The sequence below is a fragment of the Dipteris shenzhenensis genome, chromosome 10 (genome assembly GCF_047967505.1).
Source record: "Dipteris shenzhenensis isolate YYH24624 ecotype China chromosome 10, Dip_SZ_1.0, whole genome shotgun sequence".
Lineage (NCBI taxonomy): Eukaryota > Viridiplantae > Streptophyta > Polypodiopsida > Gleicheniales > Dipteridaceae > Dipteris > Dipteris shenzhenensis.
The window spans coordinates 30,747,326-30,819,414 of record NC_141605.1 but is presented as its reverse complement, the minus strand read 5'-3'; the positions used below and the strand labels follow the sequence as shown (position 1 = coordinate 30,819,414).

At 41.1% G+C, this 72,089-nt stretch overlaps 2 protein-coding genes across 2 annotated transcripts; both read left to right on the top strand.

Moving 5' to 3' along the window:
• Positions 1-54,952: 54,952 nt before the first annotated feature.
• LOC147897686 ((R,S)-reticuline 7-O-methyltransferase-like) lies at positions 54,953-55,483 on the top strand. Its single transcript, XM_087380093.1, has one exon. It carries the CDS (start codon positions 54,953-54,955, stop codon positions 55,481-55,483), a length of 531 nt encoding a protein of 176 aa, XP_087236219.1.
• A 21-nt stretch (positions 55,484-55,504) lies between these two features.
• On the top strand, positions 55,505-62,468 carry LOC147897685 (caffeic acid 3-O-methyltransferase-like). The gene is made up of 3 exons (XM_087380092.1): positions 55,505-55,672; positions 56,009-56,176; positions 62,349-62,468. The coding sequence occupies exons 1-3, from the start codon at positions 55,505-55,507 to the stop codon at positions 62,466-62,468; spliced, it is 456 nt and encodes a 151-aa protein (XP_087236218.1).
• The last annotated feature ends 9,621 nt before the right edge of the window (positions 62,469-72,089 follow it).

The following is a 72,089-nucleotide window of genomic DNA, read 5'->3' as shown; positions in this document are numbered from 1 at the left end:
GAAAATGAGAAGATACTTCAAATCAAATACTTTGACTTCTGCTTAACTTTGTTTTTGTAGGTTGTGTATTGTCTCACTCCAATCCTTTGATATGTGGTAGCTACAAATTGAGGATGACACATTCCTCGAGAGATCAAGTGGAAGCAGGCAGGTTGGGTTTCACAAAATGTCAGGCCTAGCTCATTATATTCATGATCTAGGCAGTGCCAAGATCTTGATTTACCATAGGCAGTTGAGCAACAATGGAGAAGCCATTGTTTACTTCTTAGCCATTGTTTACTTCTTAAAATGTTTGTCCAGGGCTTTAGGTGGACATGTTCTTTCATGGCAAAAGGAAAAGATCATTTTGATAGAGAGGTTTTCTGCCATAGATATATTTGGAGATTATGTGAATAAGCAGGCTTCTAGGGCCGCTTACTTTTTGTCTTACACTTCTTATGCATTAGCATGTGGTGTTAAGGAGCCCAAATATCTGGAGGGCTATGGAAAACACTAGCTCGTAAGGTTTCGAGAGCCACCCATGATTGCATCAGGCCACACAGTCCAAGAAGAGGAACAGGTGGAGAGAGCTGAAGAAAAGGATAAACAGACAGTCGACATCAAGCCAATAAAGAAGAAAAAGACTCCAATCAAGACCAAAAAGAGAGTTCCGATCGGCAGGCCCTGGGAGAAATAGGATTTAGTCATCAAATATAGCACAAACATTATATTAAATTTGAACTGATTTGTACAAAGTCTTTGATATCTGGTATGATCTTGTATAAATGATTAATAAGTTGATGATGAAATGATTTGTACATTTACATAGAGTGGTGTCGTTAAATATTAAACGAACAATATATTGAAATTGTGAACAAATTGTATTAAGTTTAGATCATATGTTTCACAAAAGAAATACTTTTCATGCATAACACTAAGAGTCACTTGTTCCACTAAAAGAATTTCTATTGAATGAGTTTGAAAACATGTGGACATAACACCAATAAGTTACAAATGAGTCCTATTCATGTTTACTTGTCCATTTATGGTTTCTAAATATCTTCGATTCCCTCCATTTTCTATGTCTCTCTGCTGCAATTGAATTGTCTAGAGCTTGTCTTCGTCTTTGCTTTTGGGCTAGAAGAAAAGCAAGCTTGATTTTGGAGCTAGCAACTTTTCTTTTAGCATGCAGCCTCTGTAGTATACCTCGGTAAAACCATTGGAAGACTTCCTTCAGACTATTTGCCTTCTGACTCCCTCCATAGTGTTGTGTGTGTCTAAAAAATGCATTACGTGCCATGTAGTGAGACTTCTCCATGCCTTGGTAGACCAAATAGCTGGGCATCCATACTTTTTGACAAAATAGGGAAGGTGGTTGCATATGATATGCTGTAAGACATAAGAATGCATACTAAGTAATAAAAAAAAGAGGATCACACTTAAGTAAAAGAAAAAGACAAAACCTTACCATGTAGTGAGTTATATTGCAGGCTGTCCATGCGTCTTTCATTGACTTCCCAAAATGTTTAATTGCCTCCTCAAAGTTCTTGTAATCACTCTTTGTCCATGTTACTTTGTCACAGAACATGAAGAGTTGATCAAGAGACCTCCACACCTCTGCCTTCCTATTTCGTGCTTCCCCATCTGCCTCATGATCTTTCACAGCATTATGGACTTGCTTCCACAATCGATAATTAATCTTTGAAATTGTTCTACCTTGCCTTACTTGCTTACTGTGTTTGGGCCAAGACAAGAATCTTCTTGCCTTAACACCACCAATAGAGGGCTTGATTGGTAACTCCTTGCCATTGGTAGACTTTTTAAAATCCTTTGTGATTTGAACATCTCCTCCATGCAGACCTATATCGGATAACACTTTTTCCAATGCTTGAAGAGCATCCTTTCTATTTTTTTCAGGACGGAGTTTCCAAGCAAATCCAATATATAAAAATACCAATTTCTCAATAATTCGACATAGACCATGCAATGTGCAGATGTGAACATTACATAGTGGAATGTCCAGAATGGCCTTGAAGTCAGGGTCAACTTTATCTCTATTAGGTGCTCTCTTCCACCATTTTGAATCCATTACTTGAGCTAATTCTTTGCAGTAAAGACAAGGAGACTTTGAGTTGCCTCCTTTACTAATGTTATACATGCACTTAAGTGTTTTAAGATCCCCGGCCATGTGCCACTCTACTTGAAAATCACCTTTTCCTACAACATGGAGATTCTCGCCTTGCACTTGTCTTTTGATTATTCTTGGTATTTCTGTGTGGTGAAACAGCCAATCTAGTGTTTCATAGTCTTCGGTCTTCACCTGCCAGATTATAGAAAACAAAAGTATTACTATAACAGATTTGAAAACAATGACCAAAATCAAGTATAAAACAAAAAATGATCATACCTGGAACGAGCCTAACCACCATATGTGTTTCTCTAACTGCACACTAAAATACTTCAAACTCGCTTCAGTCAATGATGTATCGATTGCTCCATTCATCAATGTAATAGTAACTCTTTCCATTTTCTTTTCCTTTACAACCTCACACTCATCCAGTTTGCTAACAAATTTCAAAATGCCTTTGCACTCCTCAAATGTTATTCCATAAAACTCGACCATTCTTTTTTGAAGTTGTTGCAGATCTAAAAATATATTGTTCCAAGGATCATACACAGTGGTTCCTTTAACACCATGAAATATTTCTTCAATATGGATATATTGCCCAATAAATTCATCTATACTTTCATTCAAATGACCTCTTATCCTCCACACGGTTGCTGGATTTGGCAGTAAAACTCGTTTAATCCTTTGATCTTTCAAAGTTGAGGATATCGCATGGAAAATCGAACTATATCCCTTCCTGCTAACTCCACTAACATCAAGAGCCTCTTGGATTGTAGTGCCATCAACTTGATTATTGGATACAAAGTCCTCTACAACATTGCGTTTGATTGTTTTGTATTTTTTTCCTCAGTCAAACCTTTTGCTACACCGCAAGAAAGCAATCCTTTCATTTGTTTAGGAGGAAGAAGGTTTGGGTCCATATTTTCTTTTGCAGGCTCCAATAATTTCCTGTAGTAACAACACAATATGACTATATCATTCAGCACCTCCATTCTTATTTTGCGACAATCGACGAAATAGATATAGTCTGGAAGAGAGCCTTTTTGAGTATACAAAATGATAAATTTCAATCTAACCTTGCTTCCTGAATTCGTCGCTTGCATCCACCAGTCCCAGCCTTCAAATTTGCAATGTTTTTAATCTTCCTGCTATGTAGTCTGTCTCCAAGCATGGTTCTCTTCTTTCTTGCTCTTGTCAACTCTTTTTTACTCTTTGAATGCTCCTCAATTTCATTCTGCAACTGCTGCTCCAATTTTGCACGAATGGCTATCTTCTGCATCTTGGCCCCCTTTTCTTGTAGGTACATCATTTTATACGTTTCCGCAAATGTAGACTGCGCTAAAATATAACCAAGAAGTCCATTTTGTCCATCGCCGGCAAACCTCAGTAATGTGGTGGGATTGACAAATGGAGGTGTAGAGTTTTTTACTTGACATTTTGGATATATGCTTCCATCGCACCATAAGTCAATATGTTGAAGCCCTTCTCTTCTCATATTTTCCCGCTGTTGAGCATTCAGCACCGTATCCTTTCGTCTTTTTTGTGCTGGAGCATATTGTTCTTCTAAGTCGATGTGAAGATGGTGTAATCGCTTCTTCTGAGATAGTGACTCACTAGTATCGGCCATTTTTTGTGCTTTTGAGGTTGCGAAGTTTGTTTTTCAATCTCATAGTCGTTTTGTAACATGAATCGTGGAAGTGTGGCGGTATCCATGTGAATATTTTGAAAACTTGCAATCACCAAGTTCAGTGATGGACTCTTTATGAAAGGCCTGCACACGTCGGCCAAAGAGATGCGGAATCTTTGGTAAACAAAAAAAAATCTAAGGAGATATTTAATGCAAAATCGTGTTAGTCAGACAAAAGATTATCTTATTCCTTTTTGAATTGACAGTTCTATAGTCCTTACTGACAGTTCTGAGCCACGTTTCCGTATTTTACTATGTTTGAGGTCTTTTAGGAGAGAAATAAATCAAAAAATAGTGAATTTCTTACAGGGCCCCAAAATGAGTTCCCTTTTTTCCTAATGTGGCATTCCTCCCATTGATCAACTGCTGGCAAGTGGAGAACTCCTGCAGACACTCCTGCATGGAATCATATTGAAGACATATGGCCAAGCTTCAAGGAAGAACCTAGGAACTTGAGACTTGGATTGGGTATGGATGGTGTGAACCCATTTGGTCTCAAAAGCATCTCTTACAGTGTATGGCCAGTGACATTAGTGAATTATAATCTTCCACCCTCTATGGCGATTAAGAAAGGACATGTTATGTTATCCCTTCTAATTCTAGGGAAACATAAAGTCAAAAATCTTGATGTTTATCTGGAGCCTTTGATTGATGAGCTAGAGGTAGTAGTTTGGAGAGGTATCAAGGTACATGATGTAAGCAAGCTTCCCTTGTCACGAGGCTTCAATTGCAAAGCAGTCTTGATGTGGACAATGCATGATTTTCCAGGCTATGGCTCAAGGGGTCACTATGTATAAACCCTATATATCATGTGCGTTCAAGGCCTATTTGTAAAATCCCTTATCACAGTAAAATTTTCATAAATAAAATGAGCCCTTTTCTATTCAATTTGTGAATACACCCTTTATATGATACCCTTCTATATGTGAAAAATGTGTAAAAATGGGATTAAAAAAGATGCTTCTATTGAACCCATGTGCTATACTTACATATTTCTGAGTGACCCCCCCGAGGGCTATGGCGAGTGTTCAGGTAAGCATTGAACTTTTAATTATGAGTAGGCAATCGATGTGGCACCCTAAACCCACCTTGATTATGCAATTGCATCTATTGTTTAGGTCTCACTACATCCGGTTACCATGCATGTCCTGTTAGTGGTCCTTCGCTAGTGCTTCATGGGAGACACGTTGATCAATAAGGTCATCTATGAGAATCACCATCAATTTCTCCCACCTGATCATCCTAGATATGTCGGGGCCCTTGGAATGAAGTCCCCCCACAGCCACTCACTGCAAGAGATTGGATGAGAATTTGGGACCGTTCCATGACTCCTCTAGCACTTGGCATGAGCCTGTAAGGGTTTCTAACTATTGTGTGCTATATGAATGGAAATAAAGGTTGCACGCTAACACCATATTTTGTTTAGATACTCCATCTTTTATTGGCTACCATATTGGTCCCACCTCAAGGGGTAGAAGCATGATAAGGTGGGACTTTATACCTATGTCTGGGACAGGTTACTACTGGATGCTCAATTTGGACACTTATTTTATCATACTAATTCCTAATTTGGTGCTTAGTAGCTCATATGAAGGTGCTTCATCATCTCTTTCTACCGATAGTCATAACATAGGTTTTTGGTGAATGCTTGATGCCCCTTTTTTATTTTTTTGTCAAGGGTATTAATGGTATCTACCATTACAAAATGTGGTACCTAGTGTACCACCTTATCATGCTTCTACCCCCAGATCAATCACCTGCTTAATCCCATGCATATCTTCAAGAATGTGGCATCTACCATTTGGGAACATTTGAATAGGACACGAAATTCCGCAGGCATAAGGGAGGATCTATGCACCATAGGGAGGATGCATGAAGCTTGGCCACAAGAGAGGCCAAATGGGCATGTCTTTTTACCCCGTGCACCATGGAAGTTATCAAAGCCAGAGATGGTGGCGATGAAGCGAGCTATCACTACAATTTATACTCCCATTGGTGGATGCATGAGGTGTTTAAAGGGGGCCTTCACAAAGAGCAAGAAAAGAGGTGTAGAGCAATTATATGGCTTGAAATCTCATGATTGGCACAAGATGCTCCAAGTAAGTATGACTTAGCATAATCTCTTTTTCCTTCCAAATTTGTGAGTGTAGAAGCAACTAATTGACCATAGCTCATGTGTTGAGTTCATACTACCTACTAGAATTTCTCGTAGTGCATCGAAGGACATGAAGGATTGTATTTACAAGATGGGCGAGCTTGTAAGGTAATTTACACTATACAAAATGTGAAGCGTATCAATGCTCCATGCAAGGTTTTGATATTGCTAATATGGTGCACTTTTTTCTTTCTGTGTGAGCTCAAAGGAAATAGATCCCACAATGCTTGAGGATGCTTGAGTTATGTCAGTGGAGGTGGTTTGTTTAGTGGAGGAGACCTTTCCATGTTCTATTCTCACAAGCCAACTACATCTCATAGTGCAGAAGACCTTGAAGGGTTTCGTGAGGCAAAATGCAAGGCCCAAAGGTAGCATGGCCGAGGGTTGGTTGGTACAAGAGTCACTTGTATATATTTCTAAGTTTCTTGTTGATGTGGATACATGACTGTGGAGAGATGATGAAGACCTAAGGATGACCTCTATTGTGCCTCAAGGGAAAGGATGGAGCTAAGTAATGGACACGGAGTTTCTTAATAATATCAACCTCTATTGCATGCTTAATAGTGATGTGATGAAAAGACGGGTGACAAGATACGAGGATGCAAAGGCAAGAAGATAAGGAGAAAGGGCCCTCTTTCGTACACACTACGGATCTCGTGTGCCACACCCTCAGCATCTAAGAGCTTTTCTAAAGGATATTCATGTGGACTGGCTACTTGACGAAATGGAGAGAGTAGAGAGAGATGAGGGGATGCATATCACAATGGAAGAATGGGAGTATGCTAGAGGATGCATGCAAAAGGTCGGTATATAGAATGTTATGCGTAAGTTAGGAGCTTTTAACAATTTAGATTGCTTATTCAATTGATTGGTGTAGTGTACTATGTTCAATGCTATATGGTGTGAGGGTAAGCATTTTTAGACACAAAGGATTGATGATAAGAGAAATACACAAGATTGCGGCGTCATTGCTAGCTTTGAGGGACCCAATGGAGCCATGGATGATTATTGTGGCATAATCCAAGATAATATTAAGCTTGACTTTCAGTGCCTCTTTGTCTATGTTTTGGATGTCAAGTGGTTTAAGGACGTGGTGGAAAGAGGCCCTAATGCAACAATCAAATGCCATGCAAGTGGCTTTGTAACTATTGACTCCACAAAGTTTTGGCAAAGCAAGGACGCACTAGTACTACCGTAACAATGTGAACAGGTATTGTACACATATATAAAAATACTCACTTTTTAATATTTGATACCTTCGATGCAAGGAAAATAACATGATTGTGTTTGTGTTTGAATTAGGTTATCTATCAACCAATGGTGGATAATAATAGGTGGTGGCATGTATGATGCCATACCTATTACACCACGTTCAAAAGTGATGTATAGTACATTTACTAATATGGAGCGTATGGAGGATGATCATGGCCATGGAGGTGATGATGATCGTGATACGAGAGAGGAGGATGATCATGAGATAGGAGATACAGATTATCAGGCCATTACCCAGGAGGACGAGTTGACATTGATGATGCTGATTTCGATGAGCATAGTAGCACAAGTAGTAGTGGGTTGAATGCATTTGTAGATCTCAACATTGGTTTGTATTTTGAAGTAGATAGTTTGGCAAGGGTTGATCTCATTGAGGATGAGATCGAACCGTAGCCCATCATTGATATTGGCCAAACTATTTTATATATTGTCTCATTCTGCTCACCTCACTTAATTTTTGTATATGTGGGTTTGCCAAAAAACATTGATATTTTTATTAAAATTATGTGCTTTGGTAATCATGGGTAATGTTTGGAAAGCAGTGATGCACATTTATCAGCCTATAGCAAAATTTTATTCTCTGTATTCTCTGTTACGCATTTATAAATGCATCTAAATATGTATCTAAATAGCAGTGTAGATGCGCTATTAGACACGTTAATAACCGTGCTATTAGACGTGCTAATAGATGCGCTCGTATATTCACTATTCTATTTGTGCTTATAAACGCACCTGCTATTTTATGCATCTGTTAGGTGCTTTGTCTTGTTGTGGGTCTTATAAGGGGAGCAGTCATTTATTTGATCTGGAAACATAGGATTTTGGTGGTGTTTAAGAGATTAAAGATCCCAAACAACTTTGCTCAGATAGTGAAGTTGGAAGCCTTTGATATTGTGACTTTCTTTGTCAAGAAAGATTGACACCTTCTATTTGCACTCTATTTGCAGTTAGAGTTCTTAGTGATGCTCTGTAAAAGGTTCGGAGCTTATCAAGTTGTAATATTTTTCATATAATCTTCTTCTTTTGTTCAAAAAAAAACACACCCTTATGTATGTATATTTTATGTAACTCCATAAACATATAAAACCCCTTCTCTTAATTGCGGATGTTCGTGAAATAATAAATTTCATAACTGACAAAATTCACATTCCCATTTGAGAGAAATTGACAACGTTAATTAGGAAATATACACTATTTTAATTTAAAATTTTGTCCATTTCACTCCACAATCAACCTCGGGGGAGGGGGGGTCACTACATATACCCTCTATGACACGTGCATTCAGGCCCACTTTAAGAAACACAACGCTCTCACAAACAGAGTAAATTTATCTCAATACATCAAACCCTAATAAGTACTGTTGAAAGATGCCTTAACTTTCATGACATAACGATGGCCATTAGCAGGCCCTATTTTTAAAATCCCTTCTATTGAACGTGAGATTCAACCCACATGGTACGCTCACATATAAATGGCCCTATTTTTAAAATTCATTCTATTGAACGTGAGATCCAACCCACATGCTACGTTCACATATAAATACTACGCTCACATATAAATACAATGCCCCATAGAGCAATCAATGAGAGAGAGAGAGAGAGACTTTTTGCTCATTTAGCACCTCTTGATCACCACAAGTTAAGGGGACGAAAACCAAAATAAGAGACAACATTTACATCATGTTAATGTCAAATTGTGGTTAGCTTGATACGTGTGGCAGTATCCAGCTAATAGAGTTGTTACTGGGCGAGTGGAACAAATCCCAATGCTTTGCAGTGTAAAACACCGCAAATCCAATGCTCAATATGAAAGAGAATGCACTGAAGAGCCACAGGAAAGCTTCAAGTCCATTGTAGCCGTCAGGGAATTTGAGGTCGAGTATGAAAGCGAGTGCCCATGAGGGGAGCACAAATGAGAAGAAGAGGGCGACTTCAGCACAGTCCGGGCACGAATGCATATAATGGACGTAGTAGTACATGGAAAGGGCTGAAAACAGCATGGACACCAATACTGCAACAGTAATGTATATGATATTCTCACATCGGTCTAAATAAAAACTCTCTGTATCATCTCTTGGGGCATCCCAGAATTGTGAAAACTGACGGTGGTTGAGGCGGAGGAGAAGGGGCCGCTGGTAATGGGAGCAAGCGTAGAGCTCCAAGAGAAGCTGCAAGATGACGATGATACTAAGGAAGGAGAGAAGTGCCTCCAGCGGGGAGACGGCGAGGTGTTGCGCCAATCGCTGCAGCACGCTCAATACATAGCCTCCGGCTTGCAATCCTGTAATCACTGCTTGAAATCTGCTTCTAGAGCGAAGGAAGCAAAGCTGGCTATACTCGGGTGCCAGCCCCGATTTCAACAGAACCCCCCTCTCTTTAAGTACGTTCAATTTCCAAAAATGTTCGGAAGGAGCCTCTAAGTATTTCTTCTGATTGTCATGAGCTGCCCAATCTTGCAGCTGCTGATCAGGATTAACAGCTACTGTAGTTGTAACTGGATCACCAACGGCTTCCCTGGGTGCGAGCTCCAACGGGCACAAATTCATCGGGTCTCCCACGACCCTGTAGCCTCTGGTCCGCAGGAGATGATCGTCCGTTGAGACAGCAGAAAATGGGACCTGAATATACAAAGGGCAAATGGAGAGAATCGCGATGGATCGCCTATCTACCTGTACATTACTTGTTGACACAGCTCTTTTGTGGATGCTTCGCTTCATACTCCGCACAAGTAAGGCATTCTGCAACCCTAGAAGAAGTGGAAACAAGGGCATGGCGAATGCCAACGCTGTGTGCGCGAGAAATCGTTGAACGAAGCTATTAAGCCGTAAGAAAGGAGCAATGCCCCAGTCCGCGGCGCCAAAGAGTGCGAGAGTGGAGGCAGCAGAAGCTAGAGCGGGCCAAAGTGATCTGGAAGGTGCGCAAACCGGCTGCAGTACTCCAGTTGCACTCATCTGCAGCGCCATCCCGGTGTAGTTCTGATCTCGCTCTCTCTCTCTCTCTCTCTCTCTCTCTGTCTGCTAGATCTCGTCTTCGACAAAACCGCATGAACGTGTCTTGACTTCTAAACCACCCAATCGTTCTCTCCTACGCACCTTTTGGGTCCAAAGTCAATAGCGCGTTCAAAGTTTGAATGTCAAAAGTCTCATTCTTCGATGGGTACACCTTGATATTCGTTTCTGCCTCAAAGAGAAAATCGGTATTCTTTGAAATTCAAATTAATTATTTCAATTCGAAGAAATTAACTATTCCCTATTGGGTACTAATGGGTCTACTAATCTTATAAATTCATGATCTTCTCATTGGCGCATCGGATTTCTTGGAGCATCGGATTTCGATGGGATTCTTTCCAACAAGTTTGTAATTTTGAGTTTCAATTGTGTGTGCATTTAGACATTACATTGCATCTACAAAACTTCAGTCTTTTTGCAAAATTCACTTTAAAAAATAATAGCTAATCTAGTTAACACTTTAGCCTAAGTTTAATCCCCTAATGTAATTAATGTAATCTAATCTAACATGATCTAATTAACCTAACTAACGCTCCCTCCCCCTCCACCTCACCCTTCACCCTCCACCTCTTCGCTCAGCCTCGCCTCCGTAGCCTCCCTCCACAACCTACGCCTCCCTACGCCCCACAGCCTCGCCTCCCTTGCCTCCCTCCATAGCCTCGCTTCTTTACGCCCTATAGCCTTACCTCCCTCGCCTCCCTAGATAGCCTGTCTACACATCCCTCCATGGCCTTGCCTCTGCTGCATCTCCCCAATCTCGCCTCCTTGCTCTCCCCCTCCACTGCATCTTCCCACCTCCATAGCCTCACCCCGCCACCTTGCTCTTCCCCCTGTGCGACTTCACCTCTGCCCTCCACTCTCCCCCCTATGCGTCTACCCACCTCCACATCCCAATCAGCATCAACCTCATGCACCATTCTAACTCCCTCCTCAACCCGACTACAAAGTGCACGGTGGCAAGAAGGGTGGAGGCCTAAAGGGGAAGCAGGGTGAGACTGAAGTGGTGTCGTTAGTAATCTTCCTTCAACATATCAAAAAGGGAAGCATTACAGTTGGGAAAAATATCCCTCAATCTCGTGGGGAGTCTCTCGGTGGCGAGGGCAGGGCTGTGGGAGATGGATGGGCAAGCACAACTCATTGAGGCCGGTGTGTTTTTATCATTGCCGTGGAACTCTCTAGACAGGCATGCACACGTGTCCATGGAGACATGTGGATGGCCCCCTTCCCCCCACTCCTACCCCCCCTTCCTCCCATCTACTAATTGAATTTTCTCTCTCACGGCCGACCTATAGGCTGTGGTACTGGCAGAAGTGCATGGTGGTATGTGCATGCACCTACTACACACGGGCCTTATTTCGAGGTTAAGTGTCGATATTTTGCATGTGCGGTGGGCTAATTGTCGATACGCAAGGTGGGTTTAAAAAGGTGGTTATATACCGACCTTTACCAGACATATAAATGGTGGGTATATAGCGACCTTTACTAGACTTGTAAAAGGCACGGGTATAGTGACCTTTACCAGACTTGTAAATGGTGGGTATATAGTGACCACTACAAGGCATAGGCCCTTTTCTGACAGAAATACTGACCTTTTTTCCACTAAAAAGTTTTCTTTTGACGGGCACAAAGGTCAGTATTTACTTTGCTATAAGTGTCGAAAAAGAATGGTCGCTATATGAGCGTCGCTATATAGCGACACTAATAAACGTCACTATATAGTGACACTGGTAAACGTCGTTATATAGCGATGATTAATAGAAGCTTAAAAAAAACATTAGTGCAGCTAAACAGGGCCACAGCAATCCCTATTTTGCCCCACTAATGTTTTTTATTTAGTAATTACAAAAGAATGTTTTTTATTTACAAAAATTTCCTTGTGGAAAGGGTAATACAAAATCACTCAAATGAATCGAGCGACAGAAGCATATACATGTCGAAGATATACAACATTGTTTGTTACAAAATTACCCTTTCAAAAAGGGTGATACAAAATCGCTCAAACGAGCCGATATACAAAAGCATATACATGGCGAAGTACATGGAAACTACTACTAATACTACTACTGCTCATCCAAATCGTCGTCCTTGTCCTCGTCATGTTGGCCTGATCCTTGGCCCTCGTGAGCTATGCCTGATCCCTGGCCCTCGTGAGATGTGCCTGATCCTTGGCCCTTGTCGAAGCCGTGTAAGCCTAATCCCTCATCATCACCGCTCACCTCCACTGATGGGACGTTTAAGCTTTGATTCTAAGAGTGAAACCATATTAATTGGAAATTAGGTTGGAACTTCAAGAATAAAACAATTTAAAAAGTGAGATTACAAGTAGAAGTAGACTTATACCATGCGAGCAGCCACCTCAGCCCAATCAACTGTCGCTCCCAGTGCCTCCTGCTTAATGAACCACGGCTTTGTTCCTATGTGAAACATGCGTCTCATCTCTCTGTTTGCAGGAAGGCGACCCATCGTAGCTTGCTATGGGCCCAATTTACGAGAGTTAGATAAAGTGCATGCAATATGTAGTAAAACAAATAGAACAATACATTAAATGAGAAGAAGTAGACTTACCACGGTTGCCTCGAACACCAACCATCTGCCTGCACTAAAGGGCGAAGTACCTACGGAGTCCAACCATCTCCTCGTAGCCTTCCTCTGACCCTTGAACAGTTTGGGATGGTCCCTGTAGTGCTTCTTGAAAAACTTCCAATCGCTTTGTCTGCCCAACTGGGTTTAGCCTTCCCCTTTGCAATGGAAGTACAGAAGGTTGACCTGTAATGCTTCAAGAGGACCCCAATGCACTCTTTCATGTAATCCGAATTGAACTCCTAATTTGGAGGGTTAGGATATTGTCTTTTCAATTCATTGATGACTGCCTACTTCTTTCCCTCATCTTGGTATCGCCAGTCAGTAGCTATGCCACTCTTGAAGTGGTGGCTCATCAACCGCCTCATGGTGGCCATCATTGCTGAGCTCTTTTTATTTTCTATTATCTCTCGAGCAACTATGATTTCATAGGATAGGTCCTCGACCGGGTAAGGAGGACTCATGGTAGTGGCAGAGTCAAAGCGAGTGGTGTTACTACGAGCGCTTATGGAGCGAGGAGTAGCAGTGGGAGTAGGAGAGGGCAAGGGACCTGACTGGTACTAGGTTTCGAGACCAAGTGGAGACCTGTAGGGATGTGAGTATGCTGACTCGTCTACATCTCTCGAGTCAGCACAACATAAGTGACCCCTCCTACTCTTTCTTCCCTTATGATGGACACGTCCAGGTGATGACCCCTCAGTCAAAGGGGCTAGAGGGGATGGCTGGTCAGTAGGTCCAGTCATCGTAGTAGTGGGATTTGCTGAGGTCCTCTGGGATAATAGAGAAGAATCTCGCTGCCTCCGCATCGGTCATCTATGTGACAAACTCATTGGGACTCTCGACAAAGACATGGGCTACTAGCAAAGGAGTTCCTCGAGGGGTAGTCATAGTGCTACATCTGAGAGGAGTCGGGCTAGGGGTAGTCACAGGGGTAGGCCCTTGAGGTGTTGCCTGAGTGGAATCAAAGTCGTATGGAGAATAGAGATCATGATGTCTTCTCCTACGAGGGTTTCCATACTCATCGAACGTGCGATGTGATCCCATGTCTAATTTGGGGGGATTGGACAAATGTAGACACAAACATGAAAACAAAAAACAAAAAACAAGAGCGGGTAAGAAGCGGAAAGCATATGAGGGAAAGCATATGCATAAGAGAAGGAGAAGCATAAGAGAAGCAAAAGAGGAGAAGCATAAGAGAAGCATAAGAGAAGGAGAGGGGAAAAGAGATTGAAAGAGGGGAAAAAGAAGAGGAGAAAAGAGCATAACCATAAGAGAAGGAAGAGGGGAAAAGAGATTGAAAGAGGGGAAAAAAGAAGAGGGGAAAAGAGCATAAGCATAAGAGAAGGAAGAGGGAAAAAGAGATTGAAAGAGGGGAAAAAGAAGAGGGAAAAAGAAGAGAAGGAAGAGGGGAAAAGAGATTGAAAGAGGGGAAAAAGAAGAGAGGAAAAGAGCAGAAGAATAAGAGAAGGAAGAGGGAAAAAGAGCATAAGCATAAGAGAAAAAGAAAGAAAGCATATGCTTATGCTTATGCATAAGCATATAAGCATAAGAGAAAAAGAGAGAAAGCATAAGCTTGTGCTTATGCATGAGCATATGAGCATATGCTCATGCATAAGCATAAGCATAGGCAAATACATATGCTTATGAAAAGAGGAGAAAAAGAGAGGAAAAAAGAGAGTGGAAAATAAGAGAAGGAAGAGAGGAAAAGAGATTGAAAGAAGGGAAAAAGAAGAGGGGAACAGAGCATAAGCATAAGAGAAAAGAGAGAGAGATTATGCTTATGCTTATGCATGAGCATATGAGGGAAAAAGGAGGGGAAAGAGGGAGAAAAAGAGGAAAAGAGGGGAAGAAGAGGGAATAAGAGAAGAGAGGGTTCCTACGCCCATCACTGCAGCTAGCACTTAAGGTGTTAGATACAAGCCAATGCAAATAACGGAAATAACAAAAGGGAAAAAGAGAAAGCACTTTCTTACCTAGAAAAGTCCCGAACCGTGTTTCATGGACTGGCCCTACAAAAAAGAGAAAACATACCATTTTTTTAGATAACTAGTTAGAGGAAGGAGGAGTTTGGAGAAGCAACTTTTTCAAAGGGATTGGATGAGTTTGGAGAAGCCTACATACAAGGAGAAAGCATAAGCCTACAAATAAGGAGAAAGAGAAGGAAGAGAAATACCAAAAAGAGAAGAGGTGAGTCTTCTTTCTTTCACCAAATCTCGTTTTTTGTCCTTAACCTCTAAAAATCAAGCATGAAAATTAGCACATAGCCTTAGCAATATAAGGAGAAACATGCTTCAACACTCACAAAACAAAATCTCACAAAAAATGAACCTACATTGCTTAAAGAGACCCACCTTCTTGAAAAACTTCCTTTCACACAAGCAAAGAGAGATAAGGGTGACTAACGCATCACGATTATCGATACACTAATCCTACAGCTTAGAATACTTGTAAGACCTTGTGCCAATCATGGGACTTGAGCCCACTAAGCTTATTGTTCTTTGAAAATGCTCCTTTCAAGCAATGCATGTACCCTGTTAGTGTTCGAAAAGAGGCAATGTCTACCTTGACTGCTACCTCCTCTCTCGTGGAGAGGATCCATGTTGCTTTCGGGAGGACAACTTTATGAACATGCACTTGAGGCTACAAATGAGGCATCCTATTCATAGCGCACAAGTCTTCTCACACTCCTCTCAAGTCTTTGGCACCAACCAAGTGTGCCCAAATAGTAGCCTCCACATTCTTGAAGATATGCATGGGATCCAAGAGATGATTGATTTATAACTGACCCCAATAAGGAAGCTCGTGAAAGATGGATAGCCTCTTCATACCAACAGGAGGCTTCTCTCCATTCACCCTCCAAGCCTAAATCCAGTCACTTGCCTTCAAATATGGTGGTGGTGGATCAAGCTGGCCTCCATGCGCGAGATGGTCGAGTGGAAGGTATCGAGCATGACCTTTATAGACCATTTTCCTCATATGTTTGGAGTGTCATGCAAGCGGTATCAAACCCTTCCCACAAATAGGACAAGCATGGTACCCACTTATTACAAGTGCTGCATGCGTGCATGAATGCATTAGTATAAGACATGCGCTAGAAAGAGAGAATGGGGTCTCAAACAGGCCTCATAAGGAATGGATTAGTCCTAATGAAAGGGCCAAGGTAGGTCCCAAAAAGTCCTAACCCCCCCTCACCTAGGTGGGTTAAGACCAAAAGTGACCCCACCTCCTACACAACTCTTATTCCTAGGTGGGAACCAACAAATTCAAAATTCAAAATTCGAATTTTGAATTCCCTCCCTCCTTCTATCTCCTCCCTCCCTCCCTCCCCTTGCCCCTCCCCCTCCCCCTCCCCCTTCCCCTCCCTCCTCCTCCCCCTCCCCCTCCACACTCATGCCTTCCCCTTCCTCCTCCTCCTCCCCCTCCCTCCCTCCTCACTCCTACCTCCCCCTTCCTCCTCCTCTTTCCCCTCCCTCCCTCCTCCATGCCTACTCCTCCTCCCCTCCCCCTCCATGCCTACTCCTCCTCCCTTCCCCCTCCCTCCTCCTCCATGCCTGCTCCTCCTCTTCCCTCCCTCCTACTCCTCCCTCCTCCCTCCCTCCTCCTCCACACCTACTCCTCCTCACCCTCCACACCTGCTGGTGGTCCACCCCCTTCCCTCCTCTTTGACTGATGGTCCTCCCTCCCCATCCCTCCTCCTCCTCGCCCTCCCCCTTCTTGTGTGCTACTACTTCAAGCCTACTTCTCCACACCTTCTCCTTCTCTACACTCCTTGACTCATGGCACCATTCGAGGATGTCTCCAACAAGTACCAGGTTCACTTAGAGTTGGAGGCTGAATATGCAAGGACATGTAGTTTGGGATTTAGGGGAGCTTCCAAAATCCATAGTCTTCGTTCACAAGGAAAGAAGCATCTCAACCTTTGGGTAGAAGGGTCCTTGTATCCTTTAGATCTTGCCAACCAAAAGAGCCCTCCTTTCCATACACTGCATGAGCTAGTTCGGTTTGTTGGAAATGGGCATGCGGGGTTACTTGGTTATTGCAATCGGTTAAACAATGCTCAGTCAACGGCTATGCAAGCAAGCAAGATGCGTAGAACCCAAGCAGAGATGCTAGCATATATAGGAAATAGCACCATTGTTGTAATGCATAACTCTATGCAAGATCTTCAAAGGAAGAATGCGGTTCTTCATGATAAAGCCAAAGCATTGGACTTGCAGGATCGACATAAATTAGAAGTCACTCTCTAAGCTAGCTGAAACCAAAAAATGATGGAAAGATCTATATACAATGACGTTCAACGAGCCGTAAATAAGGAATAAGAAAAGGAAGAAGAATGAGTGCAAAAGATGAAGGAAACAACTTTGAGATTGAAGGATAGGAAAAGAAGGTACTTACATAACATGGATGCATTGACACCCACTCATGGTGGTGCTAGAGTCTAGGCTACAAGGTTGGTTCTCAAATGTTCCAATGAAATTACACTCTTTTGTGCTACACTATTTGTGACTAAGTTTTTCTTGTGTTCTTCTTTAGGAACTTCATGGAAGATGTGATGGGAGAAGAATAGATGGGGATGATATTGACTATTCATATGCTCTAGCTAGTCTATTGAAGTCAAGCGATGAGCTTGTGATACTGCTGGTGTAAGTCATGAAGCTTACACATCTGTTTTCAAAATTTTCAAGTTTGCTATTTTGGGAAAGTATAAGAAGTCTACAGTGCCCCTACCCACATCTTGGTCTGTGAGATGTGCATGGCAAGAAACAAACCAACATGCAAGAGAAATGCTTGGAGGTTACCATTGCGTAAGGGGCACAATGACTTGAAAGAGTAAAAAGAAATTTGTCTTGCAAACCTTTGAAATGAATGTTTTCAACAATGTCTACTTAGATGTTGAGAAACTACAACAAGCAATGGTCAAATTCTATGGCATGAGAGAAGATGGTAAGAGCAAATCCGTTATAGCATTGCACTTTACTTCGTTCATTTCTTGTATCATGTTTATCCTAACGATTTCTCTCTTTTGTTGTACAGATTGAAATGGAAAGCTCCTATTTGTCATCAAAATGGATGAAGCTCAATTGGTGAAAGAACACAAGTTAGAGAGAGTGAACATCTACATTATGAATAAAGCCTTAGCCTTTGTTCAAGGAAATGAGGAAGTAGAGCAAGATTTCTCAATGCAATCAGAGAAAGACATATGATGGCTTGCAGCATTTGAGACTCTGAAAGAGTGCCATGAGACATTGAAGTGGGTTCTAGATAGAACAGGAATCCCATCAACAATCCAAAGACGAGGAAGGGAATACATTGACAGTTGATGGCCATGGAACATTTTGAGTTGAATGGCATCTTGTTGGTGATTTGAAAACCCTTAGATGCTTGCATGGTTATGATACAGGGGCAAACGCAATGAACACATGCCTTTATTGCATGTGTTCGCAACGTAAGCAAAAAGTTGGCTTAGAATGGGAGAATTGCATTCTATCTTGTAGCCAAATGCAAGCTCCCAATTGTGACAAGAAGGATCCAATTTGGGATCCCATCTTGCCCATACCACTAGAGAGAGTACACATATGTACTTTGCATGTAGAATTACGCATACTTGATAAGTTGTTGTATTTGCATCTTATTTATGCTTGGAATTTAATTTTGCAAGAAGTATCCACACGGCACATTGTAGAAGTTGAGAAGTTGCTATGAGATATGGGATTCCATGGAGGACATGTCAAACTTAAGGAGGATAAGAAAATTTCCATGGCATCACAGAATCTTCCTATAAAAGTGTCCATGGGTGGAGGGAAGGCAAGGAGATTCCTATCAAACCACAATCTCAACAAAGACAAAACATACATTGTCTCAAAGCAGTTTGGGTTGGGAATATTGGAAATCATTGTGTGAATGCATGACCAATAAGGATCATCCTCAAGTAGCAACTTTGAGAGCTAAAGTATGGACAAGGGTAGATGCATTGATAAAATTGCTTCGCTAGGTTCAAGTCTATGAGATGTATTATGAAAGGTTCAGGATAGTTGTGAAAGATTTTATGCAATTAATGGTGAAATCATGGGGCCTAGTTGCTCGCACATTACGCATTACATGGTAATCTTGGCACAGTTGTAATATTTGGCACTTGCTTTACAAAAAGTTTTTGTTGCTGAAATGGTGCTCATCATGTTTGCAGCATATTCTCTATGCACATAGACCATGGTTTGTACAAAATTGGGACCTTTGTCCTTTTGGAACACACAAGCATTGGAGAAGTCACAATATAGATCCAAGGCAGCCTACTTCAAGAAGTCAAGGCATGGTGGTGGTGTCACTCGGAGCAATGCATTGCATGAGATGTTCGACTGGTTTTTTAGATGTTAACTAGGCAGGACTTTGAATTCTGAAAAGGCAAAGGCATCAGAATTTGCAAAAGCAGTTCAAATTGTATAGTGTGTAGTGTTGGAAAGCATCAATAGGGAGTTGAGGAGTCACATGTTGGTTGCAAGCTAGAGTGAGAAAAGGGAGCAGATTGGTCCAACCAGCTATAGAAGCTATGGTGTAATTGTATACAGTTATGAAATGAATATCTTGCTTATTTTGACCACAATTTGTGTAATCACTTTTGAATATCTTGCTTATTTTGACCACAATTTGTGCTCTCTTGGAGTCCAAGGTTTGTGTGAGGTAACAAGGTTGGGGAAGGTGGGGACAGTGTGAAGGAGGGGGATGAGAAGGGAGGGGCATGGGGTAGGGCAAGGGGTGGGGAGTGGTAGCAAGGGTGGGGGGAGTGGGGGTGAGGGGTGCGATGGTGGGATGGGGGGTATGGGGGAGGGCGATGGGTGTGGGTGGGGAAAGTAGGGGGGAGGGCAACAGGGGGAGGGTGATGAGGGTGGAGGGGTTAGGGTGAGGATGGGGGGCACGATGAATCCCTAAACGTAACTAAAAGGGGTGTCAAAAGATGCAGGGCCTATATAAAAAGTTTTTTAAATCCCTAACTCTCATTATTCAATGGCATGCATGAAGAACACTGCTAGCTAGACCCACAGGATGCCACCTCCATCCTTCCTCCTCTAGCTCCAGCACTTCCATGGCATCTACGTACACGAACCTATTCAGGTCCGGTGGCACCTCATCAAACTCTCGTGAGCCCTTCCCAAACTCTTGTGAGCCCTCCCCCAACTCTCGTGAGCCTTCTCCCGACTCTCATGAGCCTTATCCTCTACAGTATCGTGAGCCCTTCCCCAAGTCTCGTGAGCCCATCCCCAGTCTCGTGAGCCTTCTCCTCCTCCCAAGTCCCATGAGCCCACTCCCCAGTCTTGTGAGCCCACTCCCAAGTCCCAATAGCATGAGCCTTCCCCTCAACCTTCCCCTTAGCATTCCCCTTAGCCTTCCCCCCTCAGCCTTCCCCTCCCCATGAGAGGACTCCCCCGATTAAGCGAAATGTGTTTGAGAACCTCCCAAATATTGAAAGGCTTCTAGATAGGGGTCAACAGACTACAAGAAAGAACACAATCTTCCCTCTCCCAGTGATAGAGCCATCATGGACATGGTACCTATGCTCGTAAATAGGATAAAGTAGATGTTGAGGAAGCCCCATCCCAAAAAAGTACAAAGCTCAAGACATCCATGAGAGGAGGATTTGGAGGAGGATCAGTGCAAAAAAGAGTAGCACAAGAAGTTCAAGGCAGACAAGAGGCCATGGAACCATGTTTGGGTACAACCTCCACCAAGAGTCAGCCATACAAAGAAAATCCAAGAGTGTGGGCCCTAAGGGAGATTAGACAGATGCAAAAGATCACCAACAACCTGATCCCATGTACTCCCTTCCAACATGTCGTATGGGAGATAGCACAGGGGTACACGGATGATGTATGATTCAACAGAGGAGCTATGGGGGTGCTCGAGTAGGCTACGGAGCAAGTCACCACCTCTCTATTTGAGGACGCCAACTTGTGTGCCATCCACACAGAGCATGTCACGGTCATGGACAAGGACATGGCTCTGGCAAAGCGGCTATGGATGGACCCAAGCTTGAATCCCTAGAATCTCTTGGAGCCCACCCTTAGGACTTAGATTACCCCGTGCCCTTAAAGGCACAATCTTGTATCTGAGACCCAAGGGGACGATCTTTTTTAATGAATATATCTACATTTTTACACTATCACATTGTTGCATTGTGATTTCTCCATGTTTATGACAAGCTAATGTTCATTTCAATGTATCTTTTAAATTCTGTCAAAACCTAGAGGAATTTCATTGTGGTGTAGAAGGGAAAAGTATTTGGGACATCATGAGGAGCCCAGAATGCCCTAAACTTGCCACTGCGCAAATTTGGGCATTCTGAGGATTTGACAGAAATGAACTTTGGATACCTAGAATTGGTGAAAATCATACTAAATGGGCTAGAAATGTATTAAATTAACATAAGTGAAAGGATGTACAAAATATATTATTAACGACTTTAAAAAAATACAATAGAATAAATATTATGAATTCATTATGAGCAACAATGACTTAAAACAAATAAGAAAGACATGTAGTCAAATTATGTATCCATTGAAATATATGTTTATATTTACAAGAGGCCTTACAAGCTATCTTTCTTCTTGGCTAGTTTGATTACATTGAGAATAGGGGTCTTTGAATCCCCTACTAGACTCCTAGATATAAACCTAGCCACAATATCACTAACATCCTCCTTTCCTACTACCAAATACATAGTTGTTACCATAAATGGCCTGCCGTGAATGTTCGATCCAAAAGCATTAATAACAACCAGGCGGTGCACCAAAATCACTTTGTTGTCATTCCAAGTAATGTTGGAGTATTTAATAGTGCACGAGAATGCCTTGCACTTCATTAGCTCCGCAGGCCCTGGAGGAGAAAACTTGCTGTGGAAGACCACGAGGTGCTCTACGACTTCATCGAGGTAATGGGCCAAAGAATGATCTCGCTCAAATGCGCTGCGAACATTACCCCATCGAGATGAGAATTCATCAATCTCAAATGCCTCCTACAACAATTCAACAAACATTAGAAGATCTACAAAACAAATTATACAAAAGAACATCAAAATAAAAAATATTGTTCAAACTTACCACTATCGCGTCGTTGGCTTCTATCCCTTCCTCATTTGCAATGTTGATGGAACTAGGTGCTGTGTGATGTTCCATTTGGAAGGTGGAAGCTTCCTCATGACCTGTCTTGGAGGCGGTAGAGGTGAAAGCTTCCTCCTGACCTGTCTTGGAGGTGGAAGCTTCTACATGAGAGGGCTATGCATCATATATGGACATGTTTGCGCCCCTGATTGAAACCAGCATCATCAAGAGAAACTCTTCCATTGTCTGGTCTTCGGAACCTAAAACCCCAGGATCTTTGACCCTTGTGTCAACATTGAGCCCAGATAGGATTCCAAGTGCCTCATCCTCTTGTAGTCCAAAAAGAACCTCTATGTCATGGGGGAATATGTACTCTTCTCCATCAATGATGAGGGGGAAAAAGGACCATAAGTCTGCTTCTGGGTCAGTGGTCTCTGATGCAATGTAGATTCTTGCTCTACTGGGGGCTCTTGAAGTAGGCTCAATGCTTGAGCTGCTTCCATCTCCTCTGTTTCATGGTCAAGACTCTCTTTCATGTACATGTTAGAGTCTAGTCTATGGATGAGGATATCAGTAGTTCTACTAGAGGGGGTGCTGGCTTCTTCCTCTAAATTTCATTCTTGGAGAAGAAAGATTAATGGCATCTCCCATGAAAGGAATTTAGTGCCTGTATTCCCCATGATCCCCACTTCTAGGATGTCTTTTACTTCTACCGTCCTAAACCCTTCCTTTGTAAGATTATAACAAAAGACGGCCAAGCGCTTTACAAACTTGGGTTCCTCTAGGAATAGTTACTTGATGTAATCTATGGGAACCCATCTCTTTGAAGAGTGGTCAAGTGTATAAGAAAAATTTGTGAAGTTCTCTTGCATGTAGAGGATGACATCTGTGAAGTCATCCTTGGCTCGCATATATGTGCTAGGACATCTAAAGTGCTATCAAACACAAAAAATAGCTCTTCCTTGGTGACCTACAAATGTAGTTCACAAGATGGAAATCATGGAACGTAGCTCTAGCTGAATCCATGGCAAATAATGATTGATGGAATGAGTAACTTTTGAGGGTGGGATTTTCTATGACTCTCTAAAAGTGAAAGTGAGAATGTGATGTAAAAATGGCTCTTATGCCCTTTACATATATCAAATTAACCCTAAAAAATAAAACTAATCATAAAATCCCCAATTTTTTTGAAAAACATTTACCATGAACTGAAAGGAGAAAACATCAAAAGAAATAACATTTCAATTTAATTATCCATCATCTTTTGAAACAATAACTAGGATTTGACAAAAAATTAAATGTTGCACTAGTCAAACACATTGTTAACAATCTTCAAAGTTGTAGGAGGAATGAAATTGGCACTATGCATGCACTTCTCCACATGGGGGCTGATCTTACCACGATCTAAGGTAAAGTAGAAGGACTCTGACATGCCGTCCTCCATGACCAATATGGGTTCGCGCACATCCCTTAGAGTCCATTGTGATGTGACATTCACATTCTTGACATCTCCCTCTTCAACATCAATAGACAAACTTACCCCCGTATTGTCTCCATCATTAGAGTCTAGTGGAAGCCACCAGTCATTTGTTTTCTTCCAGTGCCTATACCGAAAATCTAAATACAACATTTGGCATGACAAATGGTATCTAATAACTACATTGTCTTTACATGCATCGTTTTGTTTCTGTGTACATGCATGTCACATATCTTCTAAAGCCATTCAACTCATTCGATAGGTTCTATCCCCTGCCATCCATCTTTAGACATTTTATATAACATCTTGTTTGTTTCTCAACCATAGCTTTAAATCCCACAAATGTCTAAAATGCATCACTCTTATTCTCCAAGGAATATAGCCATGTATACCCTATTGAAATCATCAATGAATATGATATAAGACCATACATCACTCATGGATGCATTCTCACATATGGCCCCAAATGTCACTGCGCACCACTCTAAAGGATAACGACATTTTTTCTCTCTAGGGAAACAGGAGCCTTGTTTCAATGTTGATGATTGATCATTGACTCTTTGGATCTTATATTACAAATTGATCACAAGTCAGCTCAACAAGTTGGTATACTAAGCCTTAACTTGTGCCTCCTAGAGCATCTCAAAGCCCCAAATGAACTAGAATCCATTGAGTGGAGGAGGGCTATGAGGAGAGGACTGGACACCGTAGGTACTTGGCCATGTTCAAGGAATGGGTGGTAGGTTTACTTCTTCTCATTTAATTTATTGTTCTATTTGTTTTATTACATATTGCATGCACTTTATCTAACTCTCATAATTTGGGTCCACAATAAGCTGTGGATGGGTCACCTTCCCACAAATGAAGAGACAAGATGTGCATTCTGCATAGTAGCAAAGCCATGGTTTATTGAGATGGAGGCATAGGGAGTGGCAGTTGATTGGGTTGAGGTGGTTGCTCGCTCGGTACAAGTCTAATCCTACTCGTAATCTCACTTTTTAAATTGTTTTATTCTTTAAGTTCCAATCTAATTTCCAATTAATATGGTTTCACTCTTAGGGTGCAAGATCAAATGTCCAATTATAGCGAAGGCAAGTGTGATGACAAGGAGGTTTATGACTTTGATGTGGGCCAAGGATTAGGTAGAGCTCACAAGGACCAAGGATCAGGCCAGAGTGCGACCACGACAATGACTCTGAGATGAGCAGTAGTAGTAGTAGTATTAGTAGTAGTTTGTATATACTTCGGCATGTATATGATTTTGTCTCTCGGCTCCTTTGAGCGATTTTGTATCACCCTTTCACAAGGGAAATTCTGTAACAAACAAGGTTTGAGAGTTTTATCTCGCCAGTGTGCTTGTAAACATTCTTTTATAATGCAAAAAAAAAACATTAGTGGGGCAAAATAGGGCTTACTCTGGCCATGTTTTTCCCCACTAATGTTTTTTAAAGTTCTGTTAAGGGTCGCTATATGTCAACACTTTACCAGTTTTGCTATATAATAACCTTTACCCGAGTCACTATATAGGAACGCTTATATAGCGACTCATGTTTTTTGATGTTAATAGCGACCTTTGTGCCCATTAAAAAAAAACTTTTTATTGTAAAAAAGGTCGTTATTTTTGTTGAAAAACGGCTTGTGCCTTGTAGTGATGACAATGAGGTAGAGAGGAGGGACATCCTCTCCCACCTATACACACATCTTCCTTTGGCAAATTGGTACAAAAATTTCCAAGGATGCTTGCATGTAGTGTGGCAGAGTTCTGTTGTTGTGGTCTTGTGGATGGCGGTTTGTGGAGACATGGTCGTAGGTATGTGGCATTTTGTGGAGGGCAACATCTTCCATGGCGATCTACTGCAGATATTCTATGTAGCATGGTGGTGCTTCGATGGCTTGTGCTCCCTTACCTTGGACCTTCAAGGTTCTATATAAGCATCATATGATGTGGTTGTGTCTTCTAGAGATTTGCTTGCACCTTATTGTGGTAGTTCTATACCGTCCTTTCTCTTCTCTAGGAGCTATGGAATTGAGCAAGAGAACTATGGGAGCCCATGGATATTAAAACTACCTCTTTTGAGAGAGGTTCCTACTTTTCCTTGTTGGTGTCTTCAAGGAAAGGCTTTCCCTTTTTTTTTTGTTGGACTTATTAGTGTGATGATTTTCTTGTCATAGTCCTTTGTGTATACCATCATTGCTCTTGCTATTTAGGGTTGTCACCTTTGAGCACTGTAAATGAAATTAGACAGGCATCAAAGTTTCCAATTACTAAATTTGAAGGTATATTTAGTGCAAGAAATTTTCATTTTGAAAAGGGTGTGGAAAGTTAGTAATGTTTTGTGTTGCTATACTTGTTCTTTTACCTTCCTTAAATTTAATAAACTACGGCATTCTTCATTAACATTGAGTTGTTTGGGAAGAGGTAATTCATTCTCTTTAATTCTCACTATCAAGATGGTGTGTGATTGGTTTTAAATTCCATGGAGTATCATGCACGCACTGCCCATTATATGTGCTTTTGTAATTGGTTTGAAACCTTTGTTTCATCTTCTATCTATAGTGTAATGAGATGGGAATACATCGTTTTGCTTTGACTGTTGTGGAATGCATTTCTAGAAACATTAGAGAAAATTACTATTTTTGGGATCACTTCATTTTGCTTTCACTATCGTGGAATGCATTTCTAGAAACATTAGATAAAATTATTATTTTTGGAATTGAGAGTAGAAACAAACAGAGCACAATACTCCCCTTTCAGAACATGATTGCAATAGGCTAATGGATTTCAGTTGTTAAACAAATAAACTGACATAGTGTATAGGAAATTAATAGACACTATATAATTGTGGCCACATAATCCAAGTATGTTTAGTCTTGAACTAACACATAATCATCCAAACTTGCAGCCACTAAAAACTCTAGAGCAAAGAAGGAAGACTCTAAGGAAGTGAATTATATCCATGAATCTCTAGGTAGACCCACCAGTGAGCCCCCTTTGCAAGCATCAGAGTACAACTCTAGGGCACTTGTTTTGCTACTCCAGACAGCTTTCTTTGAGGCAAAAATTCACTTCCGATGGTAGGAGTTAGCTGAGGTCTTTGAGTTTGTACACTTTCGCTTTGCATTTGAGGGAAGTTGCTTGTTAATTATGGAACTTATAAAGACATGGATGTTCCTTATCCTACATGTTTAAGGGATGATTTCACTAAAAAGCATAACTGTGACACTGTCACTTTGGTTGTACCACACACAAATGTCCCCCAATATAGAGATAGGCAATCCATCGACTCTTTCTACCATATCAAGGGTGCTACAATAGTGAAGAAAGCAATTGGTGAAGGCGGAACCTCAAGTGTCTCACTACATGTTGATGCCACCACAAATATAGTGAGGGGAGAGCCATTCGATGGTACCATTACAATACTGCTTGAGACAACTATCACATGCTATGTCCCTTGAGCATCATTGCTTGTTCGAACAGCTAGAGGAATAGTATCAACACATGTCGGCACTATTGATTTCATGATTATCGAGGTAGATACATATATCTTGACAATAGCCGACGAACCTCTTCACAAAGATCGTGCAACTATAAGTGAAACTTTATTGTACAAACACTTCAATAGGCTAATCAATCACGCTATACTATTTGTTTACATACATTTTTTGAAATTGTGTTGCAACTTCATTTTGTTGCGGAGAGGAATATTATCTTGTCCCAATTAATGCAAGAGTACCACAAGGATGGAATTGTGATGTACACTTTGAGAAATGTTTCATATATCTGTGGCAAGAATGGTTTAGGGCTTTTTGACTTCACTATTTTAGTTTACATCCCGGAGGTACCGTCAAAAGAGAATGAACTCTAATAATCAGACTCAGGATAGCGTAGAAAGGTAATATATAGTAGCATGTTAAAGTGTTGTTTACTGGTTACCACATCCATACACTGACACAATTGTTTCTAAATTGTTTTAGGTGATGGGCGTCCTACACTTCACTCATGTGAATGTGCAATTGATTGACTATTACCAATGTGTAGGTTGTGGTAGTGTGCAAGTTAGTTGTGAGCAAGCCAGACTTCCTGCTTCACTTGGAACTCTATTCAGTGTATATCCAAGATTCCATGCCTTACGGGCCAAATTCTTGTTCCTGATGGGACATATGTGTCTGTTGCAATATGAGGCAGCCATGTTGATGTTGTTTTATGCTATGACTTCCCATTCTTGGATCTTCATAGCTCCAACATTGTTCATATTCTCTCACTTCTACTTGACTTGAAGCCAAGTGGTGCTTTCACGATCAACAATGCTAGCTCAATCATTACATATGAGCTGCATGCATGATGTCCAGTCCATATGCCTCCCATATGCTTCATGTACATGCGTACTTTGCAGGAGAAAGTTTCTTATTTGCTCCATATCTAAATAAGTTGTACGCATATGCTGGAATGAAATAAATGATGGTTTGTCTACATATGTGTCTTTATCTTTGATGTCATAAAGTTTTGCATAAAGTCTTAAAACCACTTGCAAAAAACCATGGAGTATGATGAAGCACTCTTTCATGAATATGATATGTTTGAACTTAACGGGTTTGATATTAAGCACCCATTAAATTCAAACGTGATTCATAGTCTCGGCATATTTTCACAGAGTTCTCATACGATCAACTTTTTGAAATACTATATGAAAGCATTCACAATTATGAAAGCCGAGGATCCCCATAGTATAAGTTATCAGTTCATTATCTTGGCCTTCAACCATTGCCTAGACAACATGTTCTTTGATTACTCGAAACATGATCAAATTCAAAGTTATTATTATTTCACACATTGAAATTCTTTTCAACATGATTTGATCTTTCATTGAAGTTACTGAGGTGGTATGATGGGAAGATGCTATCTACAATGTTTTTTGTAAGAACATCCACATGTAAAAAGTGATACCACATCATAGTAGATCAATGTTCCATACCCCATGGTAATTGCTCCATTGATAAGGCACAAGATAACATGAACATATGTTACATGGACAAATGACCATGAGAAAGAGTTATTAGTTTCAAGGTATGTGTCAGGCTTGCTGGCTATGTAAAAATAACTCGTGCGTCATTCATAGGAACGTGCTTCAACCACTTGCAAACATCCTCTATGGTTTCTTCTTTGTTGCTAAGCACTTCCAAAATACGAGGATCGAGCATATATGAAATGCTTTGTATATTTTGCAAAAAATTTGCTATAACATTACTATATTAAAAAAAAAAGTATTAACTTCTTGGGTTTAATCAAAATAAGCAAAGTATAAAGCCAAGGAAAAGGCTACATCAAACCTGAGGATGGTTGTAATGACTTTGACATTAACCTCTTTCTTAGGATTCAAGAGGATTGAAATCTCTTCTTCACCAAATTAAAAAAAATGAGGTGGTAATCATCCATGTCATCGGTGTCCTTGTGGTCTATCTCTTTTTCATAGCCTATGGTTAGATCTGCTTGAAGCTAAAAATAAGCCATGAAATGCTTATTTTCAATAATATTTGTGAAGTTTCCTTTTCTGAGGAGATCCTCAAATAAATATCCCATCCTGCACAAGGTGACCTCCCAACCTACCGATAGCGAATTCTCCATCATGGTAAGCAAGAGACTCCCACTTTTTGCAGGACTTCCATAGTTGTTTTTTTGATAATGTATGGACTTGGGAATATCTTGCTCTTCTAGGCAAAGGATATCCGATGGGCACAACACTTTTCATACACCTCAACCTAGGTGGTATTGAAATTTTCTCAAAGAGGCACACCCATCCGATAAGTACTTGGTCAGATAACACACCTAAGGGCGTGTTTTTTTACGGATGTGCATATCACTAGGGAAAAAATGGTATATAATGCGTGATCGACCATGCAAATCATATCCGATGGTGACAATACTTTGCACGCACCTCAAGGTAGTTGAAACGGACTTGCGTGCAATGTGGAGCCCCCATCCGATAAGTACTTATTTGAATAACACACCTACGGCCGTGTTTTTATATGGTTGTGCATGACACTAAGGCAAAAACAGTGTTTTATGCTTGATCGACAATGAAAACCATATCCGATGGGCACAATAATTTGCACACACCTTCAACTAGGTGGAATTGACTTACATGCATAGTGGTACGCCCATCCCATAAGTACTTGATCAGATAACATACCTAGCAGTGTGTTTTTTACGGATGTGCATGACACTAGAGCAAAAATAGTATTTAATGCTTGATCGACCATGCAAAGGATATCCGATGGGCACAACACGTTTCGTACACCTCAACCTAGGTGGTATTGAAATGTTCTCAAAGAGGCACACCCATCCGATAAGTACTTGGTTAGATGCATACCACTAGGGAAAAAATGGTGTATAATACGTGATCAACCATGCAAATCATATCTGATGGTGACAATACTTTGCACACACCTCAAGGTAGTTGAAACGGACTTGCGTGCAAAGTGGAGCCCCCATCTGATAAGTACTTGTTTGAATAACACACCTAGGACCGTGTTTTTCCATGGTTGTGCATGACACTAAGGCAAAAACGGCGCTTTATGCTTGATCGACAATGCAAAGCATATTCGATGGGCACAATACTTCGCACAAACCTTCAACTAGGTGGAATCAACTTACATGCAAAGTGGCACGCCCATCCCATAAGTGCTTGATCGGATAACATACCTAGCAGCGTGTTCTTTTACGGATGTGCATGACACTAGAGTAAAAATAGTATTTAATGCTTGATTGACCATGCAAAGGTTATCTGATGGGCACAAAAGTTTTCGTATGCCTCAACCTAGGTGGTATTGAAATTTTCTCAAAGAGGCACACCCATCCGATAAGTACTTGGTCAGATAACACACCTAATGGCATGTTTTTTTGCGGATGTCCATATCACTAAGGAAAAAATGGAGTACAATGCGTGATCGAACATGCAAAGCATATCCGATGGTGACAATGCTTTGTGCTCACCTTAAAGTAGTTGAAACGGACTTGCGTGCAAAGTGGAGCCCCCATCTGATAAGTACTTGTTTAATTAACACACTTAGGACCGTGTTTTTTCATGGTTGTGCATGAAACTAAGGCAAAAACGGTATTTTATGCTTGATCGACAATGCAAAGCATATCCGATGGGCACCATACTTTGTACACGCCTTCAACTAGGTGGAATTGACTTACAGGAAAAGTGGCATTCCCATCGCATAAGTGCTTGATCGGATAACACACCTAGTAGCGTGTTTTTTTACGGATGTGCATGACATTAAGGCAAAAATGGTATTTAATGCTCGATCGACCATGCAAAGCATATCTGATGGGCACAATACTTTTATTATACCTCAACCTAGGTGGTATTGAAATGTTCTCAAAGAGGCACACCCATCCGATAAGTACTTGGTCAGATAACATACCTAAGGGCATGTTTTTTTGCGGATGTGCATATCACTACGGGAAAAACATTGTATAATGCGTAATCGACCATGTAGAGCATATCCGATGGTGACAATACTTTGCACGCATCTCAACCTAGTTGAAATGGACTTGCGTGCAAACTAGAGCCCCCATCCGATAAGTACTTGTTTGATTAACACACTTAGGACCATGTTTTTTCATGGTTGTGCATGACACTAAGGCAAGAATGGTGTTTTATGCTTGATCGACAATGCAAAGCATATCCGATGGGCATAATACTTTGCACACACCTTCAACTAGGTGGAATTGAATTATATGCAAAGTGGCACACCCATCCCATAAGTGCTTGATCGGATAACATACCTAGCAGCGTGTTTTTTTAACGGATGTGCATGACACTAGAGCAAAAATAGTGTTTAATGCTCGATCGACCATGAAAAGGATATCCAATGGGCACAATACTTTTCCTACACCACAACCTAGGTGGTTTTGAAATGTTCTCAAAGAGGCACACCCATCCGATAAGTACTTGGTCAGATAACACACCTAAGGGTGTGTTTTTTTCGGATTTGCATACCACTAGGGAAAAAACGATGTATAATGCATGATAGACCATGCAAATCATATCCGATGGTGACAATACTTTGCACACACCTCAACATAGTTGGAACAGACTTGCGTGCAAAGTGGAGCCCCCATCCAATAAGTACTTGTTTGAATAACACACCTAGGACCGTGTTTTTTCATGACACTAAGGCAAAAACGGTGTTTTATGTTTGATCGATAATGCAAAGCATATCTGATGGGCACAATACTTTGCACACACCTTCAACTAGGTGGAATTGACTTACATGCAAAGTGGCACGCCCATCCCATAAGTGCTTGATTGGATAACATACCTAGTAGCGTGTTTTTTTACGATGTGCATGATACTAGAGCAAAAATAGTATTTAATGCTTGATCGACCATGCAAAGGATATCCGATGGGCACAAAACTTTCGTACACCTCCCGGTACACCTCAACCTAGGTGGTATTGAAATGTTCTCAAAGAGGCACACCCATCCGATAAGTACTTGGTCAGATAACACACCTAATGGCATGTTTTTTTGTGGATGTCCATATCACTAGGGAAAAAATGGTGTATAATGCGTGATCGACCATGCAAAGCATATCCGATGGTGAAAATACTTTGCACGCACCTCAACATAGTTGAAAGGGACTTTTGTGCAAAGTAGAGCCCCCATCCGATAAGTACTTATTTGAATAACACACCTATGGCCGTGTTTTTATATGGTTGTGCATGACACAAAGGTAAAAATGGTGTTTTATGCTTGATCGACAATGCAAAGCATATCTGATGGGCATAATACTTTGCACACACCTTCAACTAGGTGGAATTGACTTACATCTAGAGTGGCATTCCCATCGCATAAGTACTTGATCGGATAACACACCTAGCAGTGTGTTTTTTTATGGATGTGCATGACACTAAGGTAAAAATGGTATTTAATGCTCGATCGACCATGAAAAGCATATCCGATGGGCACAATACTTTTCCTACACCTTAACCTAGGTGGTATTGAAATTTTATCAAAGAGGCACACCCATCCGATAAGTACTTGGTCAGATAACATACCTAAGGGCATGTGTTTTTGTGGATGTGCATATCACTACAGGAAAAACATTGTATAATGCGTAATCGACCATGCAGAGCATATCCGATGGTGACAATACTTTGCACGCATCTCAACCTAGTTGAAACAAACTTGCGTGCAAATTGGAGCCCCCATCCGATAAGTACTTGTTTGATTAACACACTTAGGACCATGTTTTTATATGGTTGTGCATGACACTAAGGCAAAAACGGTATTTTATGCTTGATTGACAATGCAAAGCATATTGGATGGGCAAAATAATTTGCACACAGCTGCAACTAGGTGGAATTGCCTTACATGCAAAGTGGCACTCCCATCCCATAAGTGCTTGATCGGACAACATACCTAGCAGTGTGTTTTTTTACGGATGTGCATGACACTAGAGCAAAAATAGTATTTATTGCTCGATCGATCATGCAAAGGATATCCGATGGGCACAACACTTTTTTTATGCCTCAACCTAGGTGGTATTGAAATGTTCTCAAAGAGGCACACCCATCTGATAAGTACTTGGTCAGATAACACACCTAAGGGCGTGTTTTTTTGTGGATGTGCATATCACTAGAGAAAAAATGGTGTATAAGGCGTGATCGACCATGCAAAGCATATCCGATGGTGACAATACTTTGGACGCACCTCAACATAGTTGAAATGGACTTGCGTGCAAAGTGGAGCCCCCATCTAATAAGTACTTGTTTGATTAACACACTTAGGACCGTGTTTTTTCATGGTTGTGCATGACACTAAGGCAAAAATAGTGTTTTAGGCTTGATCGACAATGCAAAGCATATCCGATGGGCACAATACTTTGCACACACCTTCAACTAGGTGGAATTGACTTACATGCAAAGCAGCACATGCATCCCATAAGTGCTTGATTGGATAACATACCTAGCAGGCTCGTTTTTTTTTACGGATGTGCATGACACTAGAGCAAAAATAGTATTTAATGCTCGATCGACCATGCAAAGGATAACTTGGCATGCCCATTTGATGAGTACTTGATCGGATAACTTCTCCCACCAATAAATTAAGTACTAATTAAAAATTATAATAAATGAGTAGATTATTAAAAAGAGACTAATATTTATGTAATTGTTGCTACTGCAGCTTGCTTGCGAAGGACTCTCACAAAGGAGATGGCTATAGATTTTGTTCCAGGGATGAATGTGATTTTATGCAGCAAAAGAGAAGTAGTTGCATTTGCTACAATCCATGATAGTGATCCCAATTCAGTTTGCCACTTTCGAAGACTTGGCGAAGATAAGGTGGCAGTTATTGTATCAAAGATTCTTAGCGCACATGTTGAGCTAAAGTATAAATGTGGAGATATGGAAACCCTTGGAGATGTTATGCCCTACAATACATCTAACAAATCATTTATAGCATGGGACAAAGATGAGACTTATGCAACAGACATTATCAAGAATAGAAAGTGCACCACCTTGGATTTTACTATAGGGGACATTTTACAAATGAGATCATTTGCAAATAAGAGTGTAGTAGAAGGTGAAGTATTGGGATTTGAACAAGTGGAGCAATGGTCATTTGCACAGATGAGGATTCTAAAAGTCACTGATGACGGTATGGTTGATAACATAACATCCTTATGTGATCCCTACTATGAGGTAGGCAAGAATATGAGATGGAGCATGCAATTTTTAAACATGAGAAAGAGGCATGGGGTTTTCAATGATAAAGACAAGGTATACTACAATATCAAAGGACCTAAAAAGCGTGCCCATGTGCTAGGCTCTATCACTTCAAATGTGGATGATTTCAATATACTCAATTATAGAAGTGACATCTTATCTGGAGTGGATGAGTTCATTGGTTTCGAGAAACAAAATGACTTTAGAAGCGAAGCCTTATCTAGGGTCGATGAATTCTTGCACAGTGAGAAGGGCAAAGGTTTCAATAGCGATGTCTTGTCGAGTGTGGATGAGTTCATGCATATTAACAAACCTGGTGTCAATCAAGCTTGTGGATTTGTGAAAGCCATGCAAGATGTCCCAATGAGTGATGTTCTCTCAGGAGTGGAAGAGTTTCAAGGTTCTCAATACTCTCGTAGAATATTGAATTCATTGAATGGTCCTAAGAGTATGTTAAAAACGAGGATGAGATCAATAGAGGATTATTCAATATTTAACTTTGATTGCGATATGGACAAGGATGCAACGACCAATCATGGATGCTTGGTTACAAACAAATGTGAGGAGAAGAAGTGCATAAATACAGATAACAACGTGCAGAGGAACGAAAACGGTCATACATATGCATGAAGAGAAAGCAAATCCAGGCAGATCCACAAAAGCAACCAAAGAGGAAGAGAGTAATGAAGGAGGAGAACACGTTAAATGCATTGGGATATCTATGTTGCAAGCGAAGATGTATGCGCTTCATTGATCTTGCAGACATCAAGGAATGTAGAGGACACGTGTGGCAAAGAAGAGGAAGCGAAAGAAATGAATACCTTCTCACAAGTCTCTCTTGCTTTCTTCAGAATGGCAATAAAAGGCTAAGTTCAAGACAAAAGGTAAAACCTCTTGTAAATGGAAAAAGGATTTGCAATAAGGCATATCGCAATATTACTAGATTATCCCATGGTACATATTGGAATTTAGTCACCAAGGCAAAGGGTGGCAACAAATTTAGCATTCACGGTAATAGAGGAAGGTCCAAATCAAGAATCTCAACTCTCAGGGCAGCAGCAATTTTGCAAGACTTCATACATGAAAATGCTTTACCTCAACCCCATATATCTACCAAAATCCCTAACGGTGACGCGATCACTGAAATGCACCTTCCAATGGGCTTGACAAAGCTCGAAGTATTTGACTCTATTGCAGAAAAGAAAAGGCAAAGAGGGGATGCCATAGCTTCTTCTCATACTTTGTATACTCTTTGGAAGAAGAACTTTGGATATGTTAAAATCCCAAGGAGGCAAAAAATGTCAAAGTGCAATGTCTGTGATGATTTAAAGTGAGCGATTGAGAGTGCAACATGTACAAATCAAAGGGAATTATACAAAAAAAACCAAAAATCTCATCATGACCTTATCCGACATTCCATACAAAAATATGCATTTTGGAAGGAGCAAGCTGTTTCGCATCCCGATGACTACATGTGCCTTATTGTAGATGGCATGGATTAGAATACAACAACATTGCCTCGTTTTGTTGCCACTCCACCTAAATTACAAGGAAAGCACTTTCTAAAGACACATCTATGTGGAGTGTTAGTGCATGGAATTAAGTTCTTTGCAGATATATGGATTGATTCCTTGCATCTACATGATAGCAATCAAGTTGTAACATCTATTATGAAGGCAATTTGCAATGTACATGTAGAAAAAGGCTACCTACCATCGACTTTGAGAATACAAGCTGATAATTGCTGGCGAGAAAATAAGAATGTACTCATGTTTGCATTCTGCTCCATGCTAGTTGCTCATCGAATCTTCAATGAGGTCGAATGTGGATTTTTTTATGTTGGGCATACACATGAGGATATCGATCAGGTTTTAAGCATAGTCTCAAGGGAGCTTAAATGCAAGGATGTGGAGACAATAGATGACTTGGTAAGAAGATGTGGCAGGCAAGTTGGTGGTCGTAAGGAAAGTACAGTATGTGAAAGGCTCAAAAGAATGTATGATTGGAAGAGCTTCATTCTACCTTTCATACAAACGGGTGGTGATGCATTGACAGGTCATACCAATCCACACTACTTTTGTTTTTTTTTTAAAGATGAAAAACCCGTAATGCAATGGCAACAGTATTCTCATGATACAAAATGGAAACCTGAAGAACCTTACAGTCTCTTAACTTCAATTCCCAGCAAGGAAAGGTACCCAACATGGGCTCCTATACAAGAATTCAATGAGAGGTCTAACTGTGAAATAGAAGGATTAAAAGCATTTATTACATACAAAGAGGAAATGCTCTGGAGATATCCTGATTCGAAGCCTACTTGGAGAGAACACACTACCACTGTAATTAACAAGACACAAAATTTAATAAAGGACCTTGAGAGAATGCGAGGCTCAAAGGATGTCAAGGAAGAATGCAAAGGATGTCAAGGAAGAATGCAATATGTTTTGGCCAAATGTTCATAACGATTTGCGCCCAACTCCAGTCTTTGAAAAGGAATTTGTATCATTACTCCCACGTCCATATTGTGGACCGAAGAAGAGAGAGTTTATGCGACAAGTAGATATAGAGGTCGATTGTTTTGTTGTGGTTCGGCCATCGGATGATGAATATGAGAATGAGAAGTTTTGGGTTGCAAAAATAGTTGATGTGCAAAGAGATGACCAAGGGAGAGCTACAACATTTACAGTGGTATGGTATGAGCCAAAGGGCAGGAAGGAGAATATGGATAACAACACATTGTATACTAATTGTCTAATGAAGGAGTGGGTCCCAAATGATGAAGCGGCCTCTCAAGTTTTGACGGAGACAATAATAGTGTCTTGGCATTCAAGGGCAAAGAAATCAAAGAAGCGCATGGGATATGAGGTAGAAGGAAAAATAAAAATACCACAGCAAACTATTTTGCATATACACAAATTTTCAAGGATGCTCGCCATGGAGGAAGTAGAAGGAGACAGCACAAATGAAGAATGTCCATGATTAAAGCTTTGTATTGAAGTCCATTATAGGATTTTATTTGGGTACTAGGCAGGAAGCCAATCCAAGACAATTATAATCAGAGTCATCACCTCCTATGTCAAATGAGAATCAAAATATGCACTGGATGTCACCCAACGGTCAAGGCTTGCCAAGACAGTAGGGAGTTAATGCAGATGGCACCTGGCAAGGGACTATCACATTGAGCAATAAGACAATGGGGAGTCAATGCACCCAAGGGGCAAGGCTTGGCAAAATAACTTGTGGGAGTTAATGCAGATGGCACCTGTATTTTGCATTGGATGTCACCCAAGGGTCAAGGCTTGGCAAGACAATAGGGAGTTAATGCAGATGGCACCTAGAAAGGGACTATCGCATTGAGCAATAAGACAATGGGGAGCAAATCCACCCAAGGGGGAAGGCTTGGAAAGACAAGTGGGAGTCAAATTATGCAGATGGCACCTGGCAAGGGACTGTCATGACATTGAGCAATAAGACAATGGGGAGTCAAATTATGCAGATGGCATGAATTGAGGCTCTTTAAGAGCAACAATTTAAATTGTAAACATATGTTCAATCTATATCATTTTGGATATAAAGACTCTAGCTGAGAGCAACGTCTGTCAATGTAATCATATAATAATAGCTATAATTGCTATTATACCTCTTTGGTTCAATACAAAACTTTGGTCTTATGGCATCATGTCTTTTTTCTATTTATTAAAAGTTTTAAAAATTTTGTGCATATTGCGAGTGACAATGTTATTTTCATGAAATATTTAAGTCTCCTTTCATGGATTTATAAATTTATCACATCAAGGAAAAATATTAAAAATAATTAAATTAACAAATAACTTAGATATAGCTAGAATTTCTAATATAGGATTATTTCAAATTCTTGCATGTTGGTGCAAAAGTATAGATTGAAAAAACAATATTTTTATGTGAATATGATAGTGCCACAAAGTGAACTTTTGATTTGGGAAGAATATTTTCAGAAAGTAAAATTTTGATTTGGGAAGGATATTTTCACAAAGTAAAGTTTTCATTTGGGAAGGATTTTTGGGCTTCGTCCAAAAACAACACAAAAAGTCCAAAATTAATGAAATAGGTATTTTAAGGAATTCATGGAAGGAAGGAAGAAGAAAACTCCATTTGGGGAAGAAGAGAGAATCTAGAGGGAATCTTCAAAGAGTCTCTTCAAAGGCACTAGGATCTTCAACAAGCTCTGATACCACGTGTGAATCCATAGAGAAAGCAATGAGGCACAAACGTTAAGATTTATTCAAAGAGTGGTTACATATATAGGCAATTGCCTCCATGTTGCTAGATCCCAGATCCACAATCATGTCCATGATTATCTCAATCAGTCACCTCCTATGATCACTCACACACTCCTTGCATAGGACTCCAAGCCCATAGGCATACACACACACACACATCAATTTGCCCCTTCATATGGAGTCTCAAAAAATGAAGAGATTATTGAGTTTGTCGACAAACACATCACAACTAATAGTTTGAAGCTAACATCAATAAATATTGACCTGCAAACACATAAGCACAAAAATACTTGTAAGAGAAGAAACAAGAACTATAAAGTTGGATTCCTAAGACTCCCAATGATAAAAACAACCATTTTCTTTCCACTAGAATGCACACTAATAACACCCACTGTAAAAGAAAATGTAAAGAGAATTGACCAGGTCTTAGCAAACTCCTCCACTATAACCATGGTCTTCATAAATATCCAAATTATGGGGTTCTAACACAGACAGATAGTTTGTTTTAAACTCCCATGATGCAGTTGCATATTGCACATCGTACATGACAAAATTAGACAAAGCAACTACTCAAGAAATCAGAGATGCTATGACAACCACTAATGCTCCATTGTGTGAAAGAATAAGAAAGGCTGGGAATGCAATACTCAATACACAATACATTAGTGCACAACAAGCTGTATACTATCATTATCTCTACCCCTCACAAGTAGCACTTATAATTTCACTTATATTAACACAAGCATTGTAGAAGAATGGACCTTGCTACTACTATAACGATGTAACCAACTCAAGAAAATTGACCTAGAAAGTATAGATGTCTACTTTGAAGACCAAATCAAGAAGTACTGTAAACGTGATGCAACCATGGAATATCTTTGTCTAGCTAACTTCGTTGATCTCTGCAATAGCAATACAAAAGGATTGTGCAACAGAAATCAGCCAAAAGTGATTCGATTTAATAATTACAATATATCAAAGGGCCTTGAAAATCACTTTCGAGAACAATGCTTGGTATACCTACTGTTCATTGGAAATGAACACATGCTCGACAATGAATATCCAACTCGGCATGAGAAATACAAAGAAAACGTAGAAGTAATAGAACAAAACAAACAAAGATTCAACAACCTTTTAGCTTAAGACATTGAAAGTACTAAGGACACTCCGTTAAACAAGAAATCATCAAGCGACTCTGAGGCCACTTAACTGCATGAAGGATTTGACCTTGCAAAAGAATCTAATCTAGCACGAACAAGAAAACATCCTCCAACATGTGGAAAATTTACATATATAACAATTCCAAACAAGGAATTCCATTGGAAACTCAGACAAATAATGCAAGGAATTCCATTGTAAACTTAGACAAATAATGCAAGAACAAAGACGACTCCTAGAAGATTTAATGCTTGAAAGGGGAATAAGACAAGATTTGTGCATAAACTTATTTATCACAAGAAATGCAGGCACCGGGAAGACATTCACATTGCTTCTTATTGTGCAAGCACTCCTCAGACATCACAATCACAAGTGTTGAGCTTTTGAGAGTCCTTCTTTTAGCATACATCGGAAGAGCAACATTCAACATTGGCAGTGTGACAATTCATTCTACACTACACTTGCCTATTTTAACAAGTAATTACACATGCCTATTATCTGAGAAGCTTCAACAACTATCAACACTATGCAAGAATGTTGACCTCATAGTTTTTTATGAAGTGTCTTTGATAGGATTGAACACGTTCATTGCAGCAAACATGCGCATATAGGAAATCAAACATAATCACATAGAGCCATTCAGTGGATTTGACGTATTGTTATGTTGCAAATTATGCCAAGCAAGCCCAACAAAGGATGCATGGAGTTTTTCGAATCGATCTAGAAGCACAACCATGTTATTGTCTACATGGAGAAACAATTTTTGTTACTATGAGTTGACAAAACCTTTGCATCAGGAAGACTCTCAAGTGCTTCCTTGCCATACTATACACACAATGGACACTGATTTTAATAGTGACAAGAGAATTCCAAATTGGAAAGAATAGGTTTAAAATTGTTACAAGAAATCCATACCTAATTTAACTAGCTGCAACAAGAATAATACCGTACTCAAGGACTTACAATGGACAATCTTGTGTTCGACCCATTGCATATGAAATCACATGGCCTTGTTTACATAGCTCTTTCTTGAATTAGAGACCTATCCAAGGACTTACAATGGAAAATATTGCATTCAACCCACTGCATACCAAATCGCATGGCTTTGTATACACAGTTCTTTCGTGAATTAGAGGCCTGATCAATCTGTAGTTGCTTAATAAACTAGAAACAAAACATATAAAGGTGGATAATAATGTCCTCGAGGAAATTGGAAGACTTCAAACAAAAGCCAATTGGGAAGCAAAGCAAGTAGACTTCTTGATCGTGGAAAGAAGATGAACAAACAAACAATCGCGAAACATAAGATCATTCAACACTTACAAGGAAGACATCATCAACTCCAAAAGCTTATTAGCAGCAACATTCCTATGCTTGCAAGAGACACATGAAGATGATCCTAGCAAATTACAATTTCCAGGATTCAAGCACATATGTGGAAATGGGAACTTTGGAATTGCAACATACTATAAATAAGAAACAAATTTGCTCCACACACTACTACAATAACTACAAAATTGATGGCTTGCTATCAATTCACCAATACCAACAAGAAAAGGAAGTTGCCATAATCAACATTTACAAATCCCCAAAATAAAAAATAATACACCTTCTAAAAGAACTTGTGCAATTGCTCTCCAAACTACCCACTCAAATGCACATATACATAGTTGGAGATTTCAATGTTGAGGTCTTGACCTCAACATTTATTCTACAAGCGCATCTACAATGAAGTCATTCATGGAAAAAAAATAATTAAAAGTCTAATTCAAATGCCCACATCAATATACAGATCATGTATTGATCACATTTGGACAACACAGTGCAATTCAATCTTAACAAATAGTATCATCACCAGTCTCCACAAATCCTAGTCTTTCCATTTTCCTTACATCCTACATCCATTCTGCATGACCTATCATGTGGTTTGAAGCACCTGAGTCAACATACCACACATCATTGCTTTCTTTTGCACTTGTCACAGAATTGGTCATGTGCTGCACCATAAACAAATGCTCATTTCTGTCATCACCTTGTCTACTAGAGGATGCCTAATTGCCTTGCTGCAATTTTCGATTCATGATGTCATTCTGCTTTTTGTAGTAGTCTTTAGCCATATGACCCATTTTACCATAGTTGTAGCATTCAATATTGATGTTTGCATTTTGGCCTCTTTGCCATCCACCACGACCTCTTTGGCTCCCCCTACCTCTAAAGTTACCACGTCCTCCTCCATAGGACTAGTTTTCTTGAATTTGCTGCATATTTTGATTTTTGTCATGACTTCCAGATTGGTCTGCTCTACCTCTACCTCTACCTCTTTCAGCATTTGAGTAGAAGACAGTTTCTTTTAAAATTCCTCCTGAAGAAGATGCACCACCACTTCTCTGCTTTTCAGAAATTAGAAGAGCAATCAACTCCCCAAAATCAGGAAAATTCTCACGGATGGCAATGGATGGCTGAAATTGTGCATAATTCTTTCCTAGACCATTCAAGGTCATAGAAACTAAATCATCATCTTCCATTGGCAAGCCAATGGAAGCAAGTGCATTTGTAATCTTCTTCACTTTCATGCACGGTAGTCATTGATGCTCATATTTTCTCTTTGCACATTATGCAACTCCTGCTTGAGCTACATTTTCCTAGCTTCATACTTGTGCTATACATTTTTTGTCAAAGTATCCCATGCCTCCTTTGGCATGCTTGCATCCTGAATATGCACAATCTTAGAATCTGAAATACTGATAGACAGCTAATACATAACTTTCCTGGCTCTCTCATGCCAGCATTTAAATGCCTGCAACTCCTGTTGATTGGGAACATTAGGAATAACTGGTTCTTGTTTAGCTCCAGTAATGAACTCCCAATAGCCTTTTCCCTTAAGGAAATTCATCATTCTAAACTTCCATGCTGGGAGGTTATTCTTGTCAAGCTTTTTAGTGACTATTTGTGAAAGAGCATCAGACGCCATTACAAAACACTGCAAAAATATTGTGTCACTACGAAAAACACAACTGCCTCACAAGGGCAAATCTACAAAGCTGACGAAAGTGGTATTTGACCAAACAGTCACTTCCTAGTGATGATTTTGCATCAATAGGCAATAAGAATGATTCTGTCACTCCCAATATCTCTGCGCATAGGCATACAATATAATTTCTACAGCAACTTTGCACTGACCTGCAGCACAGTGGTCGTACAGCAAAAACAGGGCACCTTTCTGAGTGCTTGTGGAAAACTTCCGCCACTAGAACGGGCCCCAAAATGGCAGCATATACTAACCTCTTGCCACACCGCGAAGGGCATCCCAATCTAAGACAGTGCACTCTTGCACTTTTTGGCTATGCTACCTATAGAGATTTGCTCCCAAACTCAAAAAAGGAAAGCAACACTGATCCTCTTACCACACCACGAACTTGGTTTGCTTTCTTGAGCTCCTTACCATGAACCAAGCTGTGATACCATGTGAAGAGAGTGGGAGAGAAGTAAGGAGTCTCACTTGTAGCTTTCTTGCATACACAATGGGGGAAGGTGGAGGCTAATAATAGTTTTCCTCTTCTTAGTTGTGAAAGCAAAAAGAACTCTAAGTACATAAGAATAGGTGAACCCTATATGTGGGTCTCAAACCTAACTCAGCTAACATAGGTGGCATACTAACTGAGCCACTAACTAGAGTACATAAAGATAGCTGTCATCCAGCTATTATTCATGGGCAGTGTACCAATTGCATTTGCAGCTAACAAGTCGGTGACATAAATGCACAATGGTCACCTTGGTATATCACAAGTGGAGCTCGATATCTCAACATAATATTAAATGGCCTCTCAACTATCTCCCTTTATCCTTAATGTCTTTAGTGAAGCTACTTGGGAATAGAACCTTTTGTTTAGCAATCTGCTCAACCTTTAATTTTTCTTGATGTCAGTAGCAGTCCCTTGGAAAAGATCAATCTCACCAATAGGAAGTATTTATAGTTCCATCAATCATGACTCCACATCTTGAGGAAACAGGTCTATAACTTTCAAGTCCTTAGGCCGATAACTACTCGAAATCTTCGAAGGATTTATAGGAATGCAAACACCTTGATTATCAGCCTTGATGATCATTTCTTCTAAACCCCACCAGTCTCATAAAATAGTCCATACTGCAATGTGGACTTCACATACCTGAGTATGCATCTAGCCGCATCCAAATGCGGTTTCCTTGGAGCCTGCATATATTGAATTACCAATCCAACAACATAGCTCAAATCTGGCCTGGTAATAGTCATATAAATCAAACTTCCTACTATGCATCTATACATAGTAGGGCCTTCTAGAAGCTCACTTGCATCTGCGCTTAGCTTCACATTTTGCTCCAAAGGAACTAAAATAGGCTTACAGCCTATCATCCCATATTTGGACAGCATGTCCAATCCATACTGCCTCTGCAAGAGCCGTATCCCACTTGGTGATCTAATCACCTCAATGCCCAAGAAATAACGTAGCTCTCCCAAATCCTTCATCTCAAACTTCTACTTCAATAGCATTTTCACATGAAGGATATCTTCATCACTATCACTTGTGATGATCAAATCATCAACATAAATGACAAGCAGCATAATACCTTTCTCTGTTTTTCTCACATAAAGTGAGAAATCTGCCTTGGAAATCTAAAAGCCAATAGTGACAAGATACTGTCCTATCTTGTTAGACCATGCTCTAGGTAGTTGCTTCAAGCCATACAAGGCTTTCTTCAACCTACAAACAAACTCAGGATGAACAGCATGAACATAACCTAGTGGCTGCTCCATAAAGACCTCTTCTTACAAATCACCATGCAAGAAGGCATTCTTTACATCTATCTGATGTAAAGACCATCCCTTTGATGCAGCCATAGCAATGACTACTCTTACGGTTGCCATCCTTGCAACCGGACTGAATGTTTCTTCATAATCAATGCCATATGTCTGTGCATACCCCTTGACAACTAATCTTGCCTTGTATCTGTTCACAAAACCATCTGTATTGTGCTTCACCTTATAAACCCACTTACAGCCAATTGCATTCTTGTCTTTAGGCAAAGGCACCAATTCCCATGTAGCATTTGCTTCCAAGGCATCCATTTCTTCATCCATGGCTTTCTCCCATTTTTCTTTTCCCATGGCTTGCTCAAAAGAAATGGGTTCTAGTTCTTGTATCACTTTGACCATATAGGCATAGTGAATGGTTGTAAATCCATCATATTTCAGCCTATCCATAAGATACCTAGCTCTGGTAGACTTGTGCAAAATAGGCTCACTTCCAAGTGCTCTCAAAACATCCCTGGTCTTCCTTACTCTAGGTGTAACAACAGAAGGAATACCCAACTCATCATCAATGCTCTGTTCTGAGCCACTGGATTCACCATCCACATAAGAGTGACCTGCATTCACATCAAACATGGGTTGATCTACCTTCTCTTTTCCTTTTCGTGATACCTGCATACCACTATCTGCATTACTTTGAGGTGATTCTCCTGATCTCAATCTTCCTGTCCATGGCAAAGTATGTGAACCACTGCTAGAGGACATTGCAGGTCCACTAATATTTTGTGATTGCTACTATGAATTTTATGCAGCATTACCATTTTGTGCATCTACATCATCAATCACATTTACTGGTTTATACCAGTTGCTCATCTCATCAAAAACAACATCTCTGCTCACTGTAAACCTACGAATAGAAGGGTTATAGCATCTATACCCTTTCTACTGTAGAGAATAACCAATAAAGATGCACTTCTCAGCTTTTAGATCCAACTTGGACCTCAACTCATCTGGCAAATGAACATAGGCAATGCAACCAAAAATTTTTAAATGAGAAATATCTTGTTTTCTACCAATATACATCTCCTCTGGTGTCATGCCATGTATTGCAGCAGTGGGAGTCCTGTTCATTATGTAAACTGCTGTAGCAACTGCTTCAACCCAATAATAATATGGTAGGTCTTTTTCATTTAGCATGGCCCGAGATACCTCTCCAATATGCCTGTTTTTCCTTTCTATAAGTCCATTTTGCTGTGGGGTATGATTGCATGAATATTGCTGCTTTATGCCATGCTCCTGTAGGAACCTTGCAAACTCATTTGAGAGGTACTCTCCCCCTCCATTTGACCTTAGGCATTTTATTTGTAGGCCTATTTCTTTTTCAACCATAGCTTTAAAAGCTTTGAAATGCCCAAACACTTCACTTTTCTTTTTCATAAAATACACCCAAACTTTTCTGCTGTAGTCATCAATAAAAGTGACAAAATAATGACAGCCTCCAATAGATGTAGCTTTAGTTTCTAAACCCTAGAATCTCTTTCTAACACTTAAACTCCTCCTAAACCCTTCAACCCCCAATGAAGGCGAAAGCCTTCACTACCTAACCATGATGATGCCCGTTCTTTTCACACATGCATGCACTATGTTTGCTTACCACACTTACGCTGATGTCTCTCACCGGAATACGAGTCGAGGTCCTAAGCTACACATATACTACAAATGACAACCCTGAGATATCTGTAGGTGACAAAAATCCTCAGAACCCTGCATATTGAGAATACCCTGCTCTTCTTGTGGAAGCCATGGGAAAGAGCGAACATTTGGCACCACTGTCAGGGAGACTAGCATCTCAAGAAACGAGTAAACATACACAGGTATGTGTAAAAAATAAACTACTATGAATTTTCATGAACGTAACACTCAAGGGCAAGGAGAGTAAAAAATTTTCCAACTCTAGCCAAACATATCTTCCCCAAGCATCAACCTTGGGTTACTACCTTAAGAAATTTTCTTTATTTCTTAAAAAGAAGCCACTTGATAAACAATCAAGCTAGGTAGTGGACATGAATGCATAGAGCTTGCAATTTTGATCATTTCACCTTTTTGTAGAAGAGCAAATAGAGCTAACCATGAAAAGTTGTGACTCGGGAAGCACCCATTTCCTATAAAAACCCACTCCACCCCCTCATTCTTCATCTTTCACATCTTGCCTCCATCCTCTTCCCCACTTCGAGCCCTATGCAAGACACTCCTCCCTCTCCATCGACCACCACCCTACTCCCATCCTCATACGGTGAGTTACTTCAAGCCCATCGACGATAACCTAGCCATCCATCGACCGTCCATTCGTCCTCAACAATCCCGTTACATCGAGAAAGACTTGGAAAGTGTTCAGGTGACCATCTCTTCCTCCCTTTGGATTTTTGTCACTGTTTTTTGTCCGTCAAGTTTTTTCCCCCTCCCCCACCCCCCCTCTCCACCCCCCTCCACCACTACCACCACCCCCTTCACCCTCCACCCCCCCTCCACACCCCCCCCCCTCGCCCTCCACCACCACCACCACACCCTTCACCCTCCCCCCCCCCCCCCCCCCCCCTCTCCACCACTACCACCACCCCCTTCACCCTCCACCCCCCCCCCCCCCCTCCATCTCCACCCCCCCCTTCCTCTTCTCTCTCTCTCTCTCTCTTTCCACCCCCCTCCCTCTTCAAAATCTCTCTCTCTCTCTCTCTCTCTCTCTCTCTCTTTCTCTATTTCCCTCACTATCCCCTCTCTCTTCTACCCCCCCTCTCTTCTCCTCTCTCTTTCTCTCTCTTTTCTCCCCCCTCTCTCTCTCTCTCTCTTCTCTCTCTCTCTCTCTCTCTCTCTCCGTCTCTCTTCTATCTTCTCTCTCTACCCCCCCTCTCTCTCTCTCTCTCTCTCTCTCTCTCTCTCTCTTCCCCCCCATCTCACCCCCCACTCACACTCCCCTCCCTAAACTAAGGGCTTAAAGCGCTACTAGTATAAGGGATAAGGGCTTGTAAGCCCTTGCCTTAAGGCAAGACACTACCCCACGGTGTGTGCAGAGCTGCCTGAAGCGGTGCTCCGACGGTGCAACCCTTCCCCTGCCCTACCCTCCACCTTGCTCCACCGTTGCCTCCTACACACCGCCCCCTCCTACTCCTCCCTCCATTCTTCTGCCATCCCTCCACCCTCCATCCTCCAACCCTCCCTTCATCTCCACACTACCCTCCCCCTCAGCCGCAACACTTCCCCCCCTTCTCCACATCCGCCGCTGTGCGACACCCCCCCCCCCCGATTTCTCTCTCTCTCTCTCTCTCTCTCTCTCTCTCTCTCTCTCTCTCTCTCTCTCCCCCCTCGCTCGCAGTCCCCTCATGAAAGTAAGGGCTTAAAGCCCTACTAGTATAAGGGGTAAGGGCTTGTAAGCCCTTGCCTTAAGGTAGGGCATTGCCCGATGGTGTGCACGGAGCTGCCCGCAGTAGTGCTCTGAATGCGCAATCCTTCCCCCGCCCCTACCTGATGACGACGCCCGCCCCGCCCTTTCACTTCCTCCTCCGTGCTCCTGGCACCCTCCACCGTGCTCCACCATTGCCTCCTACACATCGCCCCCTCCTACTCCTCCCTCCATTCTTCTGCCATCCCTCCACCCTCCATCCTCCAACCCTCCGTCTCCACACTACCCTCCCCCTTGGCCGTGACACTTCCCCCCCCCCATCTCCAAATCCGCTGCCGTGTGACAACCCCCCTTGATTTTTCATTTTTTAAGTTTCAAAAAAAAAGGAAGCCCTAACCTAACCTAATCCTCTAACTAACTCTAGGTAGGTTAGTGTTAACCTAGGTTAGTTAGGTTAACTGTAGGTTAGTTACTTACACTTAGGTTAGTGTTAACCTAGGCTAGGTTAGATTGAACTGAGGTTAACTCTAGGTTAGTTAGACTTACAGTTAGGTTAGTATAACAGAGTGCCGTGACCTCCAATTGACGATCCGTCTGCATTGGCACATTTCCCTACACACGTGGCACAATCTTAGGCACATTATTAACATGACGGTACCTACAAAACTAATAGCAGTCTAACCCTCCAAACAAAACTACATCTACACCCGCACTTGTGATAGAGACACCCTTTGCAACTCTGGCCCAAGCAACTCTAGCCCAATCTGCATGCAGCTACACTCCAGCCAACGCCTTCGACTCAAATGCTCGCCAAATCCACATACAACTCCGCTACCACCACCGCCTCCAACAATCCTCTACCCCAATTCCGCCCTGAAATTCAAGAAACTTCCTTAACTCCTCCAGGCCACAACATGGCTGGATGCCGTCGTGATGATGATGGGGATATTGACCTCGATGCAAAGGCTGATAATTTCTTTAATTATAGAAATAATAACAATCAAGGTAGGTGCGCCCTGGGAAAATAGAACTTATCAAATATAATGGTAGGGGAAATCCAGCCCGATTCCTCCAGCATTTTGATGCCGCATGTTGAGCGGGTGGAGATCAATCCCATGAAACCAAGGTGGCCTGGTTCCCCATGGCTAAAGCATCTGAATGATACCTAGAACTTCTAGTGGAAGAGCAAGTCACATGGGACCTGCTTCAAATAGAATTCAAAAGGCGCTTTCAAACGGAGAGGCTACAAGATGATCTCGCTCTCCAACTAAGCAAGTTATATATCTTCAACATGTATATGCTTTTGTCACTCGGTTCATTTGAGCGATTTTGTATCACCCTTTCCACAAGGGAAATTTTGTAACAAAAAACATTCTTTTGTAATTACTAAATAAAAAACATTAGTGGGGCAAAACAGGCCTTTCTGTGGCCGTGTTTAGCCCCACTAATGTTTTTTTTAAGCTTCTGCTAATCATTGCGATATAGTGACATTTACCAATGTTGCTATATAGCGATGTTTACTGGTGTCGCTATATAGAGATGTTTTTTAGTGTCACTATATGGCGATGCTTACATAGAGACCGTTCTTTTCCGATGCTTATAGCAACGTAAATACCAACCTTTGCACCCATCAAAAAAAAACTTTTTAGTGTAAAAAAGGTCGGTATTTCTGTCGGAAAAGGGCCTATGCCTTGTAGTGGGGGGTCTTCACAAAGAGCCAAAAAAGAGGTGTAGAGTAATTATATGGTTTGAAATCTCATGATTGGCACAAGATGCTCCAAGTAAGTATTTTATGTACATAAAATCGTTTTCCTTCCAAATTCGTGAGTGAATTAGAAGCAAGTAATCAACCATTCCGTGTGTGTTCAGTTCATACTACCTACTACTAGCATTTCTCACAGTGCATCGAAGGACATGAAGAGTTGTATTTACAAGATGGGTGAGCTTGTGAGGTACTTTAAAGGATACAAAATGTGAATATTTTATTTACAAGATGCACGAGCTTGTGAGGTACTTTACAGGATGCAAGGTGTTCATATTGCTAATATTGTGTACTTTTTCCTTTGTAGGTATGTGAGCTCAAAGGAAATAGAACCCACCACGCTTGAGAATGATCGAGTTATGTCAGTGGAGGTGGTTTGTTTATTGGAGGAGACATTTCCATGTTCTATTCTCACAAGACAACTACATCTCATAGTGCATTTGGTGGATGAGATTGCTATATGCAGTATTGTACATGCACGATGGTTGTTCTTCCTCGAGCACTTCATGAAGACCTTGAAGGGTTTCGTGAGACAAAATGCAAGACCCAAAGGTAGCATGGCCGAGGGTTGGTTGATACAAGAGTCACTTGTATATATTTTTGAGTTTCTTGTTGATGTGGATAGCTCTCTCCCACGACTATGGAGAGATGATGAAGACCTAAGGATGACCTCTATTGTGCCTCAAGGGAAAGGATGCAGCAAAGTAATAGACACACAGTTGCTTAATAATATCAACCTCTATTGCATGCTTAATAGTGACATGATGAAAAGATGGGTGACAAGATATGAGGATGCAAAGGCAAGAAGACAAGGAGAAAGGGCCCTCTTTCGTACACACCATGTATAGATCTCGTGTGCCATACCCTTAGCATCTAAGAGCACTTCCAAATGATATTCATGTGGATTGGCTACTTGATGAAATGGAGAGAGCAGAGAGAGATGAGGGGATGCATATCACAATGGAAGAATGGGAGTATGCTAGGGGATGCATGAGCAAGGTCAGTATATAGAATGTTATGCATAAGTTAGGAGCTTTCAACAATTTAGATTGCTTATTTACTTGATTTTGTCTTGGTGTAGTGTACTATGTTCAATGCTATATGGTGTGAGAGAAAGCATTTTCGAAGACAACGGATTGATGATAAGAGAAACACACAAGATTGCGGCATCATTGCTAGCTTTGAGGAGCCAATGGAGCCATGGATGATTATTGTGGCATAATCCAGGATATTATTAAGCTTGACTTTGGATGCTTCTTTGTGTATGTTTTGGATGTAAAGTGGTTCAAGGATGTGGTGGAAAGAGGCCCTAATGCAACAATCAAATGCCATGCAAGTGGCTTTGTAACTATTGACTCCACAAAGTTTTGGCAAAGTAAGAAGGACACACTAGTACTACCGCAACAGTGTGAACAGGTATTGTACACACATATCAAAATACTCTTTTAAATATTTGATACCTTTGATGCAAGGAAAATAACATGATTGTATTTGTGTTTGAATTAGGTTGTCTATCAACCAATGGTGGTCGATAGTAATAGGTGGTGGCATGTCAAACCTATTACGCCACGTTCCAAAGTGAAGTATAGTACATTTACTAATATGGAGCATATGGAGGATGATCATGGCCATGGAGGTGATAATGACCATGATACGAGAGAGGAGGATGATCATGAGATAGGAGATACAGATATTGAGGCCATTATCCGTGAGGATGAGCCCACCATTGGTGATGTTGATTTCAATGAGCACATGAGTAGCACAAGTAGTAGTGGGTTGAATGTATTTGTAGATCTCAACATTGGTTTGGATTTTGAAGTAGATAGTTTGGCAAGGGTTGATCTCATTGAGGATGAGATTGAACCGTAGCCCATCATTGATATTGGCAAAACTATTTTACATATTGTTTCATTCTCCTCACCTCACTTAATTTTTGTATATGTGGGTTTGACAAAAAGCATTGATATTTTTGTTAAATCTACTTGCTTTGGTAATCATGGACAATGTTTGGAAAGCAGTGGTGTACATTTATGAGCCTACACCGAAATCTCACTTTTTGTAATCACTATTTTACATCTAAATCCACATCTAATTCATAGTGTAGACACGCTAATAGACACACTAATAGATGTCAAATAGATGTGCTATTAGATGCGCTATTAGACACGCTTGTATTTTTGCTATTCTAGCAGCGCCTATAGATGCGCTCACTATTTTTTGCATGTATGGTTGCTTTGTCTTGTTGTGAGAGCATCGTCTCTTGGGCATGCATCTCTCGAGGTGTTGGTAGGGTTATTACTCTACGAACTTTAGGGTGCATGCTAAAGCTTGTGAAGAATCGAAAATAGTAATCACTTGAATGGCTTGATGTTGCTGCCTCGAATGTTCCCACCAATCATGACACCACAGCTCGTGTTCTTCACTTCGATGGCAATGATCGAATGCATGCATTTGCAACCGCTTCTTGCTACTACTCTACAAGGAGTCTTCTTTCTTCTCGTTGTTTCTCCCTTCGCAAATGTTGCAAAAGTGTCTTCTGTTGTCGATTCGATACCGTGCCAGTGCTTTCCTTGACCCACACTTATTTCCTTGTGCCTTGATTTGGCTTTCCGGCTTTCCTGTCTCGCAACCTCTGTATACTTCTCTTGCAAGCATGGCAAGTTGCATGTTGCCATTGATGCTATGGCCATGATCAGTCTAGAATAGACCCAGAGAAGCTAGCTAGTGAGGTAAGCAAATAATAGAAGCCAACTTACCCGAAAGAAGATAATCGCAAACCAAAGTTTGCGCAAGGTCATGTCAAGATGCATGGGGGTTGTAGGGCATTTGCAGGGTGGGGTACTTAATCTTCCAAGATTTGATGGGAAAGAGGGGTGAAAATTCAAAATTTGCGGGAGTAGCAAAATTTCAACCCTGTGTTTTCCCCCCCTCTGGTGATATGCATCAGCAAACTTGGATATCCCAAACAAGTGTAATGTGGCCTAAAATGCTTCAAAACACAAATAGGCCAAAGGGCATGCTATTGGGTTCAATGCTGTGTATTATTAAATACAATGACCTTTGGCCTGCTTATGAGCCATATAGCAAGCAAGTGCATGGAAAAAGAAACAATTCAAAATTGTAAATAGTGTTGGATTTGCACATGCATAAATTACACTTTTCCAACTTCTTTCATTTTAGGGTGAATCTAGATACCAATACCAACAACTATCAATATTTTAAGACCATCGTGCACTAGTCCTAATAGTTTGGATTCCAAATTTTCAATCAATTTTGGTTTTCAACAAATCCAAAAAAAGTTATAGAGCGTGCCCTCAAATGGGTATGCATCACTTTAGCTTAATATGGGAGGCCCGTTAACCCATGCATAATGATCTCAGTTAAGTGTGTCCTTAGGTTGAGGAGAAGCTCACGTAGTATACTTTAGAATGATTACTTGGTTGCATGTATGTATAGAACAAAATTTTGATGTTTTTGAATAAATTGCTATATCCTATAGTCTTCAGGATGCATGCTTCACATGCAACATAGCACTTGTAATGCTTTAATGGTCTTGTTGCAAATCCTTATTTCATAAATTTTTGCTCTCATGTTCAATTCTAGAATTGTACTACAACTTGAAGACAAAGTTTGCTGAATTTTGTTGAGCAATGCATAAGTTATGGGTCATTCAAGGTATCTATACATAGAAAAGTCCTTGAACCTCACCAAAAATGGCTACACCCAAGCAAACAATGATCTAGATAGACTTGTTTGGCGTGCTGGACTTGGCTCGACTTGGCTCAAGATGAAGCCATTGATGTAAATGCTCTTCATTGATTTTTTAAATCTCAAACTTGGATAGGAATATATGAGCTTCAAACTTGATGTACATGCTCTTGTACTTTTATTCTTTCAAAGGATTAAACATGTATGAAAAGAAATTTTTTTTGTGATTGGGAAAAACTCTCTTTAAAGGTCGGTATGGGGAAAAACACTCTCTGTAAAACTCGCTAAAGGAAAGTGTGTTAGAGTCGTTATATAACGATCTTTTATAAGTCTAGTTTAAATGTCGCTATATACCCACCATTTACAAGTTTGGTAAACATCGCTATATACCAATATTTTATAAAAGTCGCTATATACCAACGTTTTACAAAGGTTGCTATATATTGACAAAAGATCGCTATATACCAACCTTTTTAAACCCGTGTTTTGTATCGACGATTAGCGCAACATGCATGCTAAACATCGACCCTTAGCCATCGGAATAAGGCTTGTGTGTAGTAGTGTCTCCTCAACTAGCACTACAAGAAAAGGCTCCAAAAAGGGCAGTCCTAAAGAGCAGTGAATGTCTTGGCTACACTTTTAGAGGGATTAAAGGGCAACTAACAAAATATTGGTTGGTTATAAGGGTGAAAAAATCATAGTCTCCCTTTTTTTCACGAAAATGGGCCCTAAAAAGGATGGCTTTCTTGGCTGCCCTAGCGGCCTCTACGATCCACTCTTTTTTCCTCCAAAAATGCCAAAGAAAAGGCAGCTTTCATGGTTGCCCATTGTTTTTTGCAATGATAAAAAAGGGCACTAGTATCTGCCTTCTTTTTACACTTATAAAAAAGGTTGGGGTGGCCTCTACTCTTCGCCCTTTTTTCTCTAAAGATGACAATAAGAGCATCTTTTTGCAATTATAGAGAAGGAAGATATTTGCAATTTCAATTACAAAACATGTGAATTACGATATAATGTAACATTTGTCTTTAGCACTTTATCTAAGGCGGCTTGTAGTTCAAGTTTTGCACTCCTTCTTAGCCGTAGGAATAATGCTGAAGTTGTGTGGAATTGGTGGAATATGGCACGACAAATTGTAGATCAAAGGCACAAAGTACATTTTTGCTGTAGGCTAGTAGCTGGCCATAAAGAACTTGCTAGGCTAATCAAAGACTCAAGAAAGATAACAACTTGAGGAGACACATGTGATGAGGACACATGACTTGACTTACGCTTGGTAGACTCGTGAGCATGTACGAATCCAATGGAGGGGGGTTTGGAGGATGCGGTTGACAGTCCAATGGAGGGCGGGGGTTGGGGCCTGCAATTGACATTCGAGGGGTTCTAGGGGCCTCGAGGCCTAGAGTTGACATTTAATTAAAACAAGTGCTCTATCAAGGAGGTCCACATCAATTGCATCGTGGATGTGGTTTTACATCAAAGAATCGAGATCTAATTAAGAGCTTGATTCTTTTTGTTTTGGTGGATCACGTCGAAAGAGTACAAAAGGGGTCGATGGAATAAGGCCTTCGAGTCAAACATGTTAGCACGTGGAATGTTGCCGTTGAGTCCTTCCGTTCCTTTCTCCACTCTTGTATTTAATCAGGCCGTTCTCTAGCTTGTTTTGAACAGCTTTCCCCTGCGTCAACGCATAGTTCTCAGTTTTGTTCTGTGTCAACGCATAGCTGTTGCGGGAGACGCAGCAACCCAAGGCCATATCCTCTTATTAGATTTCATGGCAACTTCCGGACATGTATCAGCTCCTCCCACACTCCTGCAACAGCGCCCTAGCTGCGAAGATGACGAGCTTGGAGCGCCCCTCCTGGCAGCGCATGAGCTTATTTTCGGTTTCGCTTCCTCCATGGCTGTCAAGGCCGCTTGTACACTTCGCATCCCTGATCTCTTGGCCAGAGAAGGACCTCTTACTCCAGAAGAAATTGCATCCCGCCTAAGCATAGAGATTCCCAGTACGGATTATCTCTACCGGATTTTGAGTTTCCTATACATGAAGGGAGTCTTCTCCGTCGAGATGCCTCAAAACTCTCTTGGGCTACGGCCAGATTGTAAATACTGCATCACTCCGATTTCCAAACTTCTTGTCCAAGACAACGAAGCTTCTTTGGGTAACGTGGCCTTACTTCTGACAGGCATGGAGTTTCAATCTTCTTGTTCTCGTTTATCCGAATGCGTTCTTCACGGTGGCGTACCGTTCCAGAAGCTGCATGGGACTAGCCTCTGGGGCTTCACAAACTCGAACCCTGGCTAAAACAAGCTCTTCAACAACGCCATGGTGGGCGCTAATTGCATCATGATGAAGTCGATACTGAAATATTACCACGGATTTCGCGACATCGACACACTTGTGGACGTGGCTGGAGGGATCGGAACAACCATCGCTCAGATCATAGCCCATTATCCGTCCATAAATGCTATAAATTTCGACCTGCCGCATGTGGTCAGCTTCCCAGGTAATCATCAGAGCAGCCTACAGCGGCACTCTCGCCTCTCATCATTCATGTGTGTTATTTGCCCTAAGTGTGTGGACTAACGCTATTTCTAGGGCGCTTTATTTTAATTTGTCGCATTTAGGAGAAGCCGAAACATGTTCGAGAGCGTCCCGTCGGCAGGCGCTATTTTCCTGAATAAAAGAAGCTACTGTGGCTGTCGATGCCTTGATTCTTTCGTAACTAAACAAGTTCAAAGATTATATTGACGAATCACTCCACTATCCTCCGCAATGATCTGAGTCAAAAATTGAATGTTGAAAACTGGCAGTGGATCTTGAATCAAGATTCTCATGAACTGCCGCAAGGCAGTACAAGAGACTGGCAAATTGATCATCGTGGACATGATTCTACGGATGGATAAGGAGCGAACAATCCCGATGGAGGAGCTGAAGACAGCGTTCGATTTGATGATGATGGCCACGACGGGAGGCAGCAGCAAGAAACAGCCTACAGTTGCCTTGTCGAGCACAGAGGCTGAGTACAGGGGTGCAGCAATGGCTGCATGTGAGGTAGCTTGGTTGCATAAGCTACTCTATGATATGCATCAGTCTACAGATGGGCCGGTTGTCATTTATTGTGACAACATGAGCAGTATACACTTGGCAAAGAACCCAGTCTTTCATGCCAGAACAAAGCACATTGAGGTGCATTATCACTATGTGCGGGAGAAGGTTTTACTAGGTCTTATTGATCTAGTTTATGTCAGCACAGAGGATCAGGTAGCTGACATATTCATGAAAGCATTGGGCGCAGAGAAGCTGCGCAAGTTCAGAGACCTGCTTGGTGTGCAGGATTTGGGATTGAGCTCGAGGGGGAGTGTTGAGATATCGAGCTCCACTCGAGATATGCCAGCGTGACCGTTGTGTACTTATGTCACCGACTTGTTAGCTGGAGATGCGGTTGGTACACCGCCCACGAATAATAGCTGGATGACAGCTATCCTTATCTACTATAGTTTGTGGCTCAGTTAGTATGCAACCTTAGTTAGTTGAGTTTGGTTTGAGACCCACATATAGGGTTCTTCTATTTCTTTGTACTAGAGTTCTTTTGGCTTACACAACTAAGAAGAGGAAAACTGTTTTCACCCTCCACCTTTGTGTGTATTCCCCCATTGTGCATGTGAGAAAGCCGCAAGTGAGACTCCTTCCCTCTCTCCCACAATCTTCACAGTACGTAGATCCTCACTTGTGCCTACGGAATCTCGTGTCCCATTCAAATGCTCCCAAATGGTAGATGCCACATTCTTGAAGATATGCATGGGATCAAGCAGGTGATTGATCTTGACGTGGGACCAATATGGTAAACGATAAAAGATGGAGTACCTGAACAAAATAAAGTGTTAGCGGCAATCTTTATTTCCAGCCAATATAGCACACAATAGTTACAAACCCTTACTGGCTCATGCCAAGTGGTGGCGGAGTCGTGGAACCCGTCCCAAATTCTCATCCAATCTCCCACGGTGAGTGATTGTGGGGGGACTTCATTCCAAGGGGCAACATATCTAGGATGATCAGGTGGGAGAAATCGATGGTGATTCCCATAGATGACCTTATTCAATGCGTCTGCCCATGAGGCAACTAGCGAAGGACCACAAACAGGACATGCATGTAACCCAATGTAGTGAGACCTGAACACAATAGACACAATTAAGAGTTAAAGGTGGGTTTAGGGTGCCACATCCTTTGCCTATTCATAATTAGAAGTGCAATGCTTATCTGAACACTCGCCATAGCCTGGGAAGTCATGCATCGTCCACATCAAGACTGCTTTGCAGTTGAAGTCTCGTGATGAGGGAGGCCTGCTCACATCATGCACCTCGATACCTCTCCAAAGTATCTCTAGCTCTGCAATGGATTTGCTCGGGGGGGTCACTCATCATATGTAACCCTATCACGTGAGTTCAACAGAAGGATATTTTTTATTTCTAAAATTTACAGAAATAAATATACATAAGGGACTATTTAAAATAGTTTTGGAAAAAATTTACAGATTTGTATAGAAAAGGGGTACATTTTATTAATAAAAAAATTTACAGATAAGGGATTTTAAATATAGGCCTTGAACGCACGTGATATAGAGGGTTTATACATAGTGACCCCCCTGAGTGGATTTGCACTTGAACATATGTTGGATGCGAGGGATTATGGGAAAAAGTCGCAGAATCTTATGGGATTCAAATGTCGTAGAACCTTTATCAAATTAAAACAGAATCATAACTCAAACATATGAATACCCATAGGTATCTCAATCAACCTTAACTCTTTAACACTTACCATGTTTATGGTCGCATCCCATTCTCCATACTTTGAGATGTGATTGAGTGTAATCCTGCATGCACGATACATGATTCCTCGACATCGATCACACATACATGTGATTTTTTGCTCCAACCACATTTCGCGATGGTGGATACAGAGGGATTCATCCTCACTGGAGCTACTTGTTGAAGATGAAGACATCCTACAAACAAACAACCCAAAAAATTTTACTTTTCTTCAAATATTTAATTTTGAAACTTTGTGGCGCATCTAAAACCACGTCTATCTATTCTGTGGTGCACGTCTACAAGTGCATCTAAAACCATGTTTGCTCTGTGTATCTAGATGTGCAATGACATGCATATTTAGACGCGTGTATAGATGTGCTATTAGATGCACTTATAGTCGCAGTTTTTAAATTTGCTTTTAGTGCCTCGCTTTGCTTTTCTTCACATTACTTATACTTCGTGCAGCTTGCTTGCTTCGCTATTAGCAGATCCACAGCTTTGACGCTTAAGAGGAAGGCACCCACACTTACTTCCAAGCTTACACTTAAGAGGAAGGCACCCACACTTACTTCCAAGCTTAAAGGAGAAGAGGGTGAACAAGGAAGAGAAGCAACTTTGAAAAAAGAGAAGAAGCTTCCATACCTCTATCCAAGGTAAGTCTTTTTACAGTTGATCTTTTTTGGAAGTTGCTCTCTTTGGATTTGTCCTTTGTCGTATCCAAGAAATGCATGATTTTGGTATTAGTGTTACGTTTTTGTGTCGGGTGCATGTCCTATTCTACTTTTTAGAATAGTCCATCTATCGGAGTGCATCTATAGATGCATTTTAGAGCATGTCTAAAACTACATCTATAGGCGTGTCTAGATGCACATCTAGCCTGTTTGTAGACACAAACAACTACGTCTATAGACATGCTATTATACGCAAAAATAGATGTGCTTCAGAGATGCGTCTATAGACACGCTCCGACAGTAATCTTTTCTTCCCTTCCCCTTTCTTCTCAGCTCATCAATAATCGTCTTTTTTTCTTTTTTCCAGTTCATCATGTGGCCAGGAAGCTCTTCGGGCTCACCTGATCTCCGAGAGTCTATTTTTAGGGACTTATATAACCTTTTAGGGCACCATCCTAGTCCTGTAGAGTTATAATAATGGGTATATGATGAGTACTCTAACCCCCCCTAGGAGTCGGCACTACAGACTCCAAACCACCCCACACCAGCTGAGATTACCCCAGTGGAGTCAGCACAGCCCAGCCGGCTACAATGCCAGGGCCCTTCTCCCATGCCGTCTTATGCCCCTTCCCCCATGCCGTCTTATGCCCCTTCCCCCATGCCATCTTATGCCCCTTCCCCCATGCCGTCAGGAGGTCCTTCTATCTCACAGAGCCATCGGCGTACTCTTGTGTAGTCAAGACTTGGTTCTCCAACTACGAGTGGTCCACATAGTCTTGTGTAGTCTCCAGCTACGAGTGGCCAGCGTACTAGCTCAACACAACACAGTAGTAGGCGTATTAGCAGAGAGAGCAGTGGGGGATGCATGGCACAGTGCTTTGGGAGGGGTGGTGGTAGGGACGATGATGATTCAGATGATCTAGAGGTGCCTCCGAGTGATGGTACGATCTTCTATGACATCACTCAGATAGGAGGCATCTTGATGGATGCATGGGGAAAGGACATCATGCCCTTCATGCACTCTATAATTGCTAACAATTACAGAGATTGCTTTATCCACTACAAAGACCATCCAAAGAGGTTGGCTGATGAGACCCTCGCTGTTGTCTAGGTATCCTAACCCCCCCAATTGTCAATTCACAGATAAATGGGCCAAGTCAAAGATTGTTACGATACTTGGCAATAAAAGATCTTCACTTAAGAGGTAGGCACTAATGGAGCCTTCCAGGCTCGAGGGAGGTCAACCACCGAGGGGCCCACCCCACACCGCTCACAAGCATGAGTGGAAGAAAGTAATGAAGTCAGCGAGGGAGGACCCCAGTCTGCAGCACGTGGAGGCACGAAGGATCCAAATGGAGCAATATGGAAGCGTGCATTTTGGAGTAGGGGGTGTTGAATCATGGGAGGCCCAATTTGTAAGTATCGATCTCAAATTTTATTGCTTATGTAGTTTATTAGGAGGTTGTTTCTTTTTACTAACCCCTCTGCAAATTGTGTCATCTTGCAGCTTGATATCGTGGGTAGATACCCTACTCTAGTCGAGACAGCCTACCACCACCACCATCACAGAGGAGATACATGGAAGCACTTCTATCATGATGGATTGATTACTGAGGAGCAGTATATCTGGGCTACTGGAGCAGCCCCTGAGGTATTTGAAAGTAATTAAATAATGTCAATATTATAAGTAAAGATTTGATTTTTCATACATTGATATATGTTGTCCCTTGTTTACAGGTCCCTGCATAAGAAGACGAGGAAGGAGGCAGAGAAGGGAGCACAGAAGGGAGCATGGAAGGAAGTGAGGACGTGGAGAACATAGATTAGTCGTAGAAGTAGTGTTAGCTACTCTTTTTTGTACTTAAAGCCACTAGCTTGGCTTCATGCCTCTTGTATATACACTCCTCTTATTTTTTGTACTTGAAGCCACATGACGTGGCTTAGCTTTGTGCTATATGTATATACAAGCACTTTTTGAGCTTTCAATTTTATTGCATTTTGGAGTTATAATGTTTTATTTGGAATTGTAATTAAAATGCGGTTGGCTATAAGAATTGAATTCCACAATGTGGAAATGGGATTCTTGTAACTATATAGCATGCACAACATACACAGCATTCTGTAAATTTAAAAAAAAACACTATGTAGCGTGTCTATCAGTGCGTCTATAAACGTGTCTATATACATGTCTGTCTATTCAAGAAGCATCTATTTGCACGTCTATAAAAACGTCTATAAGACCGTTTATAAATGCATCTATACACGTGTTTAACGATGCGTCTATCTGTCTTTTAAATTTTTTAGCCGAGCATCTATTTATGCATCTAGATGCACATCTATACGTGCGTCTATCTGCTATATAGACATGCTGTTAAATGCGGGTCTGTAGACGTACAAATAGACGCGCTCGTAAGTTTTTTTTTAAGTTCAGTAAACGCGTCTGTGGGTGCTTTGTCTTGTTGTGATTCTTTTATTTTTCCCTTTTATTCCACCCTTTATGAGGTGAGGTATACTTATATGTCTTTCACAATGAACACATATGGTTGACCTATTGAGTACTCATTTGGACATGGAATATGGCAAATTGCTTGAGTACTCATCTGGACCTGGAATACGGCTAGCTACTTGAGTACTCATCTGGACGTGGCACATTGATTATTATTGATTCCTTATTTGGATGTGACTCATATTTATCTGGCTTTCACGATGAACACATATGAATTACTTATTGAGTCCTTGTTTGGACATGGCACATATGGATTACTTATTGAGTACTCATTTGGATGTGACACATATTTATATGGCTTTCACGATGAACATAAATGGATTATTTATTGAGTACTCATTTCGACATGGCACATATGGATTACTTATTGAGTACTCATTTGGATGTGATACATACTTATATGTCTTTCATAATAAACACATATGGATTACTTATTGAGTACTCGTTTGGACATGACATGCACTTATATGGGTTTTACAACGATGAACACATATGGATTACTTATTGAGTACTCATTTCGACGTGGCACCTATGGATTATTTATTGCGTACTTTTTTGGACATGACAAGGTTCAAGGTCTTTAAGGGGACAATATTTATGAACACATATGGATTACTTCTTGAGTACTGATTTGGACATGGCATATATGGATTCTTTATTAAGGACATGTTTGGACATGGCACATATGGATAACTTATTGAGTACTCTTTTGGATGTGATCACTGTGATTGTTGCTTCTCTTTTCTCTTAGTATTCCTGGATGCCCATTTTCTCGACTACTTTTGGATGTTCTTTGTAATCTCGAATGCTCGTCTTTCTAGTACGTCTGAACGCTAAGAGGTTGTTATTTCATTACCGCTATGATTATGTAAGTTGTGTCTAATCCACAGTAGCTTGCCTCTTGTCATACGTGTCTGGCTTATGTTCATTGTATTTTCAATTGTTCGGTACTTTCTACTACCCATTGTTATTTCATTCCCTCTATGATTATGTAAGCTATGTCTAATCCACACTAGCTTGCCTCTTGTCATATGTGTGTACTGGCTATGCTCATTGTATTTTGAGTTGTTCGGTACTTTCAGTTGCCCAGTTGCTCGGTACTTCCCAATGCCCAATTGTTTGGTACTTTCAGATCCTTGGATGCTTGTTGTGTTTCTGGATTACTGGTTCTTGATTTGCAGGACCTTTATGGCCCTTCCTATTGTGTTGCTATGGCTTTCCTACACTACACAAGCGGCATTTTGGCACTGACTTTGTGGACATCTCAAATCACCCTTGCATACTCATCTTGGAGTGGCTGAAGCAATTTTCTCATACATTCATCCTTGGTACAACAGAAAAGGACACTTGAATATTTGTTGTATTCATATATAGCATATAAAATTTGTCATTTTTAGGTGGATGAATTGTGCAAAACATGAAGGCATGATTACAAAGATTTGAGGAGGTTTGACCAGATTGAACTTGGAGACGATAAGCTCTCCTATCCAGATGAAGAGCTCAAACATCAAACTTGAAAATCTCAAGATTATGCATTATCACTATGTCAAACAAGTTCACATTTTTAGGTAGAGTTTTCCATTTTTCACACATACTTTACACTGTATCATGCACCAAACATAGCGTCTATACTTTGCACTGTATTATGGACAAGTTCTTGATTCAATGCTTCTTCTCTAGGTTGTTCAAGAAGCACACATCTTAGAGGTTAGTACATTGTACATCATGTACTTGTACATCATCTTAGAGGTTAGTACATTGATAAAAGCATTTTATCAAAAATAAATCTTTACAAGATCCTATTTTAACATAGGAGTGGGAATCTTTTGATATAACTGACAATGAATTGTCTGTAAGTTATGTGTAGGAATAGTAGGCAAGAATCTAGAGAAATGGTGAAAGAAATGTATAGTCCTTCAACTTTACTTAAAATGGTGAAATAGTAGGCAAGATTCTAGAGAAATGCATGAAAATGTCCATTTTATCCCTCGTGCTGACAAAATATGAAGAGGGGAGAGGAGAAGAGTGGAGATGAGGAGAGAGGGCACAGCTAGAGAGCACACCACAAATGACTCATTGTACACTAAACCAAAGAGGGTAGCTGCAACTAGGAAGGCTAAACTAAAGCGTGCTATCCCACTTTGTGGCTCGGACAGAAGAATACATTCCTTGAAGCATTTGTTAGTTCACTATTGTTTGCTTTCTTTTGTTATGTTTGTCATACAATCTAAATCATTTAATCTAAATATATATTCTTGTAAATTTTAGCCTATCAAAATGGGAGGGTCTTATATAGACGAGGAATACATGTATGCATATGAGCTTGATATGGTGACACTATTCAAGAGGATCGAAGATGGGGCGTAGTTCCATGAATGTGTTGATGTAACCTCTGCAAAATAGATATTTTTTATATGATAGTTATGCTGCGAGGGACTTGGATGCTACTAGCCTTGAAGTGTTTTCTGACTGTTTTTGAGTTTTTTGGATCATAGAGGTAAAGTGGTGATGAATCAGATGCATAAAATGTACAATTTGACATTTAAGAAAGCCATGGTGTACTTTTGCCACTAGCCTAATAGCAAAAGAGCTTGGGTTATCAACTCCTTGCAGGCAAAATGCCTTGTGCCCAATGAGTAGTAGTTTGATTATAAGTGGATGCTAACAAGAATGGTTGCGATCCTTAAATCTAACAAGGCATTGAGAAAGGGTGCAAGCAGGCCAACTTGGGCTCATAATGATGGTTCAAAGAAAGCAAAAAAGGAGGTGAAGGATGAATCCAAAAATTTTTACCAAGGAGGCATACGTTGAAAGTACGTATTTTCTTCTGCATGTGTATGTCAGTCGTCCGTCTGCCCTACGCACTCAACTACAATCAACTTGCAGCAGCAGGAGAGACTATGAATCCCACAGAAATGGTTCAAGTAATCCTGAATGGACTAGGAGAAGGATATGAGAATCTAGTCCAGAGTATTGCCATCCAACGGCAAATTCCAACACTGGAAGAACTTCAGTCAGTTCTACTTGGTGAAGAACTCAAGACTCAGGCCATTCAAGCACGTAAAGGTCATTCTAATGATCAGGCATTCACAGCTTCAGACAGAAGCAGAGGCAAAGGCAGAAACAGAGGTAGATCATATCAGAAAAGTGGTCATCATCAACAAAATCAGCATCAGCATCAGCATCATCCTCAGCAACATCGGAATCAGCAAAGAGGAAATCATTCCAACCGAGGAAGATTTCAAGGACGAGGGAAGGCATCCACCAATGTGTCAAACATTCAATGCAACCACTGTCACAAGTTTGGACACTATGAAAGAGATTGCCGCAAGAAGCAGTACGACCAAGACTGCAGCACTCCCAAAAGAGAACACGTATCCACTGGTAGATCGTCTATCAGAAATGCTACCAGCCCAATCAGCATCAGTGTATCCATGCAACTGTATCTGAACCCCAGCCTCATAAAATAGTCCATACTACAATGTGGACTTCACATACCTGAGTATGCATCTAGCCGCATCCAAATGCAGTTTCCTTGGAGCCTGCATAAACTGACTTACCAACCCAATAGCATAGCTCAAATCTGGCCTGGTAATAGTCATGTAAATTTAACTTCCTACTATGTGTCTGTACATAGTAGGGTCTTCCAGAAGCTCACCTGCATCTGTGCTCAGCTTCACATTCTGCTCCAAAGGAACTGAAATAGGCTTACAGCCTGTCATCCCATATTTGGACAGCATGTCCAATCCATACTGCCTCTGCAAGAGCTGTATCCCACTTGGTGATCTAATCACCTCAATGCCCAAGAAATAAAGCAGCTCTCCCAAATCCTTCATCTCAAACTTCTGCCTCAATAGCATTTTCACATGAAGGATATCTTCATCACTATCACCTGTGATGATCAAATCATCAACATAAATGACCAGCAGCATAATCCCTTTCTCTGTTTTTCTCACATAGAGTGAGAAATCTGCCTTGGAAATCTGAAAGCCAATAGTGACAAGATACTGTCCTATCTTGTCAGACCATGCTCTAGGTGCTTGCTTCAAGCCATACAAGGCTTTCTTCAACCTGCAAACAAACTCAGAATGAATAGCATGAACATAACCTGCTGGCTGCTCCATAAAGACCTCTTCTTGCAAATCACCATGCAAGAAGGCATTCTTTACATCCATCTGATGTAGAGACCATCCCTTTGATGCAGCCATAGCAATGGCTGCTCTTACGGTTGCCATCCTTGCAACCGGGCTGAAAGTTTCTTCATAATCAATGCCATATGTCTGTGCATACCCCTTGACAACTAATGTTGCCTTGTATCTATTCACAGAACCATCTGCATTGTGCTTGATCTTATAAACCCACTTACAACCAATTGCACTCTTGCCTTTAGGCAAAGGCACCAATTCCCATGTAGCATTAGCATCCAAGGCATCCATTTCTTCATCCATGGCTTTCTCCCATTTTTCATTTCCCATGGCTTGCTCAAAAGAAGTGGGTTCTGGTTCCTGTATCACTTTGACCATATAGGCATAGTGAATGGCTGTAAATCCATCATATTTCAGCCTATCCACAGGATACCTAACCCTGGTAGACCTGCGCAAAATAGGCTCACTTCTAGGTGCTCTCAAAACATCCCTGGTCTTCCTTACTCCAGGTGTAACAACAGAAGGAATACCCAACTCATCATCAATGCTCTGTTCTGAGCCACTGGATTCACCATCCACACAAGAGTGACCTGCATTCACATCAAACATGGGCTGATCTACCTTCTCTTTTCCTTTTCGTGATACCTGCGTACCACTCTCTGCATTGCTTTGAGGGGATTCTCCTGATCTCAATCTACCTGTCCATGGCGAAGCATGTGAACCACTGGTAGAGGACACTCCACGTCCACTGATATTTTGTGATTGCTGCTGTGCATTCTGTGCAGCATTACCATTTTGTGCATCTACATCAATCATCACATTTACTGGTTTATACCAGCTGCTCATCTCATCAAAAACAACATCTCTGCTCACTGTGAACTTACGTGTAGAAGGGTTATAGCATCTATACCCTTTCTGCTGCAGAGAATAACCAATAAAGATGCACTTCTCAGCTTTTGGATCCAACTTGGACCTCAACTCATCTGGCACATGGACATAGGCAATGCAACCAAAAATCTTCAAATGAGAAATATCTGGTTTCCTACCAGTATACATCTCCTCTGGCGTCATGCCATGTATTGCAGCAGTGGGAGTCCTGTTCATTATATAGACTGCTGTAGCAACTGCTTCAGCCCAATAATAATCTGGTAGATCTTTTTCATTTAGCATAGCCCGAGATACCTCTCCAATATGCCTGTTTTTCCTTTCTGCAATTCCATTTTGCTGTGGGGTAAGACTGCATGAATATTGGTGCTTTATACCATGCTCCTGCAAGAACCTTGCAAACTCATTTGAGAGGTACTCTCCCCCTCCATCTGACCTTAGGCATTTTATTTGCAGGCCTGTTTCTTTTTCCACCATAGCTTTGAAAACTTTGAAGTGCCCAAACACTTCACTTTTCTTTTTCATAAAATACACCCATAGTTTTCTGCTGAAGTCATCAATAAATGTGACAAAATAGTGACAGCCTCCAATAGATGCAGCTTTTGTAGTCCACACATCAGAGTGGATTAATTCCAATGGCTTTTTACTCTCTTGAACATGCCTAGGAAAAGGTTTCCTTGCCTGTTTCCCAAATTAACAGGCTTCACAAACCTTGTGCATTTCTACAACCTTGAATTTAGGCAATCCTGCAACAATATTTTGGGCTTGCATTGATTTAAGTCGCTGTATATTAACGTGACCAATGCGTTTGTGCCAGATATCAATATCTACAACTACACCGGTCCCATGTGCAAACATTGCTGCACTCAATTCAGGCATGTCTGCATTCAACGTAAACATCCTGCCCTTCTTTTTTCCTTTTTCTATCAAGCGACCATTATTTTTCATATCCTCAACAAAGCATCCATGAGGATTAAATCTGACCTGCAAGCCCTACTCAACCATCTGACCAACAGAAACCAGGTTCTTGGTGATGTTCGGGACATGAAATACATCAGACAAGTATTTCTTTTTCCCATCCTGCATAGACAAAGGAATTTTGCCAATCTACACAATAGGATGTGCAGTATCATCACCAGTCTCCACAAATCCTGGTTTTTCCATTTTTCTTGCATCCTGCATCCATTCAGCGTGACGTCATGTGGTTTGACGCACCCGAGTCAACATACCACACATCATTGCTTTCTTCTGCACTTGTTACAGAATTTGTCATATGCTGCACCATAAACAAATGCTCATTTCTGTCATCGCCCTGTCTACTAGAGGATGCATAATTGCCTTGCTGCAATTTTCCACTCATAATGTCATTCTGCTTTTTGTAGCAGTCTTTAGCCATATGACCCATTTTGCCACAATAGTAGCATTCAACATTGTTGTTTGCATTTTGGCTTCTCTGCCATCCACCACGTCCTCTTTGGCTCCCCCTGCCTCTAGAGTTACCACGTCCTCCTGCATAGGACTGGTTTTCTTGCGTTTGCTGCATATTCTGATTTCTACCATGACCTGCAGATCGGCCTCCTCTACCTTTGCCTCTAGCCAGCATTTGAGTAGAAGACAGTTTCTTTTGAAGTTCCTGCTGAAGAAGATGCACCCCCATTTCTTTGCTCTTCAGAAATTAGAAGAGCAATCAACTCCTCAAAATCAGGAAAGTTTTCACGGATGGCAATGGATGTCCGGAACTGTGCATAATCCTTTCCTAGACCATTCAAGGTCACAGAAACCAAATCATCATCATCCACTGGCGACCCAATGGAAGCAAGTGCATCTGCAATTTTCTTCACTTTCATGTGGTAGTCATTTATGCTCAAATTTTCTCTCTGCACATTGTGCAACTCCTGTTTGAGTTGCATTTTCCTGGCTTGCGTATTTGTGCTATACATTTTTGCCAAAGTATCCCATGCCTCCTTTGGCGTATTTGCATCCTGAATATGCACAATCATGGAGTCCGAAATACTGATAGACAGCCAGTACATAACTTTCCTGGCTCTCTCATGCCATCCTTTGAATGCCTGCATTTCCTGTTGACTGGGAACATTAGGAAGAACAGGTTCTTCTTCATTTCCTATAATGAATTCCCAATAGCCTTTTCCCATCAAGAAATTCGTCATTCTAAACTTCCATGCCTGGAAGTTGTTCTTGTCAAGCTTTTCAGTGACAATCTGTGAAAGAGAATCAGATGCCATTACAGAACACTGCAAAATATTCTATCACTGCAAAAAACACAGCTTTTGCCTCACACGGGCAGATCTGTAAAACTGACGAAAGTGGTATTTCACCACACAGTCACTTCCTAGTGATGATTTTGCATCAACAGGCAACAGGCATGAATCTGCAACTCCCAATATCTCTGCACACAGGCATACGATGCAATTTCTGCGGCACCTTTCCACCGACTAGCCGCGCAGTGGTCGCACAGCAAAAAACAGGGCCTTTTTCTGAGTGCCTGCGAAGAACTTCCGCCTTCAAAACGGGCCCCGAAACGGCCTCAAATCAGAAAAATAAAGTCACTCCTGCACTTCTGGCTGTGCTACCTTCAGAGATTTGCTCCCAAACTCGAAATAGGAAAGCAACACTTGTCCTCTTACCAGGACACCACGAACTTGGCTTGCTTTCTTGAGCTCCTTACCACGAACAAGGCTCTGATACCATGTGAAGATTGTGGGAGAGAGGGAAGGAGTCTCACTTGTGGCTTTCTCACATGCACAATGGGGGAATACACACAAAGGTGGAGGCTGAAAACAGTTTTCCTCTTCTTAGTTGTGTAAGCCAAAAGAACTCTAGTACAAAGAAATAGAAGAACCCTATATGTGGGTCTCAAACCAAACTCAACTAACTAAGGTGGCATACTAACTGAGCCACAAACTATAGTAGATAAGGATAGCTGTCATCCAGCTATTATTCGTGGGTGGTGTACCAACCGCATCTCCAGCTAACAAGTCGGTGACATAAGTACACAACGGTCACCCTGGCATATCTCGAGTGGAGCTCGATATCTCAACACGTACCACAGGGAGGATGCATGAAGCTTGGCCACAAGAGAGACCAAATGGGCGTGTTTTTTTACCTCATGCACTCTGGAGGTTATCAAAGCTAGAGATGGCGGCAGTGAAGCATGCTATTACTACAATTCGTACTCCTAGTGGATGCATGAGGTGTTTGAAGGGAGCCTTTACAAAGAGCAAGAAAAGAGGTGTAGAGCAATTATATGGCTTGGAATCTCATGATTGGCACAAGGTGCTCCAAGTAAGTATTTTATGTGCATAATATATTTTTCCTTTCAAATTTGTGAGTGAATAATTATAAGCAACTAATCAACCACCTCCTCATGGGTTCAGTTTATAGTACCTACTAGCATTTCACGTAGTGCATCAAAGGATGTGAAAGATTGTATTTACAAGATGGGCGAGCTTGTGAGGTACTTTACATGATACAAAATATGATGCATATCAATGCTCCATACAAGGTGTTCATATTGCTAATATGGTGTTCTAGGTATGTGAGCTCAAATGAAATAGATCCCACCACGCTTGAGAATGCTCAAGTTTTGTCAGTGGAGATGGTTTTTTTAGTGGAGGAGACATTTCCATGTTCTATTCTCACAAGCCAACTACATCTTATAGTACATTTGGTGGATGAGATTGCTATATGCGGTACTATACATGCACGATGGTTGTTCTTCCTCGAGCACTTCATAAAGACCTTGAAGGGCTTCGTGAGACAAAATGCAAGACCTGAAGGTAGCATGGCCGAGGGTTGGTTGGTACAACAATCACTTGTATATATTTTTGAGTTTCTTGTTGATGTGGATAGCTCTCTCCCACGACTATGGAGAGATGATGAAGACCTAAGGATGACCTCTATTGTGTCTCAAGGGAAAGGACACACAAAGTAATAGACACGGAGTTGCATAATAGTATCAACCTCTATTGCATGCAGCTTAATAGTGATGTGATGAAAAGATGGGTGACAAGATACGAGGATGTAAAGGCAAGAAGACAAGAAGAAAGGGCCCTCTTTCATACACACCACGGATCTCGTGTGCCATACCCTCAGCATCTAAGAGCACTTCCAAAGGATATTCATGTGGATTGGCTACTTGATGAAATGGAGAAAGTAGAGAAAAACGAGGGGATGCATATCACAATGGAAGAATGGGAGTATGCTAGGGGATGCATGAGTAAGGTCGGTATATAGAATGTTATGCATAAGTTAGGAGATTTCAATAATTTAGATTGCTTATTTAATTGATTTCTGCTTGGTGTAGTGCACTATGTTCAATGCTATATGGTGTGAGGGCAAGCATTTTCGAACATGACGGATTGATGATAAGAGAAACACACAAGATTGTGGCATCATTGCTAGCTTTGAGGGAGCCAATGGAGCCATGGATGATTATTGTGGCATAATCCAAGATATTATTAAGCTTGACTTTCGACGCTTCTTTGTGTATGTTTTGGATGTAAAGTGGTTTAAGGACGTGGTGGAAAGAGGCCCTAATGCAACAATCAAATGCCATGCAAGTGGCTTTGTAGCTATTGACTCCACAAAGTTTTGGCAAAGTAGGAAGGACACACTAGTACTACCACAACAATGTGAACAGGTACTGTGCACACCTATAAAAATACTCGATTTTAAATATTTGATGCATGTAAAATAACATGATTGTATTTGTATTTGAATTAGGTTTTCTATCAACCAATGGTGTATAATAATAGATGGTGGCATGTCATACCTATTATGCCACGTTCCAAAGTGATGTATAGTACATTTACTAATATGGAGCATATGGAGGATGATCATGGCCATGGACGTGATGATGATCGTGATACGAGAGAGGAGGATGATCATGAGATAGGAGATACAGATATTGAGGCCATTACCCATGAGGACGAGCCTACCATTGGTGATGCTGATTTTGATGAGCACATGAGTAGCACAAGTAGTAGTGGGTTGAATGTATTTGTAGATCAAAACACTTGTTTGGATTTTGAAGTAGATAGTTTGGCAAGGGTTGATCTCATTGAGGAGGAGATTGAACCGTAGCCCATCATTGATATTGGCAAAACTATTTTACATATTATCTCATTCTCCTCACCTCACTTAATTCTTGTATATGTGGGCATCGATGTTTTTGTTAAAATTATGTGCTTTGGTAATCTTATCATCAATCCATCGTGTTTGAAAATGCTTGCCCTCATACCATATAGCATTGAACATAGTACACTACACCAAGAAAAAATCAATTAAATTAGCAATCTAAATTATTGAAAGCTCCTAACTTATGCATAACATTCTATATACTGACCTTACTCATGCATCCCCTAGCATACTCCCATTCTTCCATTGTGATATGCATCCCCTCGTCTTTCTCTGCTTTCTCCATTTCATCAAGTAGCCAATCACATGAATATCCTTTGGAAGTGCTCTTAGATACTGAGGGTATGATACACGAGATCCGTGGTGTGTACGAAAGAGGGCCCTTTCTTCTTGTCTTCTTGCCTTTGCATCCTCGTATCTTGTCACCCATCTTTTCATCACATCACTATTAAGCACGCAAAAGAGGTTGATATTATTATGCAACTCTGTGTCTATTACTTTGTTGCGTCCTTTCCCTTGAAGTCATCCTTAGGTCTTCATCATCTCTCCATAGTCGTGGGAGAGAGCTATCCACATCAACAAGAAACTCAGAAATATATACAAGTGACTCTTGTACCAACCAACCCTCGGCCATGCTACCTTCGGGTCTTGCATTTTGTCTCACGAAGCCCTTCAAGGTCGTCATGAAGCGCTCGAGGAAGAACAACCATTGTGCATGTATAGTACCACATAAAG

What these genes read in the sequence shown, in the direction of transcription:
- LOC147897686 (XM_087380093.1), top strand. Translation starts at nt 54,953, where the DNA reads ATGGCAACTTCCGGACATGTATCAGCTCCTCCCACACTCCTGCAACAG.
- LOC147897685 (XM_087380092.1), top strand. Translation starts at nt 55,505, where the DNA reads ATGGTGGGCGCTAATTGCATCATGATGAAGTCGATACTGAAATATTAC. An exon ending in ATTTCGACCTGCCGCATGTG is followed by an intron (nt 55,673 to 56,008) that starts GTCAGCTTCCCA and finishes TCTTGAATCAAG; the next exon opens with ATTCTCATGAACTGCCGCAA. An exon ending in GCAGCAAGAAACAGCCTACA is followed by an intron (nt 56,177 to 62,348) that starts GTTGCCTTGTCG and finishes CTTGATTTGCAG; the next exon opens with GACCTTTATGGCCCTTCCTA.